The sequence below is a fragment of the Zingiber officinale genome, chromosome 7B, assembly GCF_018446385.1.
Source record: "Zingiber officinale cultivar Zhangliang chromosome 7B, Zo_v1.1, whole genome shotgun sequence".
NCBI classification, from domain to species: domain Eukaryota; kingdom Viridiplantae; phylum Streptophyta; class Magnoliopsida; order Zingiberales; family Zingiberaceae; genus Zingiber; species Zingiber officinale.
In genome coordinates this window covers 33,606,652-33,678,740 of record NC_055999.1, presented here as the reverse complement: position 1 = coordinate 33,678,740, position 72,089 = coordinate 33,606,652, and the positions used below count along the sequence as shown (strand labels likewise).

At 38.0% G+C, this 72,089-nt stretch overlaps 1 non-coding gene across 1 annotated transcript; it reads right to left on the bottom strand.

Annotated features, from left to right (window-relative positions):
• Nucleotides 1–43,702: 43,702 nt before the first annotated feature.
• LOC122007558 lies at nucleotides 43,703–43,808 on the bottom strand. The gene has a single exon (XR_006119031.1). It is a non-coding gene; the product is annotated as a small nucleolar RNA R71 (small nucleolar RNA).
• Between the last annotated feature and the right edge of the window lie 28,281 nt (nucleotides 43,809–72,089).

Here is a 72,089-nt window from a genome sequence, read left to right as displayed (position 1 = left end):
GTACATGTAAAATTTTGTTCTATACTCTTCGCACGGATCTGTTGGCTAGGGAGTTTCGGGGTTTTCGCGACGCGAAAAAGCAGTTTTCGCGGCCCGAAAAACCCAACAATGTCATCCACATACAATATGAGGAAGACAACTATATCTCCTACAACCTTCTTGTGGACACAAGGCTCATCTTCATTCTTGATGAAACCAAACTGTTTGATTGCATCATTGAATCGATGATTCCAGCTCCGAGAAGCTTGCTTTAGTCCATAAATGGACCTATGCAGCTTGCATACTCTGCTAGTATGTTGTGGATCTACAAAACCCTCAGGTTGTGTCATGTACACATCCTCGAGCAGGTTTCCATTCAGAAACGCGGTTTTGACATCCATCTTCCATATCTCATAGTCATGGTGTTGGTTGCTACTTGGAAAACCTAGAGGTTCCACTGTACAAATTTTTGTACAAAGGTCTGAACCTTTTCCTAGCTACCATGTGTTCTTTTAAATTAAATTTTGGATCGCCTGCGGAACTTAACACGTTTGATCCAAAACTTAATCTATTTGTTCTTTTAGGTTTTGACTTGTATCTTCTGCGGAACTTAACATGTTTGATCCAAATCACCTAAGTTATTAATTCCATTAAATATTAATTTCCAAAATTGGTTCCCAGTACTGACGTGGCGAGGCACATGACCTTCTTGGATATGGGAGCAACCACCACCGACTAGACAAAACCTTTTAAGGAAAGCTAATATTTAATTTCCTAAAATAACTTTAGGTCAACCGAAAAGAACAATCAAATCACAAGGAAAAGAAAAATAAAAGAACACTATATCGAAAACAAATTCGAAACACTAGAATCGTATGCCTCTTGTATTTAGTATTATTTCCAAAAATAACTAGTATGATGCGGAAAGAAAAATTGCTAGTTATACCTTTTAGAAAGACCTCTTGATCTTCTACCGTATTCCTCTTCTAACCTCAGACGTTGTGTGGGCAACGATCTTCCAAGATGAGAACCACCTAGGCACCTTCTTCCTTCTTCCTTCAAGTTTCGGCCAAGCACAAGAACTTCCAAAGGATGAAGAATTTTCCACCAACCAAGCTCCAAGGGATGCATGCTTTCTCTCCTTCTTCTCCTTCCTTGATCCGGCCACATCCTCCAAGCTCCAAGAGATGATAGATTTCGGCCACAACAAGAGGAGAGAAGACAAAGGGAAGGGCCGGCCACCACACCAAGGAAAAGAGGGAGAAAAATAGAATAGAGTCCTTAGCCTTGAAGCCTCCTCTACCCCCTCTTTTATAATCCTTGGTCTTGGCAAATAAGGAAAATTTAATAAAAAAACTTCCTTAATTCTTTTGCCATTGAAAAGGAAAATTTATTTAATTAAAACAATTTTCTCTTTTCAAATTACAATGGCCGGCCATTACAAATAAAATCTCCAAGCAAATAAAATTTTAAACACCAATTAAAACTTCCTTATTTGCTTCCGGAAATTTATAAAAATTTCTCCAATAATTTTTATCCCTTCATGATTGGTTTATAAAAAGGAAATTTAATAAATTAAAATCTTTCTTTTAAACATGTGGATAAAAAGAAAGCTATCTCTATAAATTAAAATCTCTTTTAATCTACAAATAAGGAAAGATATCAAATCTTTTCTTAATCTTTTGTAGAAACTTATAAAAGAGAATATTTAATTTTAAACTCTCTTTTAAATTATGAACATGATTAAAAAGGAAAGTTTTCTTAAAATTTAAAATCCTCCTTTAATCAACAAATAAGGAAAGATTTCAAATTTTAAACTCTCTTTTAAACATGTAGATGATTTACAAATAAGGAAAGTTTTTACCCAAAAATTAAAACCATCCTTTTAAACTACAAATAAGGAAAGAGATTAATCTCTTCTCTTAATCTTTTGTAGAAAGCTTTAAAAGGAAATTTTTAATTTTTAAACTCTCTTTTAAAATCATGATATCCACATAAGAAATAATTTTAATAAAAATCTTTTTTAATATTCTAGTGGCCGGCCACCTAAGCTTGGGACCCATGCTTTGACCGGCCACCTACATGGCTCATCCACTTGGTCTTGGCCGACCCTAGCTTGGGTTCTAAGCTAGGTTGGCCGGCCCCATTGGATGGGTAAGAAGGTGGGTATGCGGTGGGTATAAATCTCTATATACTAGAGGCTACGATAGGGACCGAGAGGAGGAATTAGTTTTGGTCTCCCGATAAAATTAAGCATCCCGTGCTCACCCCGAACACACAACTTAATTTTATCAATAATAATTCATTCCACTAGAGAACTATTATTGAACTACCGCACCAATCCCAAATTAAATTTTGGGCTCCTTCTTATCATGAGTGTGTTAGTCTCCCTGTGTTTAAGATAACAAATGTCCACTAATTAAGTAAGTTATTGACAACTCACTTAATTAATATCTAGCTCCAAGAGTAGTACAACTCAACTTTATCGTCATGTCGGACTAAGTCCACCTGCAGGGTTTAACATGACAATCCTTATGAGCTCCTCTTGAGGACATTCTCAACCTAGATTACTAGGACACAGTTTCCTTCTATAATCAACAACACACACTATAAGTGATATCATTTCCCAACTTATCGGTCTTATTGATTTATCGAACTAAATCTCACCCATTGATAAATTAAAGAGATAAATATCAAATATATGTGCTTGTTATTATATTAGGATTAAGAGCACACACTTCCATAATAACTGAGGTCTTTGTTCCTTTATAAAGTCAGTATAAAAGAAACGACCTCTAATGATCCTACTCAATACACTCTAAGTGTACTAGTGTAATTATATAGTTAAGATAAACTAATACCTAATTACACTACGACCTTCTAATGGTCTGTTTCTTTCCATCTTGGCCGTGAGCTACTATTTATAATTTATAAGGTACTGATAACATGATCTTCTGTGTGTGACACCACACACCATGTTATCTACAATATAAATTAATTGAACAATTACATTTATCAAAAATGTAGACATTTGACCAATGTGATTCTTATTTCTAGATAAATATTTATACCAAAAGCTAGGCTTTTAGTATACATCCTAACAATCTCCCACTTATACTAAAAGACTAAGCTGCTATATCTGCTGCCATACATATGATTCCCAAACCTTCAACATGCCCATCAGAAGCTCTTGCCTTAAGGGCTTTAGTGAAAGAATCTTCTAGGTTATCACTTGATGTAATCTAGGCAGCAACAACTTCTTCTCGTTTATACGATTTCTCGTATTGGGTGGTACTTGCGCTCTATTGCGTTTACTTGCCTTATAGACTTATGGTTTCTTCGAGTTTGCTACTGCACCACTATTATTACAATGAATTGTAATAATTTTTGGACAAACCATAAATCATATCTAAGTCCATCTTGAGGTTATTTGAGTCATTTAGCTTTTATGGCTACCTCAGAGGCTTGCCATATACTCAGCTTCTATGGTGGAGTCCAGAAAAAACACCTATGCTTATCACTCTTCCATAGTTATTACTTTTCCTCCTAAAGTAAACACAAAACCCCGAGATTGACTTATTATTGTCCCTATCTGATTGGAAGTCAAAATTCGTGCAACCCACAGGGACCAAATTAACTGCCTTGTAAGCTAGCATATAATCTCTAGTGCCTCTAAGGTACTTTAATATATGCTTTACTGCAGTCCAATGTCCTTGTCTAGGGTTACTTTGATATCTGTTAACTATGCCCTTGGCAAAACAGATTTCTGATCTCGTGTATAGCATACATTAGGCTGTCTAACTTTTGAAGCATAAAGAACTGCCTACATGTCCTCAATCTCCTTTGATGTCATCGAAGACATCTCTTTAGATAAAGACACTCCATGCTTAAAAGGTAGAAAACCTTTCTTGAAGTTTTGCATGCTAAAACGAGCGTGTTATATAAAGCTTGAGATAAGCACAATATTTTTTTCTTGCGAACCTTGTTCCCAAGAATATGTGCTTATTTTCCTAAGTCCTTTATAACGAATTGCTTGGACAACCATACCCTTACTTCCGATAACACCTTGATATTGTTTCCAACTATCAAAAATGTAATCTACGTATAGTACAAGAAATACCACCACGTTTCTATCACACCTTTTGTATACACAAGACTTATCCGGTTACTAAATAAGTCCATAGGTCTGGATAACTTTGATAAACCGGATGTTCCAAGACATTTGAAGCTTTGTCTCAGTCCATAGACTGATTGAGCTTGCACACAAGATGCTCTTAGCCTTTTGCAATGAACCCTTCTGGTTGCTTTATATGGATGCTTTCTTCAAGACTTCCATTAAGGAATGATGTCTTGACATCCACTTGCCAAATAGATAAAAGAATCCGGATAGACTTAAGCATGACTACCAGTGAAAAAGTTTCCTTTTTCATCAAGCCTTGCTTTGAAAGTTTCTACCTTTCTGTCTATCCATCTTTTCCTATTGTAGACTTATTTTCACTGAATGGCTTTTACACCATCTTGTGATTCCACAAGCTTCCAGATTTTATTCTAATTCTGTATTCATTGCTCTTTGCCAAGATGCTGCATATTTATCTTGGAGTGCTTTATCATATGTCCGGGATCAGACTCATGTTCATTTGGGATCAAGTCCAAAAGACTCTCCCAAAACATGAATCTTTTAGGTTGCTTGACAACCCTCCCACTACAATGATGCACTGTCTATAATTGTGTATCAATTGTGATACGTGTTGCAGTTTCTTGTGATATTTCATCTTGTACAGTTGGTACTAGATTAGACTTGTCTTTTATTAAGAACAAATTACTTATGGGCTTATGGTTCATTATATAGTCCTCTAAAAATCAGTCATTGATGCTAACAATGACCTTCTGATTTTTAAGACTATAAACCTACTTCCGTTTCTCTAGGATAACCCATAGGTGAATTCCTATCTAGCTTATCATTGTCTCTCTTCAGCATATGTGCTGGACTACCCGAATCCGAATATGCTTCAAAATAGACTTACGCCTATTCAGCAATTCTATATGAGTAGAGAGTTCTGACTTTGGAAGGTACTATGTTCACTTTCTTTTCCAGAGTATATCCTTAAAACGAACTTGGTAATTTTCTGAATAACTCATCAATCTAATTATTTCCATAAGAGTCCTATACCTTCTTTCTACTACAACATTCTGTTGGGGTGTACCAGGTGCAGTTAGTTGGGAGTGAATCCCTACTTCTGATAAGTAACTCCTAAATTGTCCTAAGAGGTACTTGCCACTACGATCTTACCATAATGACTTGATACTTTTACTTTAACGTTTCTCCGCATCAGCCTTATACTCTTTGAACTAATCAAAGCACTTAGTCTTGCGACACATTAAGTAAATGTATTTGTATCTTGAATAGTTGTCGAAATATTCGATACTACCTCTTGACTGGATAGTCATAGGATCACACAAATCAGAATGAACCAATTCAATATATCTTTGGCTCCATACCCCTTAGACTTAAAAGTTTCTTGGTTATTTTTCCTTCCAAGTAAGACTCGCAGGTTGCAAAGATTTCCACTACTAATGAACCCAAAAGTTCATCAGCTACCAATGAATCCTACTCAAGTTATAACCTAGCCTTAGATGCCAAAGATATAATTTGTTCATTTCCGAAGGTTGCTTTCTCTTAAAGTTAGAAGATGTGTTACTAATTTCCATTTGTTGCATCGTGGGAGTTATTGGATTATAAATTGTCAACCAACATACCAGAATAGATAACTTCTCTATTTTTCTTGATAACAGCTTTGTTATCAAAATAGACACAATATCTATTCTATAATAGTTTAGAAACTGAAATCAGGTTCTTTCTAAACTTAGTACGTAAAGACAATTTCTAATAATCCATATTTTATTCCTATTAGAGAATAAACCTCTGTAACGCCCGCCCTCCCTGCTACCCCTAAGGGACGGGGCTACGATACTCTACGTACATATTACAGCGGAAGACTTAAAATAATTTTTCTTAGATTAATAAAAACTTTTCTTTTGTTTGCATATCCGAACTACACTAATATGGTTTCCATAACATGATAACAAGATAAATAGAAACATAACATCAAGTCACCCATTTAGTACTACAATTTATGAAACCAAAGGGTAATTCTTAAAAGTTCTTAAAGCAGGTTCTTATTGGGTTGCCTAGCCACAGCCACACACATCTCCTTGCCTCTCCTGCTGCTCCTTTAGCCCATCCAGCTTTTTCCTTTATCTGCGGTACAAGGAAAGTAAGCTGTGAGCACTCATGGCTCAGTAAGTTCCTTTCCTATTCACTAAAACCAAAAAATTATTACATAATCAAAGAATATATCAACATAACATAATCTCAACTAGTCATGGCATAACATATCATACTCTTTAATCATATCATGCAACATAACAAAATCAGAATTAGTCATGGCATATCATCTCTTAAAGCATAGCATGAAATATAACATAATCATATCTAATCATGACATCTCATCCCTTAAAGCATAGCATGGAACATATCATAGTCATATCTAATCATGGCATATCATAAATCATAGCATTATCACAACATGATCATAAAGTATATGCAATATGATTTTGAAAACATATATCCGAAAAACATGTGTATGTCTCATGATCTTTAAAACCATTTCTTCTTACATATATACTTGAACATAATATCAACATATTGGGGATCCCGGCTTAGTACCACATACATACATAATGCGCACATCCTAAGTAGATCCAAGGTAGCTAGTCTTGATCCTACTAGGAAACTATGCCCGTAGCTCGACCTAGGGGCACGTAAGGAGCCCACCCTTTACTAGGCCCGTAATTCGACCTAGGGGCGCATAAGGAGCCCACCCTTTTGGTACAAGCCATTCAAAGTAAAATACATGTCATACTTATACATATCATACATCATACAAGCATGCATCACTTAGGCATACATCATATAAAAGTATGCATCACTTAGGCATACATCATGTCATAAAGGTATGCATCACTTAGGCATATATCATATAAAAGTATGCATCACTTAGGCATACATCATGTCATAAAAGTATGCATCACTTAGGCATACATCATATAAAAGTATGCGTCACTTAGGCATACATCATATTAACATGCATATCATAAAAGCATACATATTTTAAGCACATAGCATATCATCAAAGTATGCATATTTCCTTCCACATAGCATATCATAAAAAGCATGCATATTCTAAGCATATAGCATATCATCAAGCATGCATATTCTAAGCACATAACATATCATCAAAGCATGCATATTTCTAAACACATATCACATCATAAAAACATGCATATTCTAAGCATATAGCATATCGTCAAGCATGCATATTCTAAGCACATAACATATCATCAAAGCATGCATATTTCTAAACACATATCATATCATAAAACATTCATATCTCTATCCACATATCATATCATAAAAAGGTATAAATCACAAGCATACATGGTTAAGCATAAGGGTGTATCATGTGATTATACTATCATAAGAACACATGGTAACATAGTTAACTTGGGTTCTAAGCTTCCTAAACCCTTGGGTTCCTATCATGGCCGAACCCCCTTAGGTCTCAATTTAGGTAAAAACAACCTCCAAGCATGTGAAACCTAAATTATCATTACATGAATTTCATAGGAAGCATTATAAGTATGATTTACTTGGTTTCTAAGTTCTCCAAGTCTTTAAACTCATGTGGCCGAACCCTATCAGTATATAAAAAAGGTCCCAAATGTCATGAAAGCATGGAAACCTTAAACCACATTTATAGCATTTTTTTCCAAGTAACATAGTAAGCATATTGAGCTAGTTCTTAAGTCCTTCAAGCCCTTAACATATGTCATAGTCAAACTTTTAACAAGTGTTCATGAGGGCTAAAAACAAACATACAAGCATGTGAACTTGAACTAGAATCATGTATAAATTCATAACAAAACATTATACAACATGTATGGCCGAAACTTACCCTAGCCTCAATTAGGTCATTAAACAACATATAGCATGGGAACTTTGTCTTTCTACTTATCATATTCCATGTAAAGTGGCATAAGCATATTTAATTCTTGTTCTAGAGTTTCTAGGGCATCTATTCCTTCATGGCCGAAACATACAATAGTCCATTTAGGTCATGGAAAAATTTTACAAGCATGTGATACAATCAACACATTATCCTATTTTCATAAGAAGCACTTTTAACACATTTGGTTTCATTTCTAAGGCCTCTAGGTCTTTTAAACCCTACTTGGCTGAAACTCAACAGTATATAAACTTGCTTCCAATAGCCTAAAAGCATAAGAAATCATACAAGTTTCATAGCATGTATAAAGACAAGCATAATAAACATACATGTGAATTGTGTCTTAGGCTTCCTAGGTTTCTTTCCCTTTTTCTTTTATTTTTCCTCATGGCCGAAACCTACCATTCTTTAAACTAGGTTTTAAGTGGCCTAAAGCATGGAAAACCTAAGTAAGTTTCATGACAAAAATTACTAAGAACATCCTATACAAAGTTGGTTCATAAACAAGCTAGGACTCTTGTGATCCTACATGCCATATATCATGTAACTAATTTTCCTATACTCAATTTAAACATAAGAACATTAAAAAACTTTCATATCATAATATCACAGAGGTCTTGAGCATATTAGAATTTTGTTTAAGCTTTTCTAACTATCCATCTTATCATGGCCGAAAATCTAAAATAAGAGTTCATGAATTTCTAGCAATGTTCAACATGCAATTCTTTAAGAAAACTCTATATTCTATCATACAAACATGGTTACTTAAAATTTAAAGGTCTTCCTAACCCTAAGCCCTTTTCTTGGCCGAAACATATAAATGGATTTCTTTTGGTTCCAAGTAACTGTTAAGCAAGAAAACCAATAAAAGATCCTTAATAGTTCATGGAGAGAATCTTGCATTAGTTTGGTTATACAATATTTTCCCCAACCTCTTTAAAATATTTTTGGCCGAAATTCTAGGGTTAGGTACTCCTCTGATCAAGCATCATTTAGGTATAAAAACATGAAGAAAATCCTTCCTACATAGCATAGAAAAATATCATGAAATAAGGACTTGTTTAAACCTTCCTAGATTTGAAAACCCTTTCTTTGGCCAATTTTTTCTTAAATTCCTTCCTAGGTTTTCTAATCCTTATAAAATCTGAAAATCACATAAAAAGCCTTGTACCACAGGTGAGGGGAAGCTTACATCCTTTTCGCTTGTGGATCTAAGGTATGGTGATGGAAGAAGTAGCCTCTTCTTCTAGTTCCTTTCCCTTGATTCCCTTGCTAAGTCCTCCTTGTATCTTAGGCTTTCTTAGGAGAAAACCTTGGCTTGGGGCCGAAGATGGAGGAGAGGGGACTGATGGTTTCGGTGAGGGAGAGGAAGAATGAGAGAAAATGAGAGAAAAATAACCTTCTCTTTTCTTGCTCCCTTTTATGTTAAGGGGGAAGAGGTAGCAAAATTGATTTTTGCTTTCCTTCTCCCTTAGCCTTTTTTTTTTCCTATTTCCTATTTATTTTATTTATTCATTTATTCTTACCATTCATGATGAAATAAGGGGGATTGAATCCTCTTAATTCCCTCTTTAAATTTTCGGCAACAACAAAGAGGAAGAAGGAGAGAAAGGGAGGAAGGCAAGTTGCCTTTCTCTTGCTCCTTTCTTGTTTTCTTTTGGCTAGCTTTTACTCTTACCTTTATCATGAGTTTCCCTCCTTTGCTATCAATATCTTCTCTCTATCCCAATTGGTTTCTACTAATTAATTCTATGAAATATAATATAAGAGGTTCATGGTTCAATCCTTGACCTCCTCTTCTTTTTATTTCATTTTATTTCTTTTTTTTTTTTGCTTCAACTCACTTCCTATTATTTTTCTAAGGAAAAATCTCACATTCATATATTTATCTTACAAGCTTAGTGGGTATTACAACCTCTCCCACTGCCACAACTGCTACTTTTGCAGTAGTGCCCATGTGGACGGTGTTTTTATTTTCATTTAGTTGTCGGGTTTCCTGGAACCCTGCAATAAATTGCAGACATGATTAATGGCATCTGTATCTACACTCCAAGTTCTGGTAGATAACACCACTAAACATGTTTCAACTAATGAATTAAATACACCTAAATTGTTCTTAGTTCTAAGAAGACAGTCTACCTTAATGTCCAAGTCCTATTTCCAATCATTACAATTGGGACTACTAAGTCTTTTCTATAGTATAACAACTAGGGGATTGACAACCATTTTAAATCCTAAGAATCACAAAAATATTTGGTCAAGATCAATTCTTTTAAAAATCCCTATGAATTTTGTATGCCACGATAGTGTGGACGTATACAAAATCAAAGAGGAGATTTTATCCATTAGTTTTATTATCTCATCAACTTTTCTTTATGATGAATAAAATTAATAGTTGATCTATCTTTGATCAAATATTTGGTCAAAACTTTTGAATTTAAAATAACATTGATTCCTCAAACAATATTATTTAAATTCACCAACACCTCAAACACCGTGAATTTTACATGCCACGATAGTGTGGACGTATACAAAATTAAACATTTGTAAGAGGAGGGGTTTACCCTTTAATTATCTTGTTAATAAATCTTTATGACAAATAAAATTACCTTAAACACCGTGAATTTTGTATGCCACGATAGTGTGGACGTATACAAAATCAAACATTTGTAAGAGGAGTTTTTAATTTTATTATCCTGTCAACCTATTTATTTGATAAATTAATAGTTGGTTTTCTTCGGTCACACAAATAATAACAGTGACTCCGATGGGGAGGATACTATTAGACGTGCCTAAGTGTTTACCATTACTTGACACTAAGTCCATTAATAAGATTGTGCCCCTTCCGATGGGGAAGATCACACGCTCTTAATTAACTTCCTATAGTCATCCAAAATGGAAGTTTAAGCTAGTGATCCGCAAACAAGCTCATCCGATATGGAGGAAGGCACTCAGAGCCAACGCGCAAGCTTGTTGCATCACTTATAAACTAGTAATGGAGACCGTGGAATTTATTTAAAAATAAATCCCTCTCCCACTTAGTTATTTAAAGTGAGGAATTTTGACTATGCTAGCCTACTTAGCATGCATACTAACAAGCACACACAACACAACATAGAAAGCAATAAATAGAAAAACTAATTTTCAACTATTATGGCTTTTTATCTATTGCTGTCCTCCATGTGTCGCCAACCCTAACTGCTGCCATCTTTGGCCACCGCCACCGGGTCTAGTTGTCGCATCCATCTTGCTCCTTGTTCCGCTGTGCCTCTGGTCTTCAAAAGGTTCCACGCCTTGCAAGATTCGATCCGCGATTTAAATAGAATTTTACATTTTTCGATCCTATATTCCTCGAAGGAATGTACATGTAAACTAGATCGAACATAAAATAAAATTTACATCCATCGATCCTATATTCCGTAAAAGGAATGTACATGTAACTAGATCAAAAAATAAAATCCTAATAAAACAAAATACAGCTCCTGCTGTATTTTATAATACAATCATGCACACACAATAAAATGCCCTTGACATGTCCAAGGGTCCAATCACACACACAATATCTATAAGCCATAATAGTTGGATCCTGCATCCACAAAGTTAGCACATTCTACTATTATCCTGCCTAAATTATGTATGACATGTGCATAATTAAACTAATACCAAATACACAGAGGCAAAACCCTAGCTCTGATACCAATTGTTGGTTGCTACTCGGAAAACCTAGAGGTTCCACTGTACAAAATTTTGTACAAAAGTCTGAACCTTTTCCTAGCTACCATGTGTTCTTTTAAATTAAATTTTGGATCGCCTGTGGAACTTAACACGTTTCATCCAAAACTTAATCTATTTGTTCTTTTAGGTTTTGACTTGGATCTCCTGCGGAACTTAACACGTTTGATCCAAATCACCTAAGTTATTAATTCCATTAAATATTAATTTCCAAAATTGGTTCCCAGTACTGACGTGGCGAGGCACATGACCTTCTTGGATATGGGAGCAACCACCACCGACTAGACAAAACCTTTTAAGGAAAGCTAATATTTAATTTCCTAAAATAACTTTAGGTCAACCGAAAAGAACAATCAAATCACAAGGAAAAGAAAAACAAAAGAACACTATATCGAAAACAAATTCGAAACACTAGAATCGTATGCCTCTTGTATTTAGTATTATTTCCAAAAATAACTAGTACGATGCGGAAAGAAAAATTACTAGTTATACCTTTTAGAAAGACCTCTTGATCTTCTACCGTATTCCTCTTCTAACCTCGGACGTTGTGTGGGCAACGATCTTCCAAGATGAGAACCACCTAGGCACCTTCTTCCTTCTTCCTTCAAGTTTCGGCCAAGCACAAGAACTTCCAAAGGATGAAGAATTTTCCACCAACCAAGCTCCAAGGGATGCATGCTTTCTCTCCTTCTCCTCCTTCCTTGATCCGGCCACATCCTCCAAGCTCCAAGAGATGATAGATTTCGGCCACAACAAGAGGAGAGAAGAGAAAGGGAAGGGCCGGCCACCACACCAAGGAAAAGAGGGAGAAAAATAGAATAGAGTCCTTAGCCTTGAAACCTCCTCTAACCCCTCTTTTATAATCCTTGGTCTTGGCAAATAAGGAAAATTTAATAAAAAAACTTCCTTAATTCTTTTTACATTGAAAAGGAAAATTTATTTAATTAAAATAATTTTCTCTTTTCAAATTACAATGGCCGGCCATAACAAATAAAATCTCCAAGCAAATAAAATTTTAAACACCAATTAAAACTTCCTTATTTGCTTCCGGAAATTTATAAAAATTTCTCCAATAATTTTTATCCCTTCAGGATTGGTTTATAAAAAGGAAATTTAATAAATTAAAATCTTTCTTTTAAATATGTGGATAAAAAGAAAGCTATCTCTATAAATTAAAATCTCTTTTAATCTACAAATAAGGAAAGATATCAAATCTTTTCTTAATCTTTTGTAGAAACTTATAAAAGAGAATATTTAATTTTAAACTCTCTTTTAAATCATGAACATGATTAAAAATGAAAGTTTTCTTAAAATTTTAAATCCTCCTTTAATCAACAAATAAGGAAAGATTTCAAATTTTAAACTTTCTTTTAAACATGTAGATGATTTACAAATAAGGAAAGTTTTTACCAAAAAATTAAAACCATCCTTTTAAACTACAAATAAGGAAAGAGATTAATCTCTTCTCTTAATCTTTTGTAGAAAGCTTTAAAAGGAAAATTTTTAATTTTTAAACTCTCTTTTAAAATCATGATATCCACATAAGAAATAATTTTAATAAAAATCCTTTTTAATATTCTAGTGGTCGGCCACCTAAGCTTGGGACCCAAGCTTTGACCGGCCACCTACATGGCTCATCCACTTGGTCTTGGCCGGCCCTAGCTTGGGTTCCAAGCTAGCTTGGCCGGCCCCATTGGATGGGTAAGAAGGTGGGTATGCGGTGGGTATAAATCTCTATATACTAGAGGCTACGATAGGGACCGAGAGGAGGAATTGGTTTTGGTCTCCCGATAAAATTAAGCATCCCGTGCTCGCCCCGAACACTTAATTTTATCAATAATAATTCATTCCACTAGAGAACTTTTATTGAACTACCGCACCAATCCCAAATTACATTTTGGGCTCCTTCTTATCAATAGTGTGTTAGTCTCCCTGTGTTTAAGATAACAAATGTCCACTAATTAAGTAAGTTACTGACAACTCACTTAATTAATATCTAGCTCCAAGAGTAGTACAACTCAACTTTATCGTCATGTCGGACTAAGTCCACCTGCAGGGTTTAACATGACAATCCTTATGAGCTCCTCTTGAGGACATTCTCAACCTAGATTACTAGGACACAGTTTCCTTCTATAATCAATAACACACACTATAAGTGATATCATTTCCCAACATATCGGACTTATTGATTTATCGAACTAAATCTCACCCATTGATAAATTAAAGAAATAAATATCAAATATATGTGCTTGTTATTATATTTGGATTAAGAGCACACTTCCATAATAACTGAGGTCTTTGTTCCTTTATAAAGTCAGTATAAAAGAAACGACCTCTAATGGTCCTACTCAATATACTCTAAGTGTACTAGTATAATTATATAGTTAAGGTAAACTAATACCTAATTACACTACGACCTTCTAATGGTCTGTTCCTTTCCATCTTGGTCGTGAACTACTATTTATAATTTATAAGGTACTGATAACATGATCTTCTTTGTGTGACACCACACACCATGTTATCTACAATATAAATAAATTGAACAATTACATTTATCATAAATGTAGACATTTGACCAATGCTATTCTTATTTCTAGATAAATGTTTATACTAAAAGCTAGGCTTTTAGTATACATCCTAACACATGGTATGCTGCAATAGCAAGCATGATCCGAATGGACTTAAACATCGCTACTGGAAAAAAAGTTTCATCATAGTCAATACCATGAATCTGCTTGAAACATTTAGCTATCAAGTGACCATTATAGATAAGTCCATCCATGTCAGTCTTTCTCTTAAAGACCCACTTACACCTAATTGGTTTTACCCCTTTAGGTGGATCAACCAAAGTCCATACTTGGTTGGTGTACATGGATTCCATCTCGGATCTCATGGCCTCTAGCCATTTCTCATAATCTGGTCTCATCACCGCTTCCTGATAGGTGGTAGGCTCATCATCTATGAGTACAACGTCATTATGGTCAGACAAGAGAAATGAGTATCTCTCAGGCTGACAACATACCCTATCAGACCTGCGAAGAGGTATGTCTACTTGAACTGGTTGTTGTTCCTCAACTCATTGTGGAACAACATCATCCACAACACTTTGTGGTTCCAGTTCAACTTCCATCAAGGCTTCAGTGCTATTGTTCGCATTTTGAACTTCTTCAAGATCGAATGTGCTCCCACTAGTCTTTCTAGAAACAAAGTCCTTTTCTAGAAAGATCCCAGTCTTTACCACAACTACCTTGTGCTGATGGGGAATGTAGAAGTAATATCCCTTAGTTTCCTTGGGATATCCAATAAAGTAGCACTTGTCGGATTTAGGTCCTAATTTGTCTGAGACTTGACGTCTAACGTAAGCCTCATAATCCCAAATCCTCATAAAAGACACCTGGGCATTTCTCCCAGTCCATATCCTATATGGTGTCTTTATCACGGCCTTGGATCGAACTCGGTTGAGTATAAAAGCTGTCGTGTCTAGAGCATAGCCCCAAAGGAATGTCGGAAGATCTGTGTGACTCATCATAGATCGTACCATATCTAATAGGGTACGATTCCTCATTTCGGATACACCATTCCACTATGATATTCCAGGAGGAGTGAGTTGGGATAGAATCCCACACTCAGCTAGATAGTCACAAAACTCATGGCTAAGGTATTCTCCACCTCGATCTGATCGAAGTATCTTAATTTTCTTGCCAAGCTGGTTCTGTACTTCATTCTTGAATTCTTTGAACTTTTCAAAGAATTCTGACTTATGTGTCATCAAGTACACATAACCATATCTACTGAAGTCATCAGTAAATGTGATGAAGTACCTATAACCGCCTCTAGCAGCTACATTGAAAGGGCCACATACATCACTATGTATAAGACCTAACAAGTCAGTCGCTTTCTCACTGTGCCCACTAGAGGAAGTCTTGGTCATCTTGCCTAGTAGGCATGACTCGTATGTCTCATAAGATTCAAAATTAAATGAGTCCAACAAATCATCCTTATGGAGCTGGGATAAGCGCTTGTCATTTATATGACCTAAGCGACAGTGCCAGAGATAAGTTTGGTTCAGGTCATTTGACTTGAACCTCTTGGTATTTATGTTATAGATAGGGCTTTCAAGGTCTAGAATGTAGAGTCCATTCATCAGAGGTGCACTACAATAGAACATATCTTTTAAATAAACAGAACAACATTTGTCCTTAATAATAAAAGAGAAACCTTTCTTGTCCAAACAAGAAACTGAAATTATGTTCTTAGTTAATGCAGACACATAACAACAATTATCCAACTCTAATACAAGCCCAGAGGGCAGAGATAGAAAATAAGTCCCTACAGCAACAACAGCAACCCGTGCTCCATTGCCTACGAGTAGGTCCACCTCGCCCTTCACTAATGCCCTGCTATTTCTCAGCGCCTGCACATTAGTACAAATGTGAGATGCACATCCGGTATCTAATACCCATGATGAAGAAATAGATAGATTGACTTCTATAACATATATACCTGAAGTGGAAGTCTCACTTCACTTCTTCTTAAGATCTTCCAGGTACACCTTGCAGTTCCTCTTCCAGTGCCCGGTCTGACCGCAGTGGAAACATGTAGCATCCTTGGCGACCCCTCCTTTAGGCTTCAGTGCCTTGCCTTTGCCTTTGGCTTGGGATTTTTCCTTACCAAATGAACGAAGTTGACTATAACTTTCGGGCAAGGAGTGTAAGATCAAGTCAGTGGTCAGCTCTTGATCAAATGGGAATCCCAATCTCTGTAGGTTCTCTATGTACCCAACATCTTGAGTACATGTGGACCTACAGGAGTCCCAGCTTGCATCTTGCATTGAAACAGTGCCTTAGAGATCTCAAATCTCTCGTGCCATGCTTGTCCTTGATACAGTTGACGAAGATGTTCAACCATATCGTAAGTAGTCATTAACTCATGTTTCTTCTGAAGCTCAGAGTTCATGCTAGCGAGCATGAGACAGGATACATCTAATGCGTCTTCTTGATGCTTCTTATAAGCATCTTGGTCAGCTCGCGTGGAAGTGGCAAGAGGTGCCTCCGGAATGGGCTGCTCCAGAACGTACAGTTTACGTTTTTGAGTGAGAACGTTTCTCAAATTCCTATACCAGTCCAGGAAATTTGCTCCGTTGAGCTTGTCCTTCTTAAGGACAGAACGCAGAGAGAAGTTGTTCATGTTTGACGTCATGGCAATTCTACAACAGAAAAATGTAGAAAATAAATATCATATTCTTAATCATTTAATTAGGCCTTTAACTAAATGATACTCCCACTGAATTCTATAATTCATGTGGGACAAGATCCACATCATACTAACCCTTGAGTTAGCTTTGGCTAATACGCCCAAGACTTAGTATGATCGGTAGGTAATGAGTACCAATTACATCTCTATGCCACTCTTGTTTATAGGATCATTATCCGCAGTTATATTAAAACTTGAGTTAGCTTTGGCTAATACGCCCAAGAATTAATATAAATGTGATTTATGTCCTATCTTTCCAACCATTGGAAGAATGCCTATAGTTGTACTCAATCCAACCGAGTTAACTAGGAATACTCAATCTAATTGAGTTTGTATTCGCCCATGCGTTGATAAGCGGGACCAAGATTGTCCCTCCGTACCCTACTAAGATAATATGTGTTGCTCTACTTTGGCAGATTCAACAACACATGTGATCGAGGTAGTGATAGGTATCACGGCACGGTAGGCATTAGAGTTGACATGATTTAGATCTAATCTAAATGATGATGCGTATCATATACTCGATAGATCTAATCTAATCGAAAGGGTGCATCATGTACATGACTTAGATCTAATCTAATCGTTAGGCACTAATTAATTACTTAATCATGCATCACATATACACAAGCAATTAATTAAATTAATTTGTGATTAGTCATGGCCCTACTATGATCTTCTCAAGCCAATGAGAAGATCGGATGGTCAACCTAGGGTCAACAGCTTCTCAAGCTCCTCCCTTTGACCACCTTGTGTTGCTCGCGCCTTCCTCGTAACTCCGTCTCGAGTGGACCTTCCACGGCTTCAATTTTGTACATTACAATTTTGAAACTCGAGTTACATTCAAGTCTAAACTAATTTACAACAAGAATAAATGTAGAAAGGCACGACGCGCAGGTCGCGTATCAAGAATATAACACACACAATCACATGACGGCACGCAGGCCGTATTATGAATTACAACACAAAATATACCAATCCAATTGGGTATTTTTGGGCCATGACTATCACAAATTATACATAATTCTAAATTATGTATTTTCTATAATTTTCTATAATTTTAATACCAATTTTTATGAGTAAAAATTCCCGGCGGTCCTGTTTAGCGGTTTTCGGGCACAATCGCGGAACGAATCCCCTTGCGGGGCCAGGGGCAGCGCCCCTACCCGCGATCTAACCATAGCGAGTGTCCCTAAGCGATCCAACAGCGCCTTAGCCCGCTGTCCCAAAAAGTTTTGGGGCGAAACCTTGCCGTTTCGGGAAAAACTTCTCGGTAGTCAAAGCCTACAAGTGTCGAAACACTTGTGCTTCGCTTCTACGAGAAAAATACCCATAAAAACTCTAAAAATCATAAAATTACAGAATATCGTAGAACCTATATTTTTCATAAAAAATCAAATTAAACTCGTACAAGTCTTCGCACGTGGCTCGAAAACCGCTTTTTCGCATCGCGGAAACCCCGAAACCCCAAGCCACGGATCCATGCGAAGAATAAAACTTTCGAAAAATATGAGTACGAGTTTACTAACCTATAGATCTACACTAGAACTATATGTTAAAGAGATTTACCCTTGATGCGCGCCCTTCGCGAATCCCGCTCGTCCAAGGTGCCGGATCTCGAGAGTGTTAAAGTAGACACTCCTTTAGAAGTATCCACACGAACAAGTAGGTGGAGAAAAACCACACAAAAGGTGTGCTAGCACTTTGGATGGTTCGGCCAAGATAGGAGGAGAGGGAGAGAAGGAAGAGCTTGAGGAGGAAGAAGAAAAGAGAGATACACACACAAATGAAAACACCTCCTCAATTGCCTTGATGTGGCCTGCCACATTAGGAGGTGTAACCCCCTTCACATTAATCACAATTAATGTGGAGGCCATTAAAGTGAAGAATTGTAACCTCCATGAGGTGGCATCTCACTTAAGTAACCATGATGATGTGGAGCATCATCATTGGTCCACATCTTGCCAACTCACTAATGATGTGGCATAAAGTAAAGTCAAACTTGACTCTTCCTCTTCCTCTCAAGTCAAGTCAAACTTGACTTAATCTCTCTCATGGTTGATCTAATCCAACCATTTAATTCAAGCCAACTTAATATAATGAATCTAATTCATTTAATTAAATTGATTCAATGAGTCATAATCTAAATTAGACTCATTGAACACATGAATCAACTAGAGTCCAACTCAATTAGCCCAATTAGGATTACTCTTAATCCAATTTGATTCATCAAATGAATCTAATCCTCTTGGTTCATTATATGAACCTAATCTCCATCTAATTGTCCTTAGTGTGTGACCCTATAGGTTCTTGTAACATTGGCAATGCCCCTAAACCCATTTAGGAGCATAAGTAATGAGCGGTATCTAGCAACACATCATTACTACCCAAGTTACAAGAATGTTGAGATCCAACATCACCTTTGTGACTACTAATTGTGACTCCTCACAATATATGACAAGTGTCCTTCTATCCTAGACATCTAGATTGATCAATGTGAGGCATAGACCGTGTCATCCTCTAACCAATCTAAATCTTGAACTCCAAGTAGACTCACTAAATCAAACGAGCTCAATATCTCATATTGACTCATTTGGGCATGGCCATGCACTTCGTGGTCTCACTCTATCAAGAATATCGATGTCACTCCCGTCATATAGGAGGGATAGATCCCATCTACATCACTCATATCCCTCCGCATAATTTGTTACATACCCAGTAATCGCCATTATAGTCCACCCAGTTATGGGTGACGTTTGACGAAACCAAAGTACATAACTCCTTATGTAGGGAACCATGGTGACTTCAGGTCTAAGGACTAGTAGTCATACTATTAGCCACATGAGAAAGTATATGACACTCATATAACGATCCATGATACTTTCTCATGGCGGGTCATTCAGTATAGATTCTCCAATGCACACCCATGTGTCAACTTGATATCTCTATATCCATGACTTGTGAGATCAAGTCATCGAGTTGACCTACATGCTAGTCTTATTGCATTAACATTGTCCCTGAATGTTAATACTCGACTAGGAATGATTAAGAGTAGTGTTCCCTATATCATCTCACTATCGGTTCAACTAACCGATTGATATAGGTGAGAACCTTCTACTCAAGGACGCTATTATACTTAGTTTATTTGGCACTAATACAAGTAAGTATAATAACCAAAACAAATGTCTTTATTTATATAAGAATATGATATAATAAGTCCATAATACAATTATCAAATGATTGGCTCTAGGGCTCTAACTAACAGTAATCCAGTCATATAGATTTATTCAGTGTCCGGATGAGTCTTGTGTATACAAAAAGTGTAACGAAAATGTGGTGGTATTTCTTGTACTATACATAGATGATATTTTGTTAATTGGCAACAATGTCAAGATATTATCGGATGTAAGGGTATGGTTACCCAAACAATTTGATATGAAGGACTTAAGAGAATGTGCACATATTATTGGGATCAAATTCATAAGGGATCGCAAGAAAAGAATGTTGTGCCTATCTCAAGCTTCATATATAGATACGGTCCTTGCTCGTTTTAGCATGCAGAACTCCAAGAAAGGTTTCTTACCTTTTAGGCATGGAGTAGCCTTATCTAAAGAGATGTCTCCGAAGACATCAAAGGAGATGGAGGAAATGAAGGCAGTCCCTTATGCTTCGGCGGTAGGAAGCCTTATGTATGCAATGCTATATATGAGACCTGATATATGTTTTACCGTGGGCATGGTCAGCAGATATCAGAGTAACCCTAGACAAGGACATTGGACTGCTGTAAAGCATATATTGAAGTACCTGAGAAGGACTAGAGATTATATGCTAGTTTACCAAGTAGACGATTTTCTCCCTGTAGGTTACACGGATTCGGACTTCCAATCAGATAGGGACAACAGTAAGTCTACGTCAGACTATGTGTTTACTCTAGGAGGTGGAGCCATTGCATGGAGGAGTGTTAAGCAAAAATGCGTCTGAGACTCAACCATGGAAGCTGAGTATGTGGTAGCCTCTAAGGCAGCCAAAGAAGCTGTATGGCTCAGGAACTTTCTAATGGACTTAGATGTGATTCCTGGTTTGCCCAAGATCATCACAATTTATTGTGATAATAGCGGTGCAGTTGCAAACTCGAAGGAACCACGAGCTCATAAGGCAGGTAAACATATAAAGCGCAAGTACCACCTGATACGAGACATCGTCAAGCGAGGAGAAGTTGTTGTCGCCAAGATTGCATCAACAGATAACCTGGCAGATCCTTTCACTAAGGCCCTTTCGGCGAAAGCTTTTGATCCGCATGTGGAGGGGATGGGAATCAGATGTATGGCAACAAATATGGAAGCTTATCCTTTCACTTAGCTTTTGTAAACATTTATTTTTGAAATAAAAGAATCACATTGGTCAATATCTGTATTTATTTGTTAAATGTAATTGTTCAATTAATTTATATAGTAGATAACATGGAGTGTAGTGTCACACTCAGAAGATCATGTTGTCGGTTCTCTATAAATTATAAACAGTTGCTCACGACTAAAAAGGAAAGGAACAAACCATCAGAATAGTCATAGTGTAATTAAGTATTAGTTTATCTTGACTAATAAATTATACTGATACATTTTAAGTGTATTGAGTAGGACCATTTAGGTAAGTTCTTTTTGTACTGACTTAGTAAAAGAACTATACCTTTGTTATTATGGAAGTGTGTGCTCTTAATCCTGATATAATAACAAGCACATATATTTAATATTTATTTCTTTGACTTATCAAAGGGTGAGGTTTAGCTCGATAAATCAATATGCCCGATAAGTTGGGAAATGATATTACTTATAGTGTGTGTTGTTGATTATAGAAGGAATCTGTGTCCTACTTGTCTAGGTTGAGAATGTCCCCAAGAGGAGCTCATAAGGATTGCTATGTTAAACCCTGCAGGTGGACTTAGTCCGACATGACAATGAAGTTGAGTGGTACTACTCTTGGAGCTAGATATTAATTAAGTGAGTTGTCAGTAACTTACTTAATTAGTGGACATTCGTAATCTTAAACACAGGGAGATTAACACAATCATGATAAGAAGGAGCCTATAATGTAATTTAGGATTGATGTGGTAGTGCGATAATAACTCTCTAGTGGAATGAGTTAATATCGATGAACTTGAGTTGTGTGTTCGGGGCGAGCACGGGATACTCAAGTTCATCGAAAGCCCAAAACCAATTTCTTCTCTAGGTCCCTGTCGTAGCCTCATTATAGACTCAAGTCCATCCAAATGTAAGGTTTTTCTTGGTGTCCAAGAAGGGGGTCGGACCATTGCTTGGTGACCAAGCAATGGCCGGCCACATCCTCTTATAGGGGCCGACCCTATTGCTTGGTGACCAAGCTTGTAGGGGCCGGCCAGGATTAATTCAAATAGGAGGGTTGTTTTAAATTTTTAAAATCTTCTCTTTGAAGAAAACTATAAGTTTTAAAAGAGAGATTTTAATTTTTAAAACTTTCCTTATTTGAATTAGGCCACATGTTTTAATAGAGAGTTTTAAAAGTTTTAAAACATTCCCTTTTTTAACCATCCTCATGGTTTAAGAAAAAAGGAAGATAAGTTTTAAAATTAAAATTTTCTATCATCATGTTAAAAAATGAAATTTTGTAAGAGAAGTTTTAAATTTTAAAACATGGTTTTAATTTTTCAAACTTTCCTTTTTTAACTCTAGGAGAGAGAGCTTGTAAAATTTTATAAAAGTTTTTTCTTCTTGTAAAATTTTATAAAAAAAAATTATTTTTCCTTTCCTAAATATGGTGGCCAGCCACCTTGCTTGGTGCCCAAGCAAGGGGCCGGTCAAACTCAATCCTAAACCAAATAGGATTGATCACAACCATTGATTTGGAGATTGATTCAATCATGAGGAAAGAAAAGGAAAAATTAAAAGGGAAAAGGAAAAACTCTTGGATGATTTTATTTTTTATTAAAAGTTTTTCCTTATTTGCCTTGGGTAAGTAATATAAAAGAAGGGGTGAGAGGGCTTCATGAGACACAACTCCTATTCTTTGGCTTGGAGACTCTCTTGGTGGTCGGCCCCTCTCTCCCTCTCTTCTCCCTTTGCTTTCATTTCTATTGTGGTGGTGGTGGCCGAATATTACAAGGAGGAGAAGCTCTTTTGGGTGGTGTTCATCTTGGAGGATCGTCACCCACACGACGTCCAAGGTGAGGCGAGGAATACGGCAGAAGATTTCGAGGTCATTAGCTTACAAAGAGAAGGTATAACTAGTAATTTTTCTTACGCATCATACTAGTTATTTTTCTTTGTAAGAATTCTAAATACAAGAGGCAATTAGATCTAATTTTTCAAATAAGTTTTTCGAGTTTGTGTTTTCTTCTTTTTCAAAATTGTGATTCGATTATTCTTTTTTGTTAACCAAGAGTTATTTAAGAAAATTAAATATTAGCTTTCCTTAAAAGACTTTGCCTAGGCGGTGGTGGTTGCTCCCATATCCAAGAAGGTCATGTGCCTCGCCATGCAGTCCTGGAAGCCAATTTTGGAAATTAATATTTAATGGAATTAATAACTTAGGTAGATTTGAATCAATATTGTTAAGTTTCGCTTGCGATTCAAATCTAAACCATTAAGTACAGATAAGTTAAATTTGGAATCAATGATGTTATGTTCCGTCTGCGATTCCTAATTTAACTTCTAAAGAACACAATAGGTTATTTAAGGAAAGGTTCGACACTTGTACAAAAATTTTTGTACAGTGGAACCAGTACGTTTTCGTAGGACTAACCAACAAGATCTAGGTTAGAAAACTCATACTTGAAGTTTTACAAAATTTTAATCTTTGCACGGATCCGTGGCTTGGGAATTTCGGGGTTTCCGCAATACAAAAAGCGGTTTTTGCGGCCAAAAAAACCCAACAGTGGTATCAGAGCCACGTGCAAAGCGAGTATGAGTTTTAATTTGTATTTTTAAGAAAATTACAGATTTGTAACTTTCTATGAATTTATGATTTTTGGTATTTTTATAGGTATTTTTCTTGTAGAAGCGAAGCACAAGTGTTTAGACACTTGTAGGCTTCGACTACCGAGAAAATATTTCCGAAACGGCAAGGTTTCGCCCCAAATTATTTTGGGACAGTGGACTAAGGCGCTGTAGGATTGCTTAGGAACACTCGCGATGGTTATATCGTGGGTAGTGGTGCTGCCCCTGACCCCGCAGGGGGATTCGTTCCGCGATTGCGCCCGAAAATCGCTAAACGGGACCGCCGGGAATTTTTACTCATAAAAATTGTAAAAATTGTAAGAAAAATTACAGAAATTTATAGAAATTACATAATTTAGAATTATGTATTATTTTGTGATGGTCATGGCCCAAAAGACCCAATTAGATTGGAAATTTGTGTTGTAATTCATATTATGGCCTGCGTGCCATTTTATGTGATGTGCGTGTTGTATATTATACGTGACCTGCGCGTCGTGCCTTTCATATTTTTATATTATTGTTGTAAATAGTTTAGACTCGAATGTAACTCGAGTTTCACCTTTGTAATGTACAAATTGGAGCGATGGAAGATCCACTCGAGACGGAGTTACGAGGAAGGCGCGAGCAACACAAGGTGGTCAAGGAAGGAGCTTGAGAAGCTGTTGACCTTAGGTTGACCATCCGATCTTCTCATTGGCTTTAGAAGATTGTAGTAGGGTCATGACTAATCACAAAATATTTAATTAATTACTTGTGTGTGTATATGTGATGCATGCTAGAATAGTAATTAATTAGCGCCTAAACGATTAGATTTGATCTAAATCGCATACATGATGTGCCCTAGCGATTAGATTAGATCTAAATCATGCATATGATACACCTCGTCGATTAGATTAGATCTCAATTGCGTCAACTCGTAATGCCTACCATGTCGTGATACCTATCACTACCTCGATCACATGTTGTTGTTGAATATGCCAAAGCAGAGCAACACATATTATCTTAGTTGGGTACGGAGGGACAATTTTGGTCCCGCCTATCAATGCATGGGTGAGTACAACTCAATTAGATTGAGTAACTAGTTAACTCAATTGGATCGAGTTTAACTATAGGCATTTTTCCAATGGTTAGTAGATAGGTCAAAATCACGTTTATATTAACTCTTGGGCGTATTAGCCAAAGCTAACTCGAGTTTTAATATAAATGCGGATCTTGATCCTATATACAAGAGTTGCATAGAGATGTAATTGATAATTAGTTACCTACCGATCATAGTAAGTCTTGGGCGATTTAGCCAAAGCTAATTCAAGGCGTAGTATGATGTGGATCTTGTCCCACATGAATTATAGAATTTAGTGGGAGCATCATTTAATTAAAAGGCCTAATTAAATGATTAATAGAATATGATATTTATTTATTTATTTGTATTTCTCTGTTGTAGATAACCATGACGTCAAATACGAACTCTTTCTCCCTGCGTTCTATCCTTGAGAAGGACAAGCTCAACGGAGCAAATTTCCTGGACTGGTACAGGAACCTGAGAATCGTTCTCACACAAGAATGTAAACTGTACGTTCTGGAGCAGCCCATTCCGGAGGCACCTCTTGCCACTGCCACGCGAGCTGACCGTGATGCTTACAAGAAGCATTAAGATGACGTATTAGATGTGTCATGTCTTATGCTCACGACCATGAACTCTGAGCTTTAGAAGCAACACAAGTTGATCGGTGCTTATGATATGGTTGAACATCTTCGTCAACTATATCAAGGACAAGCGAGGCACGAGAGATTCGATATCTCTAAGGCACTGTTTCAGTGCAAGATGTAAGATGGGACTCCCATACTCCCATATGTACTCAAAATGATTGGGTACATAGAAAACCTACAGAGGTTGGGATTCCCACTTGGTCAAGAGCTGGCCACTGATCTGCTCTTGCAATCCTTGCCAGATAGCTATAGTCAATTCGTTCTAAATTATAACATGAACAAAATTGACAAGCCACTGCCTGAGCTGCTTAGCATGTTAAGAACTGCTGAGCTCAACCTTAAGAAGGTTAAGCCCAACTCCATTATGATGGTGCAAAAGGGCAAAGGCAAGGGCAAGCCTAAAGGTAAAGGAAAGTCCCAAGCCAAGGGCAAAGGCAAGGTACTGAAACCCAAAGGAGGGGTCGCCAAGGATGCTACCTGCTTCCACTGCGGTCAGACCGGGCACTGGAAGAGGAACTGCAAAGTGTACTTGGAAGATCATAAGAAGAAGAGAAGTGAGACTTCCACTTCAGGTATCTATGTTATAGAAGTCAATCTATCTATTCTTTCATCATGGGTATTAGATACCGGATGTGCTTCTCACATTTATACTAATGTGCAGGCGCTGAGAAATAGCAGGGCATTGACGAAGGGCGAGGTGGACCTATGTGTAGGCAATAGAGCACGGGTTGCAGCTGTTGTTGTAGGAACTTATCATCTATCTCTACCTTCTGGGCTTGTATTAGAATTAGATGAATGTTGTTATGCGCCTGCTTTAACTAAGAACATAATTTTAGTTTCTTGTTTGGACAAGAAAGGTTTTTCATTTATTATAAAGAAAAAATGTTATTCAGTTTATTTAAATGAAATGTTCTATTGTAGTGCACCTCTGATAAACGGACTCTATATTCTAGACCTTGAGAACCCTATCTATAATATTAGTACCAAGAGGTTCAAGTCAAATGACATGAACCAAACCTATCTCTGGCACTGTCGCTTAGGTCATATAAATGACAAACGCTTATCCTAGCTCCATAAAGATGGTTTGCTGGACTCATTTGATTTTGAATCATATGAGACATGCGAGTCATGCCTTCTAGGCAAGATAACCAAGACTCCCTTTAGTGGACACAGTGAGAGAGCGACTGACTTGTCAGGTCTTATACATAGTGATGTATGCGGCCCTTTCAATGTCACTGCTAGAGGTGGTTATAGGTACTTCATTACATTTACTGATGACGTAAGTAGATATGGTTATGTATACCTGATGACACATAAGTCAGAATCCTTTGAAAAGTTCAAAGAATTCAAGAATGAAGTACAAAATCAGCTTGGCAAGAGTATTAAGATATTTTGATCAGATCGAGGTGGTGAATACCTTAGCCATGACTTTCATGACTATCTAGCTGAGTGTGGGATTCTATCTCAACTCACTCCTCCTGGAACACCACAGTGGAATGGTGTAACCGAAAGGAGAAATTGTACCTTATTAGATATGGTACGATCTATGATGAGTCGCACCGATCTTCCTATGTATCTTTGGGGCTATGCACTAGACATAGCAGCCTTCATTCTCAACCGAGTTCCATCTAAGGCTGTAATAAAGACACCATATAGGATATGGACTGGGAGAGATGCCCAGGTATCTTTTATGAGGATTTGGGGTTGTGAGGCTTACGTTCAACGTGAAGTCTCGAACAAATTGGGACCCAAATCCGACAAGTGTTATTTCATTGGATATCCCAAGGAAACGAGAGGATATTACTTCTACATTCCCAGTCAACACAAGGTAGTTGTGGCTAAGACTGGGGTATTTCTAGAAAATGACTTTGTTTCTAGAAAGACTAGTGGGAGTACGTTCAATCTTGAAGAAGTTCAAGATATGGACCATAGCACTGAAGCCTCGATGGAAGTTGAATTGGAACCACAAAGTGTTGTGGATGATGTTGTTCTACAAGGAGTTGAGGAACCACAACCAGTTCAAGTAGACCTACCTCTTCGCAGATTTGATAGGGTACGTCGTCAGCCTGAGAGATACTCATTTCTCTTGTCTGACCATGATGACGTTGTGCTCATTGAGGATGAGCCAACCTCCTATTAGGAAGCTGTGATGAGTCCAGATTCCGAGAAATGGCTAGAGGCCATGAGATCCGAGATGAAATCCATGTACACTAACCAAGTATGGACTTTGGTTGATCCACCTGAAGGGGTCAAACCCATTGGGTGTAAGTGGATCTTTAAGAGAAAGACTGACATGGATGGACTTATTTATAAGGGTCGCTTGGTAGCTAAAGGTTTGAAGAAAATTCATGGTATTGACTATGATGAAACCTTTTCTCCAGTAGCGATGTTTAATTCCATTCAGATCATGCTTGCTATTGCAGCGTACCACGATTATGAGATCTGGCAGATGGATGTCAAAATCATGTTTCTGAATGAAAACCTGCTCGAGGATGTGTGCATGACACAACCTGAGGGTTTTGTAGATCCACAGCATACTAGCAGAGTATGCAAGCTGTATAGGTCCATTTATGGACTAAAGCAAGCTTCTCGGAGTTGGAATCTTCGATTCGATGATGCGATCAAACAGTTTGGTTTCATCAAGAATGAAGATGAACCTTGTGTCTACAAGAAGGTTGTTCGGAGCACAGTTGTCTTCCTTATATTGTATGTGGATGACATACTACTTATTGGGAAAGTCATCCCTTTGCTGAAGTCTGTCAAGACTTGGCTAGGGACTTGTTTCTCAATGAAGGACTTAGGTGAAGCATCCCGCATTCTAGGCATACAGTGTTGGTACAATATCCCTCAGGTCAAGGTTGACCTGGTTGACCAAGCTTGAGTCTTGGTTTTAGTTTCGATGTTTGACAATACAAGACTTCAATGATATGGACAATGCAGGTGCAGTTGTTCATTTGGGGTGATTGTTGATATAATCCCGTTTGGTCAAGGTTGACTAGTTGAGATGTGAAGGGGAGTCAAGTAGGTCAAGGTTGACCGGATACTTGACTAGAAAGACCTGGTGAGTGAAGCCAGGCAGAAGAGAAGTCCTAGTGAGTGAAGCTAGGCAGAAGGAAATCCTGGTGAGTGAAGTCAGGTGAAAGACCTAGTGAGTGAAGCTAGGCAGAAGGAAATCTTAGTGAGTGAAGCTTGGTGAAAGACCTGTTGAGTGAAGCCAGGCAGAAGAGAAGTCCTAGTGAGTGAAGCTAGGCCTAAGGGAAGTCCTGGAGAGTGAAGCCAAGCACGGGGAAATCCAGATGGGTCAAGGTTGACCAGACATCTGGTGAAAGTCCAAGTAGGTCAAAGGATTGACTGGATACTTGGCACGAGGAAATCCAGATGGGTCAAGGATGACCAGACATCTGGTGAAAGTCCAAGTAGGTCAAGGGAGTGATCGGATACTTGGTATGATGAGGAAAAGTCCAAGTGGATCAAAGGGATTGACCGGACACTTGGTGAGGGAGTCCTAGCAGGTCAAGGGTGACTGGATGCTAGGCATGATGAACCAACAGGTCATGGATTGACCAGATGTTGGTTTGGGGGCTTGGGACTTGGTTTTGGGCAAAAATCAATGTCTGGATCGATCAGCCGATCGATTGGCTGATTCCCAATCGATTGTTCAACGATCGATTGGGAAGGTCTTCCCGACAAGCCTCGAGTGGGCAAGTCGCAGAGCGCACAGAACGCCTCTGGATCGATCGTCGATCGATCCAGAGCTCCCAATCGATCAGTGGATCGATTGGGAGATGGCGATGTTGTGAGATAATCCCTAGATCAATTAGCTGATCGATCCAGGCAATTCCTGAGAGCACAGAGGCGCTCTGGATCGATCAGTCGATCGATCCAAAGCCTCCCCGATCGATTGGGAGCAATCCAATCGATCGGGATCCGACCGTTGGCGCAGATAAAGGTCGTTGGCGTGCGTCTCCTTCGGCAGATCTTCCGAGCTCTTACATGGTTCATCTCAGATACTCAACAACAACTCCACAGCTCTCTCTAAGCTCTAGATCGCCAGTCCTTGAAGGTTCTTGGAGGATCTTCCAAGTCAAGAGGCGGATCAAAAGCAAGAAGAAGAAAGCTAGGGTTAGGGTTTCTTGTAATCATTGTAAGCTTTGCTTATATTTTTGTTCCCTCTCCTTTCTTTCTGTAGTGAGAGTCTTGTAGGGCTTCTCCGCCTTCGGTAGTTACCAAAAAGGAGTGTTTATTAGTGGAGGTGTGTCTGTGCGTGGATCCTTGGACTAGTCACATCCTTTGGAGGTGGATATCAAGTAAATCTACTTGTTAGTGTTGTGTGTGTTGTTTCTTGTATATTTCCGCTACACATCTTTGAAGAAACAAGCAACGCCAACCACGAGCACGCGATGAGCTATTCACCCCCCCCCTTCTAGCTACATTTCGGTCCCAACAAGTGGTATCAGAGCAAGGCCACTTTTCACCGGAATCATCGTCGGAAGGGGCAAACAAAACAAGCAAAGCTAGAGGGTGAAAAAGTTGGAGCAAATTCATCAAAGTCAAAGAATTCAAGAAGCTCAACTTCAAGATGCAATTCCAAGATGGATTTGGATTTGACACAAGGGTGGATCCACTGTACACATCTACAAGCTTCGATCTTTGGAAATCAAGGATCGAAAACTTCTTAATGGTAGAGATAGAGCAATGGTTTGCTCTTATGGAAGGCTTCGAAGCTCCAACGAATTCAAAGGCAAAGCTCTCAGGAGGAGCAAATGGAGCCCGGAGCAGATTCAAAGGAGCGAGGCAAATGATAAAGTGACCAAGCTTTTGGTCAACTTATTGCTTAGCCACATTTTGGCTCAAATTAAAGAATTCAAGGATGCCAAGGAGCTTTGGAGCAAGTTGGCAAAGATTCATGAGATCCCCTCCACTGTACCAATTCAAGAAGAATCCAAAGAGGGTGACTTATTGGATCAAGACCAAGAGGAAGAGGACTCCGAAGTTGAGAGATGCTCAACTTCCGAAGAAGAAGTCCAAGAAGCTTCATCTTTAGATGAATGCAATGAAGAGGACAAGGAGGGAGCATACTCTTTGTTCCATATACAAGATGAAGATGAAGAAGCCTCCACCTCTAGGATTGAGGGGGAGCAATCTTTGGTGACGCCGGATCAAGAAGAAGGAGAAGCTTCTACATCCGGGTCAAGAGAAGAAGTGGATGAAGAAGCTTCCACCTCCACAAGTCAAGCAAAATCAAATGGAGGAGTATCATCTTCGGATCAAGAGGAAGCCTCTACTCCCAAGTCAAATGAAGGAGCAAGTGTCACCCCTACACAAGAAGGTTTAAATAGTTCATTTAATAATAAAAATCATATTATATGTTTTGAGTGTAGGGAAAATGGTCACTACAAGAGCAAGTGCCCCAAATTGGCCAAGAAGAAGGGCTAAGTGGCACTAAAGGGCAAGGAGAAGTCAAAGGAGACCGCTCCCCGAACAAAGAAGAGCAAGGAGCACATTGTGTGCTTCTCTTGAAATCAAAAGGGGCATTACCGAAGTCAATGTCCGAAGGGGAAGAAGGCAGTCAAGGCTCTTGGAGGAAGCACAAATCAAGGGGGAGCCTCCAAGGTAAAAAGGAAGGTATCATTCAGTGAGCCTATCGCCTTAAATAATGGTAAAAAGTATGATAGTTCAAATTTATATCATTTCAATGCTATTTACCATGAAAATAGGAGGCATGATAAAGTTAAGGAAAATCATGTTGTTTTTCATGCTAAGACCTCTCAACCTATGTTTAGAAAGGTAGATAGGAATTTAGGCAAGCACCCTAAGGATTCAAGGTATTTGCCTAAGAAGAAGAACAATCAAGGTTTTAGTGAAAAACCTAAGGTTGAAGAATTATGGAAGGAAAATCATGTCTTGAGGTCAAGACTTGACAAATTAGAGAGGACTCTTAGAAAAATCACAAATATGACACAAGGGTCCAAGAGTAAAAACCTAGATCTAGAAGTACCAAAGTCATCCAATGGTTATAAGGGTTTGGGATACAAACCTAAAACCATGAAGGATGTAATTTCTTACCATAGGGTTCCATATAGCTATGGAACCAACCCTAGGCCTAGTGAGCAAGCCAAAAATACTAGGGAGGTCATCCCTAAGAGTATTTTTGCAACAAATGTGACTAAGACTTCTAAGAAGTTTAAGAAAGTCACTAAGAAGGTCACAAGGGAAGAAATCTCTAGGGTTGACCTAGAAAAAGTGACCAAGGCTTCTAAGAAGCCTAACAAGGTCACTAGGAAGGTATCTAGGGAGGTTATCCCTAGTGAGTACCTAGAGCATCCAAGGAGCACCAATAGGTTTTGGGTTCCTAGGAGCATTTTCTCTACCCCATAGATGGGTTAGAGAGTGTCAACTCTAAGAAGAAGGGTAGTTAACCCAACTTTGAAGAAATTGACACTCAAGAAGCATTTTCAAGGTTATTATTAACCTTTGAAAATGAAATAGATTTATCATTTACTCTTTGGAAGAGTAAAATGTGTCAAATTTTGAGAAGTGTTGATTTTATTTTTAAAATGGCACATATTGGGAAAACATAAGGAAATACCAAGTTGGGATTTTGGTATTTTCTTAGTGTTACTCTTGTGGAAAAATCGAAATATGCCAACATTTGAGGAATAAGCTTAATTTCAATTGGCATAAGTTAATCAAGAGAACTAGAAATGTCAATTTAGGTTTTGGCATTTTCTTGGAGCGTTTAGAAGGCAATCTGGGTTTAATTTTTAAACTTAGCTAAGGTTTAAGGACACTTAGATAGGAAATCTAGGTATTTTATTTATGCTAAACCTTGCCATGATTGTTTGCTCATCATCTGTCAGGACATCATTCTTATTTTTTACATTCATATTTTATTATGAAACACACAAAATACCATGTCATGTCATACATACATCATGTAGTTATAGGATATTTACTTTTGAAAATTATTCCTTTTTGATGTATGTCATAACATTATCATGCATTATGTTTATTTTCTTAAAATTAAGGACAAATGACATTTATCAACAGGTGATATCAACAAGTGACATCCTAGGTGGATGTTCAATATCCACAAAATGCCTAGATAGATATGCATGATCCCTAGTTTAGGGAAAAACCAAATTTTAAATCTCACAAAGACCTATAAGATGACTTGTATGTGTTTTGTGCATAGTAGATACAAGTGAGATGTTAGGATGATGAACAAAACTCAATATGCCGATTTAGTGCATTTCTTTGAGTTTTAATTTCATCAAAACACATAGTTATGTGTTTTCCCATCATTGGGAAAGCCAATGTACAAGTCATGTGCATTAAGCCCAAGGAACATGATGGGATATTGGTTTTGAAAATGATTTTTAAATGATTTTGGAAAACCATGGTGAATGCTATCTTTAGATAGTAATCATCATTGAAAAGTTAGACACAAACTAGAATAAACACCAAAGTTTTTACAAAGTTTTTTAGTTTGTGTCAATCTTGGAAAATATGAATTATTTTCTCAGAAAACTATACTTCCTCGATAGTATATACCCTAAGAAATGTCTACACGAATTTTTATGATGTTTAAAATTTTGTAGAATTTTCTAGGGATTTCTGAAGTTGACTGAAATGAAATTTCAGCAACTATCAGACCTCAATCGATCACCCGATCGATTGAAGGGTCTCAATCGATCGGGCGATCGATTGAGAGGAAGCTTCTCGCGAAAAGAAGCTTCCTAGATCGATCCACCGATCGATCCAGCCCTCCTGAATCGATTAGTGGATCGATTTAGCATGGTCCGATCGATTGGGACCCACCTCCAATCAATCGAAGCTGCTGATTTTAGCTTGGAAAGTCTGATTTCAGCATTTTTGAACAATAGTTAGTCTAGGAAATCATTCATAACCCCTCAAAATACATTTGTATACATAAAAAGGGTGTTTTCATGTTGAAAACAAGGATGGATTGGTTGAGGAAGACTAAATTGAAGTTTAGGTTGAGGTTTGCTTCAATTTTTGAATATGTGAACCTCAAAACTTCTAAATTTGGGTTTCCTAAAGGTTTAGGGACTCCAAGTCATTGTTGGTGCAATGACAGAAGGTACGACCATGTCTTTAGGGGGAGGTACTCTTTAAAGACATGAAAATTATTTTTCATGAACCTTGGAAGGTGGTTAACCTTTTTTTTTAAGAACATGCTCAAGCTTGAGCGTTTGAACTTTAATGGGGAGTGGATATCCTCATTGTTCAAGTAGTTCATGTTGGTATATGCTCATGGATGAGCATTCGATACAAATGAAGGATATGGGACCTTCATTTGGGTTATTGGACCCTGTTAATGCTCAAGGGCTAGCAATGATGATAATGAAGGGTATGGGACCTTCATTATCGTGTTGATCACAACGAGTGAAGTTATGAACAACGATGAGCAACTCTTCAGGGGGAGAGTCTCAAAGGGGAGAGTTTTCAACAAGTGAATTTGTTGATGTGTGCCAATAGGGGGAGAAATGAAGGGTTTAAGTTAGGCCTTTATTATCTAAGAGGGAGTTTGCCTTCTTAGTGGGAGAATGTAGGGTTTAACTTACGCTTTCATTACCTAGTGGTATGAAGGAAGTTGAGGCTATGGGAATTAGCCTAACTTAAATGAGATATTGTCAAACATCAAAAAGGAGGAGATTGTTGGTGCAATATCCCTCTGGTCAAGGTTGACCTGGTTGACCAAGCTTGAGTCTTGGTTTCGGTTTCGATATTTGATAATACAAGACTTCGATGATATGGACAATGCAGGTGCAGTTGTTCATTTGGGGAGATTGTTGATACAATTCCCGTTTGGTCAAAGTTTACCAGTTGAGATATGAAGGAGAGTCAAGTAGGTCAAGGTTGACCGAATACTTGACTGGAAAGACCTGGTGAGTGAATCCAGGCAGAAGAAAAGTCCTAGTGAGTGAAGTTAGACAGAAGGAAATCCTGGTGAGTGAAGCCAGGTGAAAGACCTAGTGAGTGAAGCTAGGCAGAAGGAAATCCTAGTGAGTGAAGCTAGGTGAAAGACCTGGTGAGTGAAGCCAGGCAGAAGAGAAGTCCTAGTGAGTGAAGCTAGGCAGAAGGGAAGTCCTGGTGAGTGAAACCAAGCACGGGGAAATCCATATGGGTCAAGGTTGATCAGACATCTGGTGAAAGTCCAAGTAGGTCAAAGAATTGACTGGATACTTGGCACGAGGAAGTTCAGATGGGTCAAGGTTGACCAGACATCTGGTGAAAGTCGAAGTAGGTCAAGGGAGTGACCGGATACTTGGCATGATGAGGAAAAGTCCAAGTGGGTCAAAGGGATTGATCGGACACTTGGTGAGGGAGTCCTAGCAGGTCAAGGGTAACCGGATGCTAGGCATGATGAACCAACATAAATGTATTGACCGGATGTTGGTTTGGGGGCTTGGGACTTGGTTTTGGGCAAAAACCAATGTCTAGATCGATCAGCCGATCGATTGGCTGATTCCCAATCGATCAGTCGATTGATTGGGAAGGTCTCCGTGACAAGCCTCGAGTGGGCAAGTCGCAGAGCGCACAGAACGCCTCTGGATCGATCAGCCGATCGATCCAGAGCTCCCAATCGATTAGTGGATCGGAGATGGCGATGTTGCGAGATAAGCCCTGAATCGATTAGCCGATCGATCCAGGCAATTCCTGAGAGCACAGAGGCGCTCTGGATCGATCAGCCGATCGATCCAAAGCCTCCCCCGATCGATTGGGAGCAATCCAATCGATCGGGATCCGACCGTTGGCGCAGATAAAGGCCGTTGGCGTGTGTTTCCTTCGGTAGATCTTCCGAGCTCTTACATGGTTCATCTCAGATCCTCGACAGCAACTCCACAGCTCTCTCTAAGCTCCAGATCGCCAGTCCTTGAAGGTTCTTGGAGGCTCTTCCAAGTCAAGAGGCGGATCAAAAGCAAGAAGAAGAAAGCTAGGGTTAGGGTTTCTTGTATTCATTGTAAGCTTTGCTTATATTTTTGTTCCCTCGCCTTTCTTTCTGTTGTGAGAGTCTTGTAGGGCTTCTCCGCCTTCGGTAGTTACCGAAAAGGAGTGTTTATTAGTGGTGGTGTGTGTGTGCGTGGATCCTTGGACTAGTCACCTCATTTGGAGGTGGATACCAAGTAAATCTACTTGTTAGCGTTGTGTGTGTTGTTTCTTGTATATTTTTGCTGCACATCTTTGAAGAAACAAGCAACGCCAACCACGAGCACGCGACGAGCTATTCACCCCCCCTCTAGCTATATTTCGGTCCCAACATACAGATCTATAGAGATAGATCTAAGAGGTTGATTGGCCTAAGTCAGAGTACATATATTGACAAGGTGCTCCTTTGGTTTGCCATGCAGAACTCCAAGAAGGGATTTCTGCCGATGTCACAAGGTGTGAGTCTTTCGAAGACTCAAGGTCCCTCTTCTAGAGAGGAGAGAGATTGCATGGATCTGATCCCTTATGCTTCAGCCATAGGATCTATCATGTACGTCATGCTATGTACTCGTCCTGATGTCTCGTATGCTTTGAGCATGACGAGCAGATACCAGTCAGATCCAGGCGAAAGTCACTCGATAGCGGTCAAGAATATTCTTAAGTACTTGAGAAGGACTAAAGAATATTTCTTGATATATGGAGGTGATGACGAGCTAGCTGTAAAGGGTTACAGTGATGCCAACTTCCAGACCGATCAGGATGATTATCGATCACAGTTAGGGTTCGTGTTTTGCATAAATTGTGGTGCTGTGAGCTGGAAGAGTTCGAAGCAGGACACAGTAGCTGATTCTACGACAGAGGCCGAGTATATTGCTGCATCAGAAGCAGCAAAGGAGACAGTTTGGATCCGCAAGATCATTGTCGAGCTTGGGGTGGTTCCTAGCATAGCTGATCCCATAGAGCTCTATTGTGACAACAATGGAGCAATAGCACAGGCTAAGGAACCTCGCTCACACCAGCGGACCAAACACATACTACGACGCTTCCATCTCATTCGAGAGATTATCGAGAGAGGAGATGTGAAAATTTACAGAGTACCCACAGAGGCTAACATTGCAGATCCCTTGACCAAGCCTTTAGCATAGAGAAATCATGACGGTCACACTAGGTCATTAGACCTTAGAGCCTACAATGATTGGCACTAGTGCTAGTGGGAGATTGTTAGTTAGAGCCCTAGAGCTAATCATTTGATGATTGTTGTATGGACTCGTTGTATCATATTCTTGTATATAAATAAAGACATTTGTTTTGGTTATTATACTTACTTGTATTGGTGCCAAATAACTAAGTATAATAGCATCCTTGAGTAGAAGGTTCTTACCTATATCAATCGATTGGTTGAATCGATAGTGAGATGATATAGGGAACACTACTCTTAATCATTCCTAGTCAAGTATTAGCAATCAAGGACAATGTTAATGCGACAAGACTAGCATGTAGGTTCACTCGATGATTTGATCTCACAAGTCATGGATATGGAGATATCAAGTTGACACATGGGTATGCATTGGAGAATGTATACTGAATGACCCGCCATGAGAAAGTTTCATGGATCGTTATATGAGTGTCATATACTTTCTCATGTGGCTATTAGTATGACTACTAGTCCTTGGACCTGAAGTCACCATGGTTCCCTACATAAGGAGTTACGTACTTTGGCTTCTTCAAACGTCACCCGTAACTGGGTGGACTATAAAGGCGATTACTGGTATGCAACAAATTATGCGGAGGGATGTGAGTGATGTAGATGGGATCTATCCCTCCTAGATGACGGGAGTGACATCGATATTCTTGATAGAGTGAGACCACTAAGTGCATGGCCATGCCTAAATGAGTCAATATGAGATATTGAGCTCATTTGATTGAGTGAGTCTACTTGGGATTCAAGATTTAGATTGATTAGAGGATGACACGGGCTATGCCTCATATTGATCAATCTAGATGTCAAGGATAGAAGGACACTTGTCATATATTGTGAAGAGTCACAATTAGTAGTCACAAGGTGATGTTGGATCTCAACATTCTTATAACTTGGGTAGTAATGATGTCTTGCTAGAAACCGCTCATTACTTATGCTTCTAAATGGGTTTAGGAGCATTGCCAACGTTATAAGAACCTATAGGGTCACACACAAAGGGCAATTAGATGGAGATTAGGTTCATTTGATGTACCTAAAGGATTAGGTTCATGTGATGAACCAAATTGGATTAAGAGTAATCCAAATTGAGCTAATTGAGTTTGACTCAATTTGGTTCATGTGTTAAGTGAGTCTAATTTGGACTTAGACTTATTTAATTAATTTAATTCAATGAATAGAGATTCATTAAATTAAAATTGACTTGAACCAATGGTTAGATTAGATCAACCATGGGAGAGAAGTGGTCAAGTTTGACTTGACCATTTGCCACCTCATTTGTGAGTTGCCATTAAGTGGGCCAATTATGATGTGTCACATCATCAAGGCTAGCAAATGTGTGTGCCACCTCATGAGGGAGATCAAGAGTTGTGACTCTTGATATCCCATGGAGGTTTAAAAGCCTTCTTGAAAAGTGGCCGACCACTTATGTCATTGTGTGTGAGTTTCATTTCTGGTGTAACTCCCATCTTCTTCCTCCTCTCATCTTCTTCTCCCTCTCTTCCTCCTTGCCATGACCATCAAAGGTGCTAGCACACCTTTTGTGTGGTTTTCTCCATCTTTTGCTTGTGTGGATACACATGGAGGAGTATCTACTTTGATACTCTCGAGATCCGGCGAACCTTGGACGAGCGGGATAAAGCGAAGGGCTTCGCATCCAGGGTAAAGCTCTTCTCCAATTTGGAAACTCATACTAGATCTAGGTTAGAAAACTCATACTCGAAGTTTTACGAAATTTTAATCTTTGCACAGATCCGTGGCATGCGAATTTCGGGGTTTTCGTAACGCAAAAAGCGATTTTTGTGGCCCGAAAAACCCAACATTGAGACCGAGTTAGGTTACTGGGGAAATGAATGCTATGTTTCTCTTGATACTGAGTATTCCTTTGAGACCTTGTGTAGACGATTCATAGCATTTTTGAGTGGAATGAACCTTACGTGTGGCAGGTATGCGCCTATCGCCGGAAGTATGAGAAACACAGTTAAATGAAAAATTGACTAGGCTTAGAGATTGACACTTGGAAAAGTTAAGCCACTAATTACACTGAGCACGGAGAACTTCTCCTTAGGCTACACGCAAATAATATTTGTATCATGCTCATTAATGAAACTATATGATAGGTTCATACTGATTCATTAGGGTTTATTAAATACCATCTATGCACATAAATCTAGATTACAGGTTTTTCTTGAGGACAAGCAAAGGTTCAAGTCTGGGGGTGTGATGTACGTAGATCTTATGATCATTTATACATGTTTTGATGCACATTCACTTGCTTTGTATGCATATATTCTTTGCATGATCGCCTCTTTTATCATGTATTCATCATATATACTCTTTTATTCAGTGATCTTCTTTTTGTTTTATTTTGTGTTGACAGAAATAACTTTCGGAGCAAAAATAACAATTGTTGACGCACCGGAACGGGGCAGAGAACACGACCGTGCAACCTCTCATGACCGTGTTGCCAAACAGAGGACAAACATGACACGACTGTGCAATTCTTGCATGGCCATGCGGCCAAACTGAGGAGGATCCCTGCATGGCCGTACAAATTTGTACGGTCGTGCCCCCATGATCGCAACCAAGCAACGCACGGTCGTGCAATCCCGCACGGCCGTGTCCCAGGAGCCGAACCCGAGATCCACACGGTCGTGCCAATTGGCTCGGTAGTGCAGCACAGCCATAGGCAAAAGAAGGCACGACCATGCCACATCTGTACGGCCGTGCTATTCAACCCGAAGGGAGGAAAGTATTGGTCGTGCGGAACTCGCACGGCCGTGGCACGGGCCGTTCGACACCCGTGCCGTAGCTTATATAAGGGTCAAGAACCCTATTCAGGAGGGATCTTTGGGTTTGGGATTTCGTCCCTCTCATCGGGAAAGGGTTCTCCCCTTCGGGGGAAACCTTAGAGCTTCATTCACCACCGTCCCTTGATGTTCCGTCCATCTCCAGAGCAAGGAGGCATCCCCAAGATATCGGAAACCTCGGCAAGCATCTCTTCTTCCCGTTCTTCTCACATCAAGGGTTGTAAGTATGCTTTACTTCATGTTTTGGGGTTGTTTTTCCCTCACAATGGAGTAGGTCTCCTTTTTTATGCATGTAGGGAGTAGTTTTGGATAGGGTTTGATATAAGACTTATGTTTGTACCTTTACTCGTTGGATGATTTCTCTTGCTTCGTTTCTATTTGATATGCATGAGACTTGTTGCCTTGTCATGTTAATTGATTATGTAGGAATTGCTAATTTCATAAAGAGATGATCTTAGATCGTATGCCCGAGGGGCCATGTGTTAGAGTGTATAATGAAAGCCTAAGCTTTTGTAAACATTTATTTTGAATAAAGAATCACATTTGGTCAAATCATCTACATTTGTTGTAGTTGTTCAATTAATTTATATTGTAGATAACATAGTATGTGGTGCCACATACAGAAGATGATGTTATCAATACCTTATAAATTATAAACAGTAGCTCATGACCAAAATGGAAAGGAACAAACCATTGGAAGGTCATAGTGTAATTAGGAATTAGTTTATCTTGACTATATAATTACACTAGTACACTTAGAGTGTATTGAGTAAGACCATTTGAGGTCGTTTCTTTTATACTGACTTTATAAAGGAACAAATACCTCAGTTATTATGGAAGTGTGTGCTCTTAATCCTAATATAATAACAAGCACATATATTTGATATTTATTTCTTTAATTTATCAATGGGTGAGATTTAGTTCGATGAATCAATAAGCTCGATAAGTTGGGAAATGATATTACTTATAGTGTGTGTTGTTGATTATAGAAGAAAACTGTGTCCTAGTAATCTAGGTTGATAATTTCCCAAAGATGAGCTCATAAAGATTGTCATGTTAAACCCTGTAGGTGGACTTAGTCCGACATGACGATAAGGTTGAGTGGTACTATTCTTGGATTAAGATATTAATTAAATGAGTTGTCAGTAACTCAATTAATTAGTGGACATTCGACATCTTAAACACAGGGAGACTAACACACTCATAATAAGAAGGAGCCCAAAAAATGTAATTTGGGATTGGTGCGGTAGTTCAATAATAGTTCTCTAGTAGAATGAATTATTATTGATAAAATTAAGTTGTGTGTTCGGGGCGAACACGGGATGCTTAATTTTATCGGGAGACCAAAACCAATTCCTCCTCTCGGTCCCTATCATAGCCTCTTATTTATAGAGTACTATACCCACCTATACCCACCTTCGTACCCATGATATAGGGGTCGGCCAAGCTAGCTTGTGGTTCAAGCTAGGGCCGGCCAAGCCTTGGTTCATGGGTGGCCGGCCCTAGCTTGAACCCAAGCTTAGGTGGCCGGCCCCCATTAAATTAAAAAGAATTTTAATTTTTATTTTTATTATGTGGAAGATATAATTTATTACAGAGAATTAAAATTAAAATATCTATCTTTAAAATATCTACAAAAGATTAAAAGAAAGAGATTAGATCTCTTTCCTTATTTGTAGATTGGAAAGATATTTTATTTTTTCTCTTTGAAAATTATTCACATGTTGAAAATTAAAATTATAGAAATTTTTTTTTATCAACCATGAAGTGATTTTAAAGGGAAATTTTATTTTTTTAAAATTTCCAAAGACAAATAAGGAAGTTTTAATTGTTGATTAAAAATTATCCTATTTGCTTTACATGAGGTGGCCGGCCATATACAATTAATTAGGAAATTTTATTTAATTTTTCTTAATTAATTATTGTCAAGGAAAATTAAGGAAATTTTATTATAAATAAATTTCCTTATTTGCCAAAGCCAAGGAATATAAAAGAAGGGGTTGGGGTGCCTTCATGAGGGACAACTTCTATTATTTTCTCCCTCTTTTCCTTGGTGTTGTGGCCGTCCATCTTCCCTCCCTCTCTTCCTCTTTGTGGTGGCCGAAATCTATCTCTTGCTTGGAGCTCTTGTGGTGGCCGGATACTACTTGGAGAAGAAGAAGAAGAAGGAGATAAAGCTTGCATCCCTTGGAGCTTAGTTGGTGGTTTTCTTCATCCTTGGTGAAGCTTTTGTTTTGGCCGAACCTAGCAAGGAGGAGAAGAAGGTGTGTTGGTGATTTCTCATCTTGGAAGATCGTTGCCCACACAACGTCCGAGGTTAGAAGAGGAATACGGTAGAAGATCAAGAGGTCTTTCTAAAAGGTATAACTAGTAATTTTTCCTTTCCGCATCATACTAGTTATTTTTGGAAATAAATACCAAATACAAGAGGCTTACGATTCTAGTATTTCGAATATATTTTTCGATGTTGTGTTCTTTTGTTTTTTCTTTTTCTTGTGATTTGATTGTTCTTTTCGGTTAACCTAAAGTTATTTTAGGAAATTAAATATTAGCATTCCTTAAAAGGTTTTGTCTAGTCGGTGGTGGTTGTTCCCATATCCAAGAAGGTCATGTGCCTCGCCACGTCAGTACTGGGAACCAATTATGGAAATTAATATTTAATGGAATTAATAACTTAGGTGATTTGGATCAAACGTGTAAAGTTCCGCAGGAGATCCAAATCAAAACCTAAAAGAACAAATAGATTAAGTTTTGGATCAAACGTGTTAAGTTCCGCAGGCGATCCAAAATTTAATTTAAAAGAACACATGGTATCTAGGAAAAGGTTCAGACCTTTGTACAAAATTTTTGTACAGTGGAACCTCTAGGTTTTTCGAGTAGCAACCAACACCCTGGTGACAGGGGTAACCTGTTCACGGACGTCTAGGATATTCCCTTGAAAGGAGAGGCAACTTCTCCACAAGGAAGTAAGAGAACAAACCAAACCCCTATCTCTATCCCTAATGATACCGATTAGATTTGTATTCTTGTGATCTACCGAGGCGCCCTAGTGATAGGGGTTAACCGTAACAGGATTTCACAGGGGTCTTCTCTGATTAGTACTTAAGGATAGTAGCTTTAACTTCTGGCGAAGGTATGTTGATTGACAATGAGTAAAAGATAGAACATGATGCATCAGGTTCCACTACAACGAAATCGAAATCCTAGAATCCATTTCCCAAAGCTCAAATCCCTCCAAGATTGATTCTCTCATCCTTCTCTTTCTCTCTTCAATCACTCTTGTTTGTTTGAAAGCGTTAAAGCCAACTTTCGACCGTCTAGATAACTTACTTTGTGGCATCTCAAGTGCTTAATCAACAGTCCCTGTGGTTCGACAATCTTATATATTACTGACAACGAATCCGTGGACTTACGGAAGCGTAACAAGTTTTTAGCACAGTAGCCGGGGACTGTTCGCATTAACATTAGTAGATTAGCAATTTAGTTAATCTAGACATGTGAATAATTTTTTCCATTTTCATAATTCAAAAAAAAATCTGCATTTTCTATCTTGTTTTTAAATTCTGTATTTTATTTTTTTTCTTTTTTTTCATATAGCATTTTATTTGTTTCCTTTAATTCTTCATTTTTGTTTTTTCTCATATTTTTTTTAGATATCCATGAGCACTAACATGTCAAGCAGGCCCTTAAGAGATTTTTCAGCACCCATTTCTACTAGATTTTTATATCCCATTGTGCAGCCTCACATTGAAGCAGAGAGTTTTTAGCTAGACCTAGAGTTAATTTTCATGATACAAGGTCATAAATTTGGAGGAGAAGCACCAGAAACTCCTTATCTGCACCTTGAGACATTTCTAGAGCTTTGTGATATGGTGAACTGTGAGGGTGTCTCAGCGGATGCAGTTCGATTGATGGCATTTCCTTTCAGTATCAAGGATAAAGTAAGGACTTGGTTATATTCTCTCCGTCCTCAAAGTACTACAAGTTGGTTACAATTGTAGAAGCAATTTCTGAATTATTTTTTCCCTCCATGTAGAATGATTTACATGAGGAATTGCATCATAAATTTTGCTCAGGCATATAGAAAATCATTATTTGAAGCATGGGACAAATTCAAGAGTCTACAAAGATAGTGCCCTCATCATGGTTTGGAAAAATGGCTGACCCTGCACATATTCTATAGGGGAATTTCTTTCTCAGATAAGTGTTTGTTAGATTCATCAGCAGGGGGTTCTTTTATGAACAAGAGTGTAGATGAAGCATATACATTAATTGATCAAGTAACATTGAATCTCCATGAATGGTCGAACAAAAGTTGGATGGAATCTCCCTAAAAAATTCAAGAAGTGCAAGCTATAAATGCAAGAGAGACTGTCAAACAAAATGTAATTCAACCACCTAAAAATGTTAAAATTCACAAGTCACAGAATGAGGAGTTCAAACATTTGTGGAAAAAGATTAATAGCATAGTTTCGAAATGGTTCAAAGAAGACCTTCCTCCTACACAGACATGATTTAGTGTGAATGATAATGATACTAAGTTTGGAAGTGGCAGGAATCATGAAGAACTTCTAAAAAGGACTTGTACATAATTGAGGAGATGAACAGTAGAAGACCACAAGAACTTAGCTTCATTACTCCAGGAAGTTCCCAAAGGTCACAAGTACCTTTCCCTTAACGATTGATCGCACCTACACTAGATAAGCAAGTTGGACCTCCTCCGCAAGCTCAAAGGGAATATGGGAACAAGGAAGTGCCTTCTCCAAGACTTTCACTAAAGGTTCCTTTTCCACAAAGGCTAGTGAGGTCAATGCAAACAAAGACTTTGGCAAATTCTATGACACTAATATGGCTGAGTGTAGATTTCTGGATGTATATGAAGATGAGGACTCTTCAGATGAGGATTGTGATGATAATGCAGTGGATAATAGGTTTTCAGATTTACCTTCTGGGTTTACAAGTTGTTTTGATGAAATTGAATTTTCAAATGATGAATGTGCTGTGGTAGATCAACTCAAAACTGCAAATGAAGTTAGTGATCCTCCTATAGATGATTCTCCCACTAAGGATATCGATATTGGTTTACTTTTTAATGATTGTGTTGATGATGATGTTATGAAAGGAAGTGTAAAGTCGATTCTCCCACCGAGGATGTTATGATTCTCCCACTAGAAAGAGAATTTGTTTCTAGAAAAACTAGTGAGAGTAAAGTCGATCTTGAAGAAATTCAAGATGCACAAACTAGTACTGACAACTTGATGGAAACTGAACAGGAACCATAAGATGTTGTGGATCATGATATTGTTACACCACAAGAAGTTGTGGAGCAACAACCTGTTCAAGTAGCACAAGCTCTAACAGATCTCATAGGACCCGTCGTCAACCTGAGAGATATTCTTTTCTCTTGTCAGATAATGGTGATGTAGTGCTAGTTGGTCTAAACAAACCTACATCTTATCAAGAAGCTTTACAGGGCCCAGATTATGAGAAATAGCTAGAAACCATGAGATCCGTAATGGAATCCATGTACACTAACCAAGTATGGACTTTGGTTGATCCTCTTGAAGGGATCAAACCCATTGGGTGTAAGTGGGTCTTCAAGGTGAAGACTAACATGGATGGTCATATACATACCTATAAAGGTAGAATGGTAGCTAAATGATTTAAGCAAATTCATGGTATAGACTATGATGAGACCTTTTCACCAGTTGCGATGCTAAAGTCCATTCGGATCATGCTTGCTATTGTTGCTTACTGTGATTATGAGATTTAGCAGATGGTTGTCAAAACCACATTTCTGAAAGGAAATCTACTCAAGGATGTGTACATGACACAATCTGAGGGGTTTGTAGATCCAGAGCATGCTAGAAAGGTATGTAAATTGCAAAGATCCATTTATGGATTGAAGCTGTAATGCCCGCCCCTCCTGCTAGTAGGGCGGGGTTACTTACTTAGCTATTACTATTTGCGGAAACATACATGCATATTAAAATTTCTTTCGAAAGTAAAACAGTAGAAATATCATGAAGTCATGCGGGACAATAACATAATAACTTAGTTCATGTCAACATAACAAAATAACATAAGCAGGTCTTTTATTTGTCTTAGCCGAGCCACCACCACACACATCTCCTTGCCTCTCCTGCAGCTCCCCTAGTTCATCCATTCTTTGCCTTTATCTGTGGTACAAGGAAAGTAAGCTATAAGCACACAGGCTTAATAAGATCCTTTCCTACTCACAAAAACCATATATCAAAGCATAAACACATAAGCATATAACCATGGAAATATGATCATCTAACATCATATTGTGAAAACATAGCATCATAACATATCATCTCATAAAGAACATCATGCTATATCATATCATAAATCATAAGAGCATCATGTCATATAAATCATAAGGGCATAGCATGTCATATCATAAATCATAACATATCATCTCATAAAGAACATCATGCTATATCATATCATAAATCATAAGAGCATCATGTCATATAAATCATATGGGCATAGCATGTCATATCATAAATCATAACATATCATCTCATAAAGAACATCATGATATACCATATCATAAATCATCATGTCATATATATCATAAGGCATAGCATGTCATATCATAAATCATAACATATCATCTCATAAAGAACATCATGCTATATCATATCATAAATCATCATGTCATATAAATCATAAGGCATAGCATGTCATATCATAAATCATATCATGCAAGATGTCTTTTAAAACATTTGTCATGTCATATGCAAGATGTCTTAAAACATATCATATAGTACTTGAAAATAATATCATCATGAGGGCCCGGCTTATACCACCTACATACATAAATGCGCGCAATCCCTAGGACAGGGTAGTTAGCACCGAACCTACTAGGGATCTAGGTCCATACTACGACCGTCGACCTAGGGGCGTACTAAGGAGCCCATCCCTTTACTAGACCCGTTCATAGTCCGTCGGCCTAGGGGCGCTTATGGAGCCCACCCTTGGTACAAGCCATACAAAGTAAAATAGCATATCATGGTTCTTGTCATAACATAGCATATCATATCTTATCATATCATGAAGAGTGCTCTTAGTCCCCAAGGGGAAGCAACTCTTAGGCCTTCACTTATCATATCTTAAAGAGTGCTCTTAATCCCAACAAAAAGAGAAGCAACTCTTAGGCCTTTTCTTATCATATCATAAAGCATGCATATTTGGGTACATAGCACATCGTAAGAGACATTATTATACAGGGATCATAAGCATACATAACAGAGCATATTATTTGTCATATCATAAAGCATGCATACTTGAGCATATAGCACATCATAAGAGACATTATCATGCATGGTTCATAGGTATATATAAATGAACACATCACCTATCATAGAAAAGGTATAATCATGCATGGAATCATTAGATAGCATCTCTTAATTCATAACGTAGCATGTGAGGCACATCTAGGCTCCTAAACCCATTATGGCCGAAAGTTCAAGAGTATGAACTTAAACTCTAAACAACATACAAGCATAAGAATCTCATGTTAACTTCATATCATATCATAAGGAAAGTCATAAGCATGTTAATCCAATTTTAAAGCTTTCCTAGGTCTTGATCCTTATCATAGCCGAAAGTTCATTAAGAAGGAAAATAAGCTCCAAACAACATACAAGCATGAATATCAAGCTAACTTCATATCATATCATAAGGGGATCCATGAGCATGCTAGATTAAATTTTAAGCTTCCTTGAACCCTAGAAATGTTCATGGCCGAAACTTTATAAAGAAGAAAATCAATCTCTAAACAACATGCAAGCATGAATATCTAGCTAAATTCATATCATATCATAAGAAGATTCATGAGCATGCTAGGTTAAATTTTTAGCTTCCTTGAACCCTAAAATGGATCATGGCCGAAAGTCTCATGAAGAGGAAAATCAAGCTCTAACAACATACAAGCATAAATATCTAGATAAATTCATATAATATCATAAGGAGATTCATGAGCATGCTAGATTAAATTTTAAGCTTCCTTGAACCCTAGAAATGTTCATGGCCGAAACTTTATAAACAAGAAAATCAAGCTCTAAACAACATGCAAGCATAAATATCTAGCTAAATTCATATCATATCATAAGAAGATTCATGAGCATGCTAGGTTAAATTTTTAGCTTCCTTGAACCCTAAAATGGATCATGGCCGAAAGTCTCATGAAGAGGAAAATCAAGCTCTAACAACATACAAGCTTAAATATCTAGCTAAATTCATATCATATCTTAAGGAGATTCATGAGCGTGCTAGATTAAATTTTAAGCTTCCTTGAACCCTAGAAATGATCATGGCCGAAAGTTTCATGAAGAGGAAAATAAACTCTAACAACATACAAGCATAAATATCTAGCTAAATTCATATCATATCATAAGAAGATTCATGAGTATGCTAGATTTAATTTTAAGCTTCTTTGAACCCTAAATTTGTTCATGGCCGAAGGTTTCATGAAGAGGAAAATAAACTCTAACAACATACAAGCATTAATATCTAGCTAAACTCATATCATATCATGAGGAGATTCATGAGCATGCTAGATTAAATTTTAAGCTTCCTTGAACCCTAGAAATGATCATGGCCGAAAGTTTCATGAAGAGAAAAATAAATTCTAAACAACATACAAGCATGAATATCAAGCTAACTTCATATCATATCATAAGGGAATCCATGAGCATGCTAGATTTAATTTTAAGCTTCTTTGAACCCTAGAAATGTTCATGGCCGAAACTTTATAAAGAAGAAAATCAAGCTCTAAACAACATGCAAGCATAAATATCAAGCTAACTTCATATCATATCATAAGGGGGATTCATGAGCATGCTAGATTAAATTTTAAGCTTCTTTGAACCCTAAATTTGTTCATGGCCGAAACTTCAAAGAAGTGATCCTAGGTTTTTTAAGCATTCTAACATTATGGAAAAATCCGTAAACAACTTGTACCATAGGTGAGGGGATACTTACATCCTTTCGCTTGTTGTTCCTAAAGAAAGTGGTACCCTTGTGAGGAGGAAGAAGGAGCTTCTCTTCCTAGTTCTCCCTTTTGTTTTCTCTTTCTTGTAAGGAGTAAACCTTGAGACTCCTTCTTAGGAATTGGTTTTCTTAGAGAGAAAACCTTAGCTTGGATTTTAGAAATGAGGGAGAGAGAGCTCTATGTCTCGGTGGAGAAAGAAGAAGGAGGAAGAATTAACAAATTTTCTTTCCCTTTTCTTCTCTCATTCCTATTTATTCCTCATGTAAATGAAACATGTCCTCATTCATCCCCTTAACCCCTCTATCTCTTCCCTCTCTTAATTCCCACGAAATTAGAGGAAAAAGAAGGAAGGAAGGCAACTTGGCTTTTTCTTGCTTCTTTCCTTAACCAAGAGGAATAAGAGGTAAGCTACTTGGTTTTCTCTTGTTCCTTTACTTAACTATCTTCTTACTTTTAACTACAATTTCCATTATTTTCTATTCATCTATTATTCATTACTCTAGTGGTTACCATACACCAATTTAACTCTATCATTTGTGGGAGGTTCAAGGTTCAAACCTTAACCTCACTTTCTTTTTATTTCATTTTGGTTTCTATTTCCATTTCTCTTTTTCTTTTATTCTAAAAGAAAAATACTCATAGGTATAACTTATCATTTCGTAGGTGTTACAGAAGCAAGCTTCTAAAAGCTAGAATCTTCAATTCGATGATGTGATAAAAACGTTTGGTTTCATCAAGAATGAAGATGAACCTTGTGTCTACACGAAGGTTAGTGGGAGCACAGTCATCTTTCTCATATTGTATGTAAATGACATACTTCTCATTGGAAATGATATCCCTGCTCTTCAGTCGGTGAAGACTTGGCTTGGGAATTATTTTTCAATAAAGACCTTAGGTGATGAAGCCTGCATTTTAGGCATCAACATCTATAGAGATAGATCTAAGAGATTGCTTGGTCTAAGTCAGAGTATATATATTGACAAGGTGCTTAAACAGTTTTCCATGTAGGATTCCAAGAAGAAATTCCTGCCAATGTCACATGGTGCGAGCCTTTTGAAGACTCAATGCCCTCTTCTAAGGAAGCAAGGGACCACATGGATTAGATTCCATATGCATCTGTTATAGGGTCTATCATCTATGCCATTCTTTATACTCACTTAGATGTCTCGTATGCGTTAAGCATGATGAGTAGATACCATTCAGATCCATTTGAAGGTCACTAGACAACAGTCAAGAATATTCTTAAGTACTTGAGAAGAACTCAAGATTATTTGTTGATCTTTGGAGGTGATAAAGAGCTTGCTGTAAAGGGTTACAGCGGTTGTTGTAAAGGGTTATAGTGGTGAAAGCTTCCAAATTGACAAGGATGATTCTAAATCACAGTTAGGGTATGTATTTTACCTAAATGGTGGTCCTGGGTATTGGATACTACAAATATTTCATCTTATTCGAGGGATCATCGATATATGAGATGTGAGGATATGTAGAGAACCAAACAATGCTAACATTACGGATCCTTTGACCATGGCTTTGGCACCGAGGAAGCATGATGGTCACACTAGGCCAATGGATATTAGATATTGTTGGAGCAATTTCCCTTAGGTCAGGTTGACCAGGTTGACTAAGCTGGAGTGGGCTTAAGCTTGAGTCTTGATGTTTGGATTTCGATGTTTGACAATACATGGAGATTGCAGATGCAATTATCCATTTGGGGAGATTGTTGATACAATTCCCCTCTGGTCGAGGTTGACCAGTTAGATGTGAAAAAGAGTCAAGTAGGTCAAAGGGTTGACTGGATACTTGACTGAAAAGTCCTAACTAGAGGTCGGGTAGATGGAAAATCCTGGTGAGTGAAGCTAGGTGAAAGTCCTGGTGAGTGAAGACAGGCAGGTGAAAGTCCCGGTGAGTGAAGTTGAGCAGATGGGAAATCCTAGTGTGTGAAGCTAGGTGAAAGTCTTGGTGAGTGAAGCCAGGTAGGTAGAAGTCCCAATGAGTGAAGGCGGGCAGTGGAATGACCTGGTGAGTGAAGCCAGGCAAGTGGAAATCCAGGTGGGTCAAGGTTGACCGGACACCTGGTGTGGGAAGTCCAAGTAAGTCAAAGGGTTGACTGATACTTGGCACAAGAAAATCTAGATGAGTCAAGGATAACTAGGCATCTGGTGGAAGGAAGTCCAAGTGGGTCATGAAGGATCAAACACTTGGCATGACATGGTAAGTCCAAGTGGGTCAAGGTTGACCGGACATTTGGCATGAGAAGAAAAGTCCAAGTGGGTCAAAGGGATTGACTGAAGACTTGGTGAATAAGTCCTAGCATGTAAAAGTTGACCGGATGCTAGGCATAATATTCCAATAGGTCGCGGTTGACCGGATGCTGTAATTGGAGACCTTGGACTTGGTTTTAGGCTAGTCAAAGGTGGTTTAATTAATCAATGGATCAATTAAACCGAAGTCCAATTGATCAGTTGATCGATTGGATGTGTGCCCCGAAGAAAGATGGCCCAATCGATCGGTCGATCGATTGGAACTTATGTCGTGCACATAGAAACTTTCCCAATCAATCAGTCAATCGATTGGGAACCTCCAATCAATCAACTGATCGATTGGGGGTAGGCTGAATTTCTTGCGCGATCGTGAGAAAGCCTGAATCGATTGGTCGATCGATACAAGCTATTTCCATAGAGCACAGAGGCACTCTAAATCGATTGACCGATCAATTCAAAGCCTCCCAAATCGATTGGGATCCGACCGTTGTGCAGGTTATAGCCGTTGGTGAGAAATTTCTTCGACACGATTTCAAGATCTTCATCTCCACTCTCAGCGATTCTTCTCCACCGAGATTAGTGACACACGCCAGTTCTTGAAGGGTCATGGAGAGAAGTGTAGTTTCATTCCCAAACATCAAGAGGCATTCCCAAACAATAAGAGAGCATAAGTGTTGTAAACCTTGTAAGGTTTGTGTTTGTATTTCTTCTTGTTTTGAGTTGTATGCGTGTATGAGTTTGTACGAGGTTTCTCCACCTCTGGTAGTTACCAAAAAGGAGTATTTTATTAGTGGAGAGTGCTCACGTGTGTGGATCCTTGGATTAGTCACCTCTTCTTGATGTGGATACCAAGTAAATCTACGTTGTTAGTATTGGAGCTTGCTTTGAGTATTTTCCGCCGCATATCACAACAAAGAAGCAAGCTATGAGAAGCACGACGAGCTATTCACCCCCCTAGCACATTTCGACCCTAACAAGTGGTATCAGAGCAAGGTTGCTCTTCACCAGAATCATCGTCGGAAGGGGCAAAGAAGCTAGAGGGTGAAGAAGTTGGAGATAAATCCATAAAGTCGAAGACTTCAACAAAATCTCAACTTCAAATGGTATTTCGAGATGGACTCGGATTTGACATGAGGGTGCCTTGTTACGATTCCGCAAGTGCATGGATTCATCATCAGTAATAAAGATTATCAATCCCACGAGGACTGGTTATAAGCACTAGCGATGGCTCACTTAGGATTAGCTAAACTACCGATGGTTGTAAGTTATCTAAAGAAAAGGGGTTTGGAAACGGAAACGAGAACTAGCAAAGAGAAAGTAATAGAATTGGTTTATGAAAAGTCCTAGGAGTTCGGTTTCATTATAGTGGTATTGATGTATCACATTCTGTCCTTTACTCATTGTCCATCAACATGCATTCGCCGGAAGCTGAAGTATCTAATCTTAGGTACCAAATAAAGAAAATCCCTATGAAATCCTGTTACGGTTAACCCTTGTTACTAGAGCCCCTCGGTAGATCACAAGAACACTACTCTAATTGGTGTCACTAAGGATAGAGATATGGAGCTTAGTTTGGTCTCTTACTTCCTTGTGGAGGAGTTGTCTCTCCTTTCAAGGAAGTACCCTAGATGTCCGTGAACGGGTTACCCCGTTCACTAGGGCCCCTCAGGTGTACGATCTAGGATATTCTCTCTACGAGATAGGCAATTCCTACATAATCAATTAACACGATATAGAGATCGAGTAGTCGAAACAAAGCAAGTGAAATCATCCAATGAAATAGAGGAAAAAGTATGAGTCTTACATCAAACCAATCCACACCTACTCCCTCATCCTAGAATAAAGAATCTACTCCATAGATGCCGGAGAAAAACTCGAAGACATAATGTTAAGCATACAATTCTCAAACAAGAAGAGAGAAAGAGAAAAGACGCTTACCCAATGACGACGTGTGATCCTCGGATCCAATCCTTAGCTTCTGGAGTTGATATGGTGATGAAGGATCACTGGACGGAGGTCCTGGATGGCGTAGAACGACACCTAGTTGATTCTCTCCCTGACGGCTTGCTTCCCGGCTCTGCCCCCTTAAGGAAAAGGGTTAAACCCCTTTTATAGGCTAGGGCGTGGCAGCGGCGGCACGGGCGTGTAAGGATGGCATGACCGTGCCCTTTCTTGTCTCTGAATGAGCTGTACGACCATGCCAATTGGCACGACCGTGTGAACCTGGGGCTCGGCTCTGGGGGCACGGCCGTGCAGGATTGCACGGTCGTGTACTGCTTGGTTGCGGTCATGGGGGGCTCGACTGTGCAAGTACGCACGACCATGCTCTGATTTTCCTCTGGGTTGGCCGGACGACTGTGCAAGAGTTGCATGATCGTGCACTTCGCCTCTCCTATTTGGCCACATGGTCGTGCGAGGTTGCATGACCATGTAAACTGGCTGGTTCCGGTGCGTCGAAAATCGCTGTTTTTGCTCCAAAAGTTATCCCTGTCAACACAAAATCAAACAAAGAGCAGATATCTGAACAAAAGAGTATATATGATGAGTACATGATAAAAGAGGCGATCATGCAAAGAATATATACGTATAAATCAAGTGAATGTGCGTTAAAATATGCATAAACGATCATAATATTTACGCATATCATACCCCCAGACTTGAACCTTTGCTTGTCCTCAAGCAAAACGCTGCAAACTATGTTCATGAGTGCCTGACAGTGTTTAATAATCCCTAGTGCATTCGCCTAACTCTATCAACTATTTTCATTGATAAGCACGAGTGTGGAGTAACCTAAGTATGGCCAAATTTTAAGTTCTTTGTGCTCGGTGCAATAAGTAACTCAAACTCTTCAAGTTTCAATTTTCTGTCCTAGTTAAGTCATCATACAATTAAGTTCCTAATGTTCCCGGTGATAGGCACTTACTTGCCACACACTTGGGTTGTTTTTCTTAAATTACACAAGGTCTCAAAGGATACTACTCGGAATCAAGAGAAACATAACATTCATTTCCCAAGTAACTAAGTCGGTCTCAAAGGGGTGAATTATTAGTTTCCACTCACGATAACTATTTTTTATTCCTTATTCAATATATATATATATATATATATATATATATATATATATATATATATATATTGGGTGCTAAAGAGGTGTAGCACTAGCATATGTTGGGATTTAGATTTTTCCAAATGAGCTTCCATGATCCGAGATCATCCAGTAACCAAAATGTAAATAAGAAATCACCATGGAAATAAAAGTACTAAACAATTTGGATGAATCATAACTATTTTGAAAATATTTCTACTATTCAAGCTAAGTACTTAAGCGTAGTGAAAATAAGATCCTTAAGATTAGGCCAAAACTTATACCAAACTCCATACAATACTTATCTTATTTCATGCTACTAAAGATAGAGAAAGAAGATACACCTAACATACTAACACTATCTTGACAACACATGAACTAAGAAAATGCTAGTCATTTTTGTTGTTTGCTACTCGGAAAACCTAATGGTTCCACTGTATAAAAATTTTGTACAAAGGTCTGAACCTTTTCCTAGCTACCATGTGTTCTTTTAAATTAAACTTGGATCGCCTGCGGAACTTAACACGTTTGATCCAAAGTTTAATCTATTTGTTCTTTTAGGTTTTGACTTGGATCTCCTGCGGAACTTAACACGTTCGATCCAAATCACCTAAGTTATTAATTCCATTAAATATTAATTTCCATAATTGGTTCCCAGTACTGACGTGGCGAGGCACATGGCCTTCTTGGATATGGGAGCAACCACCACCGACTAGACAAAACCTTTTAAGGAAAGCTAATATTTAATTTCCTAAAATAACTTTAGGTTAACCAAAAGGAACAATCAAATCACAAGGAAAAAAAAAAAAAAACAAAGAACACAACATCGAAAACAAATTCGAAATACTAGAATCGCATGCCTCTTGTATTTGGTATTATTTCCTAAAATAACTAGTATGATGCGGAAAAGAAAAATACTAGTTATACCTTTTAGAAAGACCTCTCGATCTTCTACCGTATTCCTCTTCTAACCTCGGGCGTTGTGTAGGCAACGATCTTCCGAGATGAGAAACCACCAAAGCACCTTCTTCTCCTTTCTTCAAGTTTCGGCCAAGCACTATGCTTCCAAAAGATGAAGATTTTTTTCCACCAAACAAGCTCCAAGGGATGTAAGCTTTCTCTCCTTCTTCTCCAAGCTAAAATCCGGCCACCACTTGATCTCCAAGGAGGAAGAGAGGTTCGGCCACAAGATGGAGAGAAGAGAAAAGAAGGAGGCCGGCCATACCAAGGAAGAAAAAAGGAGAAAATAATAGAGGTTCAATCTCATGAATGCACCTTAACCCCCTCTTTTATAATCCTTGGCTTTGGTAATTAAGGAAATTTAGTTACAATTAATTTCCTTAACTTTCCTTGATATAAACTAATTAGGAAGAATTAAATAAAACTTCCTATTAACTCTTATCATGGCCGGCCACACCATTGGCTCACAAATAAGGAAAGTTTTCACCAAAAATTAAAACCTCCTTAATTACTTTCAGAAAATATTAAAAATAATATTTCCACTTTTGTATCCCTTCATGGTTGATTATAAAAGGAAAAAAATAAAATTAAAACTCCTCTCCTTTTAATTCCATGTGATCGGCCTCACGTGAACATATCAACGTTTGATAATTTTCTCAAAACTCCTTCACATGGCAAGCAAAACGTTAAAAAGTTGTTCACGTTGATAAGCAACACCAATGTTCTGTTCACATTGATCTCAACATGTTGACAAGCTTCTCACGTTGACCAATTGGCAAGAAAAACTTCTCATGTTGACTCAATTGGAAACTTGTTGTTCTCATGAAGCATCCTTGGATAACAACACCAATAACATGGACTTGAAGATGGGCTTGAGTGGATAAAAGGTTTTATAAATAAGAGGTTACGATAGGGACCGAGAGGAGGAATTAGTTTTGGTCTTCTGATGAAATTAAGCATCCCGTATTCGCCCCGAATACCCAACTTAATTTCATCAATAATAATTCATTCCACTAGAGAATTATTATTGAACTACCGCACCAATCCCAAATTACATTTTGGGCTCCTTCTTATTATGAGTGTGTTAGTCTCCCTGTGTTTAAGATGTCGAATGTCCACTAATTAAGTGAGTTACTGACAACTCATTTAATTAATATCTTAGTCCAAGAGTAGTACCACTCAACCTTATCGTCATGTCAGACTAAGTCCACCTGCAGGGTTTAACATGACAATCCTTATGACCTCCTCTTGGGGACATTCTCAACCTAGATTACTAGGACATAGTTTCCTTCTATAATCAACAACACACACTATAAGTGATATCATTTTCCAACTTATCGGGCTTATTGATTTATCGAACTAAATCTCACCCATTGATAAATTAAAGAAATAAATATCAAATATATGTGCTTGTTATTATATTAGGATTAAGAGCACACACTTCCATAATAACTGAGCTCTTTGTTTCATTATAAAGTCAGTATAAAAGAAATGACCTCTAATGGTCCTACTCAATATACTCTAAGTGTACTAGTGTAATTATATAATTAAGATAAACTAATACCTAATTACACAACGACCTTCCAATGGTTTGTTCATTTCAATCTTGGTCGTGAGCTACTGTTTATAATTTATAAGGTACTGATAACATTATCCTCTGTGTGTGACACCACACACCATGTTATCTACAATATAAATTAATTGAACAACAATATTTATCATAAATGTAGACATTTGACCAATGTGATTCTTATTTCTAGATAAATTTTTATACCAAAAGCTAGGCTTTTAGTATACATCCTAACAATCTCCCACTTATACTAAAATACTAAGCTGCTATATCTGCTGCCATACATCTGATTTTCAACATTTCAAAGTCATGCCTTAAGAGCTTTAGTGAAAATATCTATAGGTCATCATCTGATGCAATCTAGCCAGCAACAACTTTTCCTCGTTTATATGATTTCTCGTATTGGGTGGTACTTGCGCTCTATTGTGTTTACTTGCCTTATAGACTTATGGTTTCTTCGAGTTTGCCACTGCACCAATATTATTACAATAAATTGTAATAATCTTTGGACAAACCATAAATCATATCTAAGTCTATCTTGAGGTTATTGAGTCATTCAGTTTTTATGGCTACCTCAGAGGCTTGCCATATACTAAGCTTCTATGGTGGAGTCCAGAAAAACACCTATGCTTGTCACTCTTCTATAGTTATGACTTTACCTCCTAAAGTAAACACAAAACCCCGAGGTTGACTTACTATTGTCCCTTTCCGATTGGATGTTAAAATCCATGCAACCCACAGGAAACAAATTATCTGCCTTATAAGCTAGCATAGAATTTCTAGTGCCTCTAAGGTACTTCAATATATGCTTTACCACAGATCAATGTCCTTGTCCAGAGTTGCTTTGATATCTAATAGCTATGCCCACGGCAAAATAGATATCCAGTCTCGTATACAGCATTGCATACATTAGGCTTCCCACAGTCGAAGCATAAGGAACTGCCTTCATGTCCTTTATCTCCTTTGATGTTTACGGAGACATTTCTTTAGATAAAGTTACTCCATGCTAAAAAGGTAAGAAACTTTTCTTGGAGTTTTGCATGCTTAAAATTAGCAAGGATTTTTTTTTTCCGATATATGAAACTTGGGATAATTAAAATATTCTTTTCTTGCAATCCCTTATTACTTTGATCCCAAGAATATATTCATTCTCCCAAGTCCTTCATATCGAATTGTTGGGACAACCATACCCTTACTTCTGACAACATTTTGATATTGTTTCCAACTACCAAAAATGTTATCTACGTATAGTACAAGAAATATCACCACGTTTCCATCACACCTTTTGTATACACAAGACTTATCCGGTTACTAAATAAATCCATAGGTCAGGATTCCTTTGATAAACCGGATGTTCCAAGACCTCGAAGCTTTGCCTCAGTCCATAGACTGATTGAGCTTGCACACAAAATGCTCTTTGCCCTTTGCAATGAACCCTTTCTGGTTGTTTTGTATGGATGCTTTCTTCAAGACTTCCAATAAGGAATGCTGTCTTGACATCCACTTGCTAAATAGATAAAAGAATCCGGATAGACTTAAGCATGACTACAAGTGAAAAAGTTTCCTTTTTCATCAAGTCTTGCTTTGAAAGTTTCCACCTTCCTGTCTATCCATCTTTTCCAATTGTAGACATATTTTCACCCAATGGCTTTTACACCATTTGGTGGTTCTACAAGCTTCCAGATTTGATTAGAATACTTATATTCTAATTCTGTATTCATTGCTCTTTGCCAAGATGCTGCATCTTTATTTTCGAGTGCTTCATCAGATTTCCGGGATCAGACTCATGTTCATTTGGGATCAAGTCAAAAAACTTTCCCAAAACATAAATCCTTTTGGTTGTTTGACAACCCTCCCACTACGATGATGTACTGTCTATAATTGTGATACGTGTTGTAGTTTCTTGTGATATTTCATCTTGTACAGTTGGTACTAGATTAGACATGTCCTTTATAATTTCTTTAAGAACAAATTTACTTATGGGCTAATGGTTTATTACATAGTCCTTTTCTAAAAATCAATCATTGATGCTAACAATGACCTTCTGATTTTTAAGACTATAAACCTACTTTTATTTCTCTAGGATAACTTACAAACAAGTGAATTCCTGTCCAACTTATCATTGTCTCTCTTTAGCATATGTGCTGGACTACCTGAATCCGAATATGCTTCAAAATAGGCTTATACCTATTTGGCAATTCTATATGAGTAGAGAGTTCTGACTTTGGAAGGTACTATGTTCACTTCTGTTTCCAGAGTATATCCTTAAAATGAATTTGGTAATTTTCCAAATAACTCATCATCAATCTACTTATTTCCATAAGAGTCCTATACCTTCCTTTTTCTACACCATTCTGTAGGGGTGTACCAGGTGCAGTTAGTTTGATTGAATCCCTACTTTTGATAAGTGACTCCTAAATTCTCCCAAGAGGTACTTGCCACTACGATCTCACCGTAGTGTCTTGATACTTTTACTTTGACGTTTCTCCGCATCAGCCTTGTACTCTTTGAACTAATCAAAGTACTTAGTCTTGCGGCACATTAAGTAAATGTATTTGTATCTTGAATAGTTATCTATAAAATAGATGAAATATTCGATACTACCTCTTGCCTGGATAGTCATAGGATCACACAAATCAGAATGAACCAATTCCAACATATCTTTGGCTCTATACCCCTTAGACTTAAAAGCTTCTTGGTTATTTTTCCTTCCAAGTAAGACTCGCAGGTTGGAAAGATTTCCACTACTAATGAACCCAAAAGTTCATCAGCTACCAATGAATTCTACTTAAGTTAATATAACCTAGCTTTAGATGCCAAAGATATAATTGGTTCATTTCCGAAGGTTGCTTTCTCTTAAAGTTAGAAGATGTGTTACTAATTTCCATTTGTTGCATCGTGGGAGTTATTGGATTATAAATTGTTAACCAACATACCAGAATAGATAACTTCCCTATTTTTCTTGATAACAACTTTTTTATCAAAATAGACACAATATCTATTCTATAATAGTTTAGAAACTGAAATCAGGTTCTTTCTAAACTTAGTATGTAAAGACAATTTCTAATAATCCATATTTTATTCCTATTAGAGAATAAACCTCTCCCACTGCAACAGCTGCTACTTTTGCAGTAACGCCCATGTGGACGATGTTTTTATTTTCATTAGTTGTCGGGTTTCCTGGAACCCTGCAATGAATTGCAGACATGATTAATGGCATCTGTATCTACACTCTAGGTTTTGGTAGATAACACCACTAGACATGTTTTAACTAATGAATTAAATACACCTAAATTGTTCTTAGTTCTAAGAAGACAGTCTACCTTAATGTCCAAGTCCTATTTCGAATCATTACAATTCGGACTACTAAGTCTTTTCTATAGTATAACAACTAGGGAATTGACAAACATTTTAAATCCTAAGAATCACAAAAATATTTGGTCAAGATCAATTCTTTTAAAATCTCTATGAATTTTGTATGCCATGATAGTGTGGACGTATACAAAATCAGAGAGGAGATTTTATCCATTAATTTTATTATCTCGTCAATTTTACTTTATGACGAATAAAATTAATAGTTGATCTGTCTTTGATCAAATATTTGGTCAAAACTTTTTTTTTTTTTGAATTTAAAATAACATTGATTCCTCAAACAATATTATTTAAATTCACCAACACCGTGAATTTTGCATGCCATGATAGTGTGGACGTATACAAAATTTAAACATTTGTAAGAGGAGGGTTTTACCCATTAATTATCTTGTCAATAAATCTTTATGACAAAATAAAATTACCTCAAACACCGTGAATTTTGTATGCCACGATAGTGTGGACGTATACAAAATCAAACAATTGTAAGAGGAGTCTTTAATTTTATTATCTTGTCAACCTATTTATTTGACAAATTAATAGTTGGTTTTCTTCGGTCACACAAACAATAGCAGTGACTCCGATGGGGAGGATACTATTAGACGTGCCTAAGTGTATACCATTACTTGACACTAAGTCCATTAATAAGATTGTGCCACTTCCGATGGGGAAGATCACACGCTCTTAATTAACTTCCTATAGTCATCCAAAATGGAAGTTTAAGCTAGTGATCTACAAACAAGCTCATCCGATATGGAGGAAGGCACTCAGAGCCAACGCGCAAGCTTGTTGCATCACTTATAAACCAGTAATGGAGACCGTGGAATTTATTTAAAAATAAATCCCTCTCCCACTTAGTTATTTAAAGTGAGGAATTTTGACTATGCTAGCCTACTTAGCATGCATACTAACAAGCACACACAACACAGCATAAAAAGCAATAAATAGAAAAATTAATTTTCAACTATTATGGCTTTTATCTATTGTTGTCCTCCGTGTGTCGCCAACCCTAGCTGCTGCCATCTTTGGCCACCACCACCGGGTCTAGTTGTCGCATCCATCTTGCTCCTTGTTCTGCTGCGCCTCTGGTCCTCAAAAGGTTCCACGCCTTGCAAGATTCGATCCGCGACATAAATAGAATTTTATATTTTTCGATCCTATATTCCTCGAAGGAATGTACATGTAAACTAGATCGAACATAAAATAAAATTTATATCCATCGATCCTATATTCCATAAAAGGAATGTACATGTAACTAGATCAAAAATAAAATCCTAATAAAACTAAATACAGCACCTGCTGTATTTTATAATACAATCACGCACACACAATAAAATACCCTTGACATGTCCAAGGGTCCAATCACACACATAATAACTATAAGCCATAATAGTTGGATCCTGCATCCATAAAGTTACCACATCCTACTATTAACCTGCCTAAATTATGTATGACATGTGCATAATTAAACTAATACCAAATACACAGAGGCAAAACCCTAGCACTGAAACCAGTTGTTGGTTGCTACTCGGAAATCCTAATGGTTCCACTGTACAAAAATTTTGTACAAAGGTCTGAACCTTTTCCTAGCTACCATGTGTTCTTTTAAATTAAACTTGGATCGCCTACGGAACTTAACACGTTTGATCCAAAGTTTAATCTATTTGTTCTTTTAGATTTTGACTTGGATCTCCTGCGGAACTTAACATGTTCGATCCAAATCACCTAAGTTATTAATTCCATTAAATATTAATTTCCATAATTGTTTCCCAATACTGACGTGGCGAGGCACATGACCTTCTTGGATATGGGAGCAACCACCACCGACTAGACAAAACCTTTTAAGGAAAGCTAATATTTAATTTCCTAAAATAACTTTAGGTTAACCAAAAGGAACAATCAAATCACAAGGAAAAGAAAAAAAAAAACAAAGAACACAACATCGAAAATAAATTTGAAATACTAGAATCGCATGCCTCTTGTATTTGGTATTATTTCCTAAAATAACTAGTATGATGCGGAAAAGAAAAATATTAGTTATACCTTTTAGAAAGACCTCTTGATCTTCTACCCTATTCCTCTTCTAACCTCGGACGTTGTGTGGGCAACGATCTTCCGAGATGAGAAACCACCAAAGCACCTTCTTCTCCTTTCTTCAAGTTTCGGCCAAGCACTATGCTTCCAAAAGATGAAGATCTTTTTCCACCAACCAAGCTCCAAGGAATGTAAGCTTTCTCTCCTTCTTCTCCAAGCTAAAATCCGGCCACCACTTGATCTCCAAGGAGGAGGAGAGGTTCGGCCACAAGATGGAGAGAGGAGAAGAGAAGGAGGCCGGCCATACCAAGGAAGAAAAGAGGGAGAAAATAATAGAAGTTCAATCTCATGAATGCACCTTAACCCCCTCTTTTATAATCCTTGGCTTTGGTAATTAAGGAAATTTAGTTACAATTAATTTCCTTAACTTTCCTTGATATAAACTAATTAGGAAAAATTAAATAAAACTTCCTATTAACTCTTATCATGGCCGCCCACACCATTGGCTCACAAATAAGGAAAGTTTTCGTCAAAAATTAAAACCTCCTTATTTACTTTTAGAAAATATTAAAAATAATATTTCCACTTTTATATCCCTTCATGGTTGATTATAAAAAGAAAAAAATAAAATTAAAACTCCTCTCCTTTTAATTCCATGTGATCGGCCTCACGTGAACATATCAACGTTTGATAATTTTCTCAAAACTTCTTCATATGGCAAGCAAAACATTAATAAGTTGTTCACGTTGATAAGCAACACCAATGTTCTGTTCACATTGATCTCAACTTGTTGACAAGCTTCTCACGTTGACCAATTGGCAAGAAAAACTTCTCATGTTGACTCAATTTGAAACTTGTTGTTCTCATGAAGCATCCTTGGATAGCAACACCAATAACATGGACTTGAAGATGGGCTTGAGTGGATACAAAGTTTTATAAATAAGAGGTTACGATAGGGACCGAGAGGAGGAATTAGTTTTGGTCTCCCGATGAAATTAAGCATCCCGTATTTGCCCCGAACACCCAACTTAATTTCATCAATAATAATTCATTCCACTAGAGAATTATTATTGAACTACCGCACCAATCCCAAATTACATTTTGGGCTCCTTCTTATTATGAGTGTGTTAGTCTCCCTGTGTTTAAGATGTCGAATGTCCACTAATTAAGTGAGTTACTGATAACTCATTTAATTAATATCTTAGTCCAAGAGTAGTACCACTCAACCTTATCGTCATGTCGGACTACGTCCACCTGCAGGGTTTAACATGACAATCCTTATGAGCTCCTCTTGGGGACATTTTAACCTAGATTACTAGGACACAGTTTCCTTCTATAATCAACAACACACACTATAAGTGATATCATTTCCCAACTAATCGGGCTTATTGATTTATCGAACTAAATCTCACCCATTGATAAATTAAAGAAATAAATATCAAATATATGTGCTTGTTATTATATTAGGATTAAGAGCACACACTTCCATAATAACTGAGATCTTTGTTTCTTTATAAAGTCAGTATAAAAGAAACGACCTCTAATGGTCCTACTCAATACACTCTAAGTGTACTAGTGTAATTATATAGTTAAGATAAACTAATACCTAATTACACTACGACCTTCCAATGGTTTGTTCCTTTCCATCTTGGTCGTGAGCTACTGTTTATAATTTATAAGGTACTGATAACATGATCCTCTGTGTGTGACACCACACACCATGTTATCTACAATATAAATTAATTGAACAACTATATTTATCATAAATGTAGTCATTTGACCAATGTGATTCTTATTTCTAGATAAATGTTTATAACATAAGCTAGGCTTTTAATATACATCCTAACAATTTTGATATCGGACAAGTAGCAGAAAAAGTAGAAGGTCTGATGTTCTCAAATATGCCTCAAAACTAGAAATATAAAACTCATAAAATGCGAATAAAAAAAGCAAAGTGCAAATGAGATGCAAATAGAAATATGAAACTAGTAAAATGCGAATAAACAAAATAGACTAATAAAATATGCAAAACAAAAAAAAAATGCAGAAAGAAAAGAAAACTCAACTCGACTCAAGTTGTGCAGATAGACACAACACCCCCCCCCCCCCCCCCAGACTTAGACTTTTCATCGTCTCGATGAAAACAATATGGTGGCGGGGGTGGGGGATAAGGGCGGCCCCGATATGTGCCAGGGGGAAATCTAGGCATACCAGGAAGATGACCAAGGTGTTGATGATATTGATAAAGTGTATCTACTTTTTTGTTAGTGATATCCATATCATCCATAAAATTCCTCATTCTTTCCTGGTCAACCTCATAGTCCTTAACGAACCCTGTCACCTGACTATGGAAGTCCCTAGTGAATTGAAAATGATCCTGTACCTCTCTAAACTAGTCATCAGATAACTTGAAGCGACCCTCCAACAATCGTTGTTGGGTATTTTTCTTCTCATGAAGGGAGTCTAAAGAGGCACGGATGTCAGAAAAATTAAATCTAGAGGGTACCGTACCATAGGTAAAAGAGTGCATAGGAGGTTTCGGATGTCCGAAAGGGTACGGGAATCCTGATGACGAGGGCTCTTGGTGGTAGTCGGTTTCTTCTATAATGGAGGGGACAGTCTTGGGGTGTAAATCAGTAATCACCCAGTTCGGGGGATTGCGAACTGAAGTGCGCTTGGGGCAAGGAAGGGGTAATGGAAAACCATTGTTCCTAGGGAAGGCAAACCCATTCTCATCTCGACAAATCATCTTCATAGCAAGACAATAATCAATATCGATCTTGTCATTACCATGAATCACCTCTAATCCATCAAGCTCACAACCCAGATTGAATGCTATTTGGGTGATCAATCCACCAAACACTTTCATCCCTGAAGATACCTTAGTTGCCCTCAACAAACTTTCTAAAAAATGAAATCCGGAATCAAAATCTACTTTATTCAACATCACCCAAAGAGAATAAAGTTCTACATTTCTAACTGTTGGAGTGTATACTAAAAGCCTAGCTTTTGTAAACATTTATTTTTGAAATAAAAGAATCACATTGGTCAATATCTGTATTTATTTGTTAAATATAATTGTTCAATTAATTTATATAGTAGATAACATGGAGTGTGGTGTCACACTCAGAAGATCATGTTTTCGGTTCTTTATAAATTATAAATAGTTGCTCACGGCTAAGATGGAAAGGAACAAACCATCGGAATAGTCGTAGTGTAATTAAGTATTAATTTATCTTGATTAATAAATTACACTGGTACACTCTAAGTGTATTGAGTAGGACCATTTAGGTAAGTTCTTTTTGTACTGACTTAATAAAAGAACTAGACCTTAGTTATTATGGAAGTGTGTGCTCTTAATCCTAATATAATAACAAGCACATATATTTAATATTTATTTCTTTCACTTATCAAAGGGTGAGGTTTAGCTCGATAAATCAATATGCCCGATAAGTTGGGAAATGATATTACTTATAGTGTGTGTTGTTGATTATAGAAGGAATCCGTGTCTTAGTTATCTAGGTTGAGAATGTCCCCAAGAGGAGCTCATAAGGATAGCCATATTAAACCCTGCAGGTGGACTTAGACCGACATGACAATGAAGTTGAGTGGTACTACTCTTGGAGCTAGATATTAATTAAGTGAGTTGTCAGTAACTTACTTAATTAGTGGACATTCGTAATCTTAAACACAGGGAGATTAACACATTCATGATAAGAAGGAGCCCATAATGTAATTTGGGATTGGTGCGATAGTACGATAATAACTCTCTAGTGGAATGAGTTATTATCGATGAACTTGAGTTGCGTGTTCGGGGCGAGCACGGGATACTCAAGCTCATCGGAAGGCCAAAACCAATTTCTCCTCTAGGTCCTTGTCGTAGCCTCATTAAAGCCTCAAGTCCATCCAAAGAAAGACCCATCTTGGTGTCCAAGAAGGGGGCCGATCCATTGCTTGGTGACCAAGCAATGGCCGGCCACATTATTCTCTTAAGGGGTCGGCCCTTTGCTTGGTGCCCAAGCATGTATGGGCCAGCCACAATAATTCAAATGAGGGGTGTTTTGAATTTTTAAAATCTTCTCTTTGTAGAAACTACAAGTTTTAAAAGAGAGATTTTAAATTTTAAAACTTTCCTTATTTGAATTAGGCCACATATTTTAAAAGAAAGTTTAAAAGGTTTTAAAATTTTCCTTTTTTAACCATCCTCATGGTTTAAGAAAAAAAGGAAGATAAGTTTTAAAATTTAAATTTTCTATCACCATGTTAAAAAAGAAAATTTTATAAGAGATGTTTTAAATTTTAAAACATGGTTTTATTTTTTAGAACTTTCCTTTTTTAACTCTTACTTTAGGAAAGAAAGCTTGTAAATTTTATAAGAGGATTTCTTCTTGTAAAATTTTAAAAAATATATTTCCTTATTCTTGATGTGGTGGCTGGCCACCTTGCTTGGAGCCCAAGCAAGGGTCCGACCAATTATAAAAAAAATCATCATCTAATTGATTTGATGATTGATTCAATCAAGAGGAAAGAAAAGGAAAATTAAAAGGGAAAAGGAAAAATTAGAGGAAGATTTTAATTTTTGTAAAAATTCTTCCCTTATTTGCCTTGGGCAAGTATTATAAAAGAAGGGGTGGGGAGGCTTCATGAGACACAACTCTTAAACTCTTGCTTAGAGATCTCTTGGTGGCCGACCCTCTCTCTTCTCCCTTTCCCTTTGCTCTCTTCTCCTTGGTGGTGGTGGTGGCCGGATTTTAGAGGAAGAGGAAGAAAGCTTTTGGGTGGTGTTCATCTTGGAGGATCATCGCCCACACGATGTCCAAGGGGAGGCGAGGAATACGGCAGAAGATCTCGAGGTCATTAGCATACAAAGAGAAGGTATCAATTGTTTTTCGAGTCATGCTAGTTATTAGCAATTGTTTTCTGCATCATTCTAGTTATTTTTCTTTGTATGAATTCCAAACACAAGAGGCATTAGATCTAGTTTTTCGAGTTTGTTTTTTCTTCTTTTTCAAATTTGTGATTCGATTGTTCTTTTTGATTAACCTAGAGTTATTTAAGGAAATTAAATATTAGCTTTCCTTAAAAGTCTTTGTCTAGGCGGCGGTGGTGGTTGCTCCCATATCCAAGAAGGCCATGTGCCTCACCATGCAGTCCTGGAAGCCAATTTTGGAAATTAATATTTAATGGAATTAATAACATAGGTGGATTTGAATCAATTGTGTTACGTTCCACTTGCGATTCAAATCTAAACCATTAAGAATAGATAAGTTAAATTTGGAATCAATGATGTTAAGTTCCATCTGTGATTCCTAATTTAACTTCTAAAGAACACAATAGGTTATTTAAGGAAAGGTTCGACACTTGTACAAAAGAATTTTTTTACAGGGGAACCAGTACATTTTCCTAGGACTAACCAACACTAACCACCCCATCACTCTCTCCTCGACCAAAGATCATTTTGCTCATCACTCGGTGAAGGTATCTAAAGGTCAGGTTTTGCATGCGGGATGCCTTGCCTCTAGAGGGTTCATAAGGGTCCTTTGATTCGGTTATTGACGTCCAAAATTCATTCCATCTAATTTCATCATCAAATCCGCGGGCACCACCAATGGGTAAACCAAACAATTATTAAAATCACTAAAAGTCCACCGAACTTCTTTATTAATCATACTAAAATTTATGACCCCTACATAGTCATCCTCAGAAGAAAATTTAACATCAATCGAGGTTAAAAATTTAAGGACTAGACAAGGGTAAGTCGGTTCATGAGTGTACATAATATCATTCTAATCTAAAGAACTAATCATCCAATCAACGTCATCCCTAATTCCTAGCATATTCATAGTAATGGGATCCATATATTTAGTGCATATAATTCTAGCGACAAGGATATCATATCTAGCTTTTTGTTCATGATTTCTAAAAATAATATTGAACTCGTTTTCGTTACCTTCTTTGCGTGCCACCCTTTTTCCTTTGCCTTTTGAAGAAGACATCTTCCCTTTGCCTTTGTTGCCTCTCGGTGCATCTCCTTCGCCAAATCCACTGCTTCCTTGATGAAGTCTCTTCAAGATCTGCGACATGGTGCAAGGTTTTGAGGAATTTCTTATGGAGATGGGTCTTGAGGATGGGAGAGGAGGAGAAGGAAAATAGGGAAGTTGCTTCTCTCTTTCCAGATTTGTGACTTAATGAAGTGTTAAATCTAGATGTAGATCTAAGCAAAAATGAACTCTAGAGGTGGGAATTAGGGTTTGACGAGATGCAGCGGGGAGGAGAAGGCTTTTTGGGAGAGAAGGAGATGGAAAATAGGGCTTTTGGAGGAGTAGGCGTTGCACACGGGTGGGGGCACGACGGTGTCTTATAGACACGGCCGGGTTAGGTGGGGTTCTGCACGGTCGTGCCGATTGGTACGGCCCATTATTTTCTCCCCTCGACCAAAGTCGCACGGTCGTGCCAATTGGCACGACCTGAGTCTTCTTCCTCTCTGGCGGTCATGCACGACCGTGCCAATTGGCACTGCCCGTGTTCTCCTCTTCTTTGCATAAGCCACACGACCGTGCAAGGTTGCACAACCCGTGGCCTTTGTTCCTCTGTCGGCTTCGCACGGTCGTGCGAGGTCACACGACCGACTCCTTTAAGCATATGGTGACTCGCCTTTCACCAATTTGGTTCCTCTGACGCCTCCACGCTCATGAAACGCTCATGGCCAACTTGTGGAGGCTCTGCACATCCTGAAAATGAATACCCAGAAATAAATAAATAGTAAAAGTACTCGACTCGAACTTACTAAAGAAATAAAACGATAAACGGAATGATAAACTAAAATGAAAAACCCGGGTTACCTCCCAGAAGTGCTTGTTTTAGGTCTTTAGCTCGACACCATTTAAGTTAATGTGGTCTTAACCAGTGGAAGCATGGCTCTCCTCCTAGGGTTAATGCTCCAGTCTGCACCTTTAGTTTCGCTCATGCAGGATAAATGTATTTCTTATTTCTCACTGAAGGGGAACTTTCATGGAAACTGCACTCCTCGACTTTGTGTATGTTGATCTTGCAAGAATTTGCCTGAGAAGAGGGGTCGCAGATAGAGGAATTAGATAAATCAAATTCAATCTTTTCTTTGCCGATCTCCAAGGATAACTTGTGACTTTTCACATCAATGAGGGCTCCAGCTGTGGCAAGGAATGGTCTTCTAAGGATGATCGGTATCTTGGGATCCTCCTCCATATCCAGGATAATGAAATCCGTGGGAATGATATATCCACCCTCTTCTACTAGCACATCTTCCACTATTCCCATTGGGTATCTACATGAATGGTCAGCTAATTGTAGTGCCATAGTAGTCAGTTTAATGTTCTGGAGTCCCGGCTTCTTACATAAGGAGTATGGAAGTAGGCTAACGCTGGCTCCTAAGTCGCAGAAAGATCTTTGTATGAATTCAGGACCAATCATGCAAGGTATGGAAAAACTTCCGGGATTCAGAAGTTTTGGTCGAATGTTTGCCATAAGTAGAGCGCTGCAATTCTCTGTTAATGCTACAGTCTCAAAGTCGACCTTTTGTCTCCTGTTGGATAAAATTTCCGTTAAGAACTTTGTGAACTTCGACATTTGGTGCATTGCATCTATCAATGATACTTGTACGTAAATTTCCTTAATTTTCTTTAGGAATTGGTTGAACTCTTCATCCTTCTGGGATGTTATCAGTTTCTGAGGGAAAGGAATCGTCTGACTTTATGGGGAAATTTGAAGAGTTCCTTCAACTTTCTTGGTTACCTCCTCTCTATCCCTGTTCCACTGCTTGGCTCTATCTTTCAGGGAGAATCCAAAAATAATTAACTGTACTGATTCTGGAGGGACTCCGTTCACTTTCATGGTACCACAAATCTCGCAGAAAAGCTCTAAGTGGTGGTTTGGATCATCGTGCAGTTCTCCTCCAAATTGATTCTGATGAACCATGTGAATTACTGCAGGCTTGATTTCAAAATTGTTGGCTTCGATTGGAGGTCGAGTGATGCTAGACCGAGCCCCTCATGCATAAGGTGTTGTGTAATCCTTCAACAATTTATCAACCATCTCTGAAGATTCTTGTACTGCTTGAAATGCTTTCTGAAGGTTTCTTCTTCTCAAGTAAATCCTATCAATCTCTAGATCGAACGACAGAAGTTGTCCTGAAAGATTAGCTTTCACATGCAAAAACAAAATATGAAATATAGTAAAGAAGATAGTGAAATAATATTATATATATATATATATATTTTGTCTTTTTAATAAGAACGTAGAAAATAAAGAGAAGTGAAAATAAAACTATTTATCTCTAAGTGCAAAATATCAGAAAAAAAAAAGATAAAGGAAAAAAAATAAAGTCTGTCTAATCTAATATGATTATCACTATTGTTATAAACGCAGTCCCAGGCAACGACGCCAAAAATATGTTGCGATTCCGCAAGTGCATGGATTCATCGTCAGTAATAAAGATTATCAATCCCACGAGGACTGGTTATAAGCACTAGCGATGGCTCACTTAGGATTAGTGAAACTACCGATAGTTGTAAGTTATCTAAAGAAAAGGGGTTTGGAAACGGAAACGAGAACTAGAAAAGAGGAAGTAATAGAATTGGTTAATGAAGAGTCCTAGGAGTTCGGTTTCATTATGGTGGTATTGATGTATCACATTCTATCCTTTACTCATTGTCCATCAAACACGCATTCGCCGGAAGCTGAAGTATCTAATCTTAGGTACCAAATAAAGAAAATCCCTATGAAATCCTATTACGGTTAACCCTTGTTACTAGGGCGCCTCGGTAGATCACAAGAACACTACTCTAATTGGTGTCACTAAGGATAGAGATAAGAAGCTTAGTTTGGTCTCTTACTTCCTTGTGGAGGAGTTGTCTCTCCTTTCAAGGAAGTACCCTAGATGTCCGTGAACAGGTTGTCCCTGTCACTAAGGCCCCTCAGGTGTACAATCTAGGATATTTTCTCTAAGAGATAGGTAATTCCTACACAATCAATTAACATGACATAGAGATCGAGTAGTTGAAACAAAGCAAGCTAAATCATCCAATGAAATAGAGGCAAAAGTATGAGTCTTACATCAAACCAATCCACAACTACTCCCTCATCCGAGAATAATGAATCTACTCCATAGACAACGGAGAAAAACCCAAAGATATAATGTTAAGCATACAATTCTCAAACAAGAAGTGAGAAAGAGAAAAGATGCTTATCCAACAACGATGTGTGAAATTTGGATCTAATCCTTTTCTTTTGAAGTTGATGTGGTGATGAAGGTTCGCTGGACGGAGGTCCTGGATGGTATAGAACGTCATCAAGTCGATTCTCTCCCTGACGGCTCGCTTCCCAGCTCTCCCCCCTTGAGGAAAAAGGTTAAAATCCTTTTATAGGCTAGGGAGTGGTTGCGGCGGCACGACCGTGTAAGGATGGCATGGCCGTGCCCTTTCTTGTCTCTGGCTGCGCTGCACGGGTGTGCCAATTGGCACGGCTGTGTGAACCTGGGGCTCGGCTCTGGGGACACGGCCGTGCAGGATTGCACGACCGTGTACTGCTTAGTTGCGGTCATGGGGGGCACGGTCGTGCAAGTACGCATGACCATGCTCTGATCTGCCTCTAGGTTGGCCACACAGCCATGCAAGAGTTGTACGGTCGTGCACTTCTCCTCTCCTATTTGGCCACACGACCGGGCGAGGTTGCATAACCGTGTTCTCTAGCTCGTTCCGGTGCGTCGACAATCACTATTTTTTCTCCGAAAGTTGTCCCTGTTAACACAAAACTAAATAAAGAGCAGATAACCGAACAAAAGAGTATATATGATGAGTACATGATAAAAGAAGTAATCATGCCAAGAATATAGACGTATAAAGCAAGTGAATATACATTAAAACATGCATAAACGATCATAATATTTACGCACATCATGCCTCTACCATTCACAATGACAAGCTTTGATTCTTGGAAATCAAGAATCAAAAATTTCTTGATGATGGAGATAGAGCAATAGTTTTCTCTAATGGAAGCCTTTAAAGCTCCAAAAAATTCAAAGGCTAAAATTCTCAAGAACAGCAAATGAATCCAAGAGTAAATCCAAAGATGTGAGGCCAATAATAAAGTGACGA